Source organism: Corvus cornix, chromosome 1, assembly GCF_000738735.6.
Source record: "Corvus cornix cornix isolate S_Up_H32 chromosome 1, ASM73873v5, whole genome shotgun sequence".
NCBI lineage: Eukaryota > Metazoa > Chordata > Aves > Passeriformes > Corvidae > Corvus > Corvus cornix.
Window position 1 is genome coordinate 74,736,302 of NC_046332.1, and position 72,089 is coordinate 74,808,390.

Consider the following 72,089-nt stretch of genomic DNA (forward strand, 5'->3'; position numbering starts at 1 on the left):
TAAATGCTGACGTGAGCTGTGTTTTTTCACAGAAGCCATACATACGTCCTTTCAAAACATCCCTACACCTCACCTTCTTAATTCTTTACCATCCCAGGCTCCTCATGAAGATGTTGAATCCTGATCTGGTCACATTTGTTCTATCCATCTTTCCTGTCTATCGATAGAAGTGACTTCTTAACACTGCATGAATATACTCCTCCCTCCGCCCCCACCAAAACAGCAGTGAATTTGCGAATTTCACAACTGCTCTTCTACTTAGTTGCAAGAGTGTGAAAACTTTCCCTTTATCTAGGAATATTCTTTTGTTGTTTCTTCCTTCTTGTGCCACTCTTTTCTCCATTGATCTCCAAGGTTTAGATTAAGGAGCATTTCCTTTCCTAATCCAAACGACACCTAAATGCATTGTAGAGAGGCACAATATAGAGAGCTAAACCCAGGATCTGGAAGACAGGGATTTGACCTATATTTGACTCAGGTCTATTCACGTTTCTTATTTCCACACATTTCATCAAAAAGTTGAAATCCAACTTCATGGATTGGTGATCCTGCTTGAGTAGGAGGGTTGAAATAAATTAACTCCTGAGGTCCTTCCAACTTCATCTATTCTATGATTCTGTGATATACCTGTTTTTTGACTACAGGTTTCTGTGATTTGACTATATTAAAAAGAAAAAAAATTGTCTTAAGAAAAATCAGTGGAAGACAATGGTCTAGATGAAACCAGATGACAAGAAACTGAGGGGTCTGTACCTCCAAAGCAACAATATTGCACAATAAATTTCTCAAGTAGAGATGGATTATAACCTGCTTTCCTCTCTGTTGACAAATAACTGGTGAGACAGAATTTTTAGCTTTTGAGTGAGGTTACCGGTCAGCACATGAAGTGCTTATTACAAGAGGCCTCTGTATTGGAAAACTTTCTTAAAGTGACTGGATTCTTCCAAAATCTATTTCTAAGCTTTATGGGAATTTGGACTCTTATCCATCCAGTCCAGTCAATACCAGTGGGATGTCCCAGAAAGCTTCCCAAATATGTTGTTAAACTGTGGTACATTCTAAGAAAACTGCAGCAGAAGGCATTTAAACTAATGCTAGTGTGGAAGAGGATGAGAGTTCAGAACTGTAATCAATATAATATGGCTAATGTGATTTTTTAAAAGCATTTATAAGAGACGTTGCTCCTCCAGCTGGTTCCTCTTCTATCTTTCCAATCAAATTTTGCCTAAACTGGAAATGAGTAATGATTTAGATTCATAGTTAGCAAAACATAACCTGAGATATGTGTAAATGCTGATAATTTCTGTGTCATTCCTACAAAGTCTGTAAAATAAAACAATAAAAGCTGCAGAACTTTAAATGCTTTAGTAATGGGTCTTTTCTTTTTGATTCCAATAAAATAGTCTCCATTTAAAAAAACAGAATTGTGATTTTACTTTTTTAAGACTATTTTAATGATACTGTTTCTTCTATACATAGAGATAGACTGGGTTTTTTTCTTTCCTTTTTTAACCAGATTGCTTTGTTTAAGTGTTTCTTCAGAGTACAAGGAAGATACATTGTATTCTGTTCAGGAAAAATGCATTCAGTCTTTTCAGATAAGTGGCTTATATGTGGAAAAAAAGAGCAGGATTAAAGAAAAAAAAATGAGGAGAAGGAAAGGGAATGCATACTAAGTGGCCTTCCATCACACAAGAGATAGAAGAAATCTCCAAAGCCTGCACTTCAGAGGAGTAATAAAGCAAACAAGAGAAGAGTGCACAATAGTAGAGTACATAAATGTCATGAGTAGATAGAAATAAAGAGAAATTAATGAAATGTTCTTTTAGAAGAGACTGAATTATAAGTGCTATTCATATTTGTATTTATCTCTGAATAGAGCTTACAGGAAAGGCAAAGTAACAGGAGAGAACACAGAGGGTAATATAAGAACTCAGGCTGTTATAATAACTGTTCAGGTGGTTAAGAGAAAAGTCTGCATAGGAAAAAAAAGTGAGGTTGGCCTACTCTAGTGGTGGCAAAATTCTGAAAACAGTCGAAATTAATCTAAACCTTAATCAGGGCTATTATGAACCACCACCAGAAAGTTACAGAGAAGACTTCTGAAGTATTATGAAATGTTACAAAGTGTTTAGACTAATTTTTGAACACACATCTACGCTGACTATATGCTATCACAAAGATGTAAAACAAGATTATAATCTATAGAGACATACAAAATGCATGCTCCTATCTTCAGATGCATCACATTTCTTGGGGTCCCCTTTAAAAAATAGTTGCCATTTTGTGGGTAACAGGGATGTGACATCTTAGAGAGGATAAAGACTATTGGTCCCTAGATTACACTCATTCATTGACTAATTTGATCTCAAGCCTCAAGCACACAAAATAAGGAAGAGGGAGTGTGACTAATTACTTACCATCTCCCCAAACACCTGTCACTATTTGAAGAAGACAGACTTGGGAATGTCCATGCTTATGTCCTCCACTTATTAATGCCTACTGGTTTGTCCTATATCATCCTGTCAATGCTGAGAAAAAAAATCACACAAGTTTTCAACTGGAAATGTCTCAATCTCAGATTTATAAGAAGGGGCATTTCATGCACGTGAGGACATACTGACTATCTACAGTGATAAGTAGTAAAAGAGCAAGGCATGGTCCTAAGCGAAGTGACTTCAGCTGATTTATACCCATATTGCTTAGATTTAGATCCCTGTAGGCAAGTTTTATCTTGGAGAGACCCAGCCCAGCCCAAATCCAGGGAGCAAACTGACATTTAGGCGGTGAAGGCAGTCATGGCCCCAGTCCCTGACCACTTCTTATCTAGTAACACACACATACTCTGTCGAGGGCAAACCACTTGCTTTATAACATTTCATGTAACTGAACGACACTTGTAAACAACCTCTTTAACGGTTCAGCTGTGCTGCATCACAGTGTTGTTCTCTCCTCTTAAAATCATAGCTCCACAACAGCTCCTTTTCCTAGGAATAAACCCTGTGCTTTTCCTTCATTGCAATATACAACAGTTTACAAGTCCATTGTTTTCAGACCTGTGTCACTTCAAAGAATTTGTAACTAACAAAAGGAGACAAGAAGATTTATATTTGAAGATACTAAAACAATAAGTTGATTCAAACTAGAAGATGAAGAACTAACTGGATCCCTACACTACATCCATCAGAGCTGGGTAGTAAGTTATGCTATGGTATAGAATTAGTGGCTTTGAAAAATTCAAGTGTCAATGTGTAGCTGAAATACAGAACTCTGACCTATCTGAAAGAAGGACGGAAAATGTAGAAACAGGCTTTATTTTATGAGCTTCATCTGGAATTTAAAATGGACACAAAAGTTCTAACATTGGACAGCATTGAAGTAATCTTCAAGTAGAGCATCCTTATCTGAAGAAATAAAGTGGGCTACACTGTAAAGAGAGTGTCAGTCTTAAAAAGTCGATCTGATCAATATTTAAAGAGACTGTTTGTTTATTTATTTATTAATAGAAAAAGGCTTTTTAAATTTTGTCTGTAATTCATCAATATCATTGACACAGCTGTAATTCAAGCTCAAGTATTTTACCCAACAAAACATTTTCTCTGAACTAATACATATTTCTCCATGCAGTGCAAAGGAGAGTTGCCTCCATTCTTTTCAGTTCCAGTTCTCTAGATCACATGATTAATGATCTAAAGTACTGACCAAGACTCAGAATCTTGCTTTATAAATTCAACTTGGATGTTTTAACATAATGTTGTTCATATTCCAAGCACTAATAACAAAAATAACAAAAAAAGATGAATTATTGACCATTTTTAAAACAATAAAAGCTTAGAGAATGATTTCTTTTTCATGAGATATAACTGAATCTGTAGCCACATTTATTCATTACATTGCAAGCAAAGCTTCAACTTTGTTTACAACAATCATCCCATGATCTTCAAATAGATTATTTTTTAATATAAAAATATCTATAAGTTTAAGTATTTTTGGGATTGAGGATGGAATCTGGTTTTTTGACAGTGACTTTTCTCTTTTTGTTTTACTCTTTGTTTTGTTCTGGCTACTAATCTGGTGGTTGAACAGGTATCTTTTCTGATCTGTTTTCTATTTCCTCATGATGTATATATACATGTATATAAAAGCAAGGTTCTAACTTGACAAGAAAGTTGAATTTCCCAATGTCTTAAAAATATCATGGATTTAACTACCTGTCCATATAAAATATGAAAGAAAAGCAATTCAGTTACATCTCCATCCCAAATGAAAGGTGGGGGAGGGGAAAAAAAAGTCACACACATTATTAAAGAGATTTCATCGCTGCAGATTTAATGAAAGATGCACCACACTGAACCCTAGCATTTCATTACTTACAAAAAGCTCCATATGCTTACATGAAGAAAATCAATGAGACTTAGACAGCCAATAATGCTGCAGGTTTAAAAAGTCTAGAGGAACAAAATTACTTTTGTTCACTCCAGACATATATACATAACAATGGCTTTTATCAATATTGTATTAATCTGTGCTTAAAAAGAATTCATTTCCTAAAGTGATAAGAACAGTGATTGTTTTCTATCAAGAGTGAAAACATAATAAAATGAGAGAGAAAACACATATTGCCAAAAAAACCCAACAACATTTCTTTGGTTGCAAAGCAGCTTTCTTGAACAGAAAACTCAGTTAAGAGTATCTGTGGGACAGGGGCTGAATTTCTTATATCTGTTGTGATTAATCTCTTTTTTCTGCTTTTATACAAATCATTGTGTAGAACACATAGGTAGAGACCATCTTTATTGTTCTGTACAAATATTCTGTACACAGAATACTTGGCAAAATGCTTCTTATTTTAAAGAAAAGAAGCTGAGAGACTTGAAATTCCTCTTGTGCTCTATGCTTTAGCTGGATTCTTCTGTAGTAGGTGAGAAGTCCATAGGAAGTCCACAGGGACAAGTTTTTAGGATGTTAGAAAAATCTGTTGAAAATTTTAGGTCATACCATGGAAACAATGTACAACTAAAATATTGATTCTTAACAGAAACAAAATGCATTTATCAGGGGAAAGTAAATAAATACTCAATGACACGAATAAGGCTATTGTTAATAATGCTAATGGAGAGATATTTTATCTCTTTGCCTCTGCAGATAAAGAATTGTAGTGGTTTAACACCAGCTGGGAATTAAACTTCAAATAAGCCATTCCACATCCCCCCAACCCCCTCCAGCAAGAGAGGGACAGAGGCAGAGACTGTGGGTTGAGATAACCATTTACTGAAATGCAATGGAATCAGGCTCAGTAACAGCAACAATATTAATAACAAAAGTATAAAAAGAGAGGGTGCTTTACACAAAAAAGGTGTTCACCACCTTGACTCAGTTGCCAGAGTCAGAGATAATGAAAAACAGTGATGGACAGACCCCTGGAAAGCTGGATCATCTGCATTGCACAGCACTGCCTGCTTCCAGACCGCTCCACTGCTCTGGTTCGATTGAGACGCAAAAATCAAATATGCAGGGTAGTTCCTGCAGTGGCCACTATGCCCTGTAATAAATATTATGGCATTTCATATCCAGAGAAATAGATCCTCTCAAAACATTCTATAACTTGAGAAGGATACAGTATAAGAAAATTAAATCCAGAGGATAGGAAGCTAACTTCCTTTTGAACAAACTGTAGAGATTGGCAAAGAGTTTTAGCACTTCTAAATCTTATCTTGTCATCAATTATTCAATAATATCAGGATTATTCTCAATAAAGCTTTTTAAGCACACTAGATCACTGAAAGTCTTAACCTATGGAGCTCACTGGGTACAACTTGTGTCCAGACAAATGTATAAGATTGCATTCTTCTTCAGCAACCTTGTTTAATTACTAATTGTATGGAAAAGTTGGGTCCTTAAACATTGACACCAGAGGTGAAACAGGTAATCAATACAAAGACATGATTTACACTTACCACTAAAGTCTTCCCATTTACCCCCTATTTTGTACATTAGACTGGCAACTTTTCGGCTTCTCTGTATTTAGGAATTAAAAGTCACTTTAATTTTGTATGACCTTATTCCTTGGATAAAGTTTTATGCCTGTAAATTTTACCCCTTTTTTCAGACCCCTGATTTATTTCTTACACTTGATCAAAAAACTGTCTTCACAATCTGAAAAGAATTGCAGAAAGTTTTCAGGACATTCCTTCCTTCTTTGGGAACTTGGTAAGCAACCATACTTCATCAAACTGATTCTCTCAAAATTACATGATGGTTTACAGAGAGTAAATCAATTGCAAATTCTTAAATAACACTAGAGCTTCTTCCTAAACTAGCAAGAGAAGCCAACATAGCAATTTCCCCCTATTTGATCTGCAGTTTCCACATCCAGACAGTCCACTACATTACTGTTTCTGTATTTTATTCAGTGAATTCATTTCTTGTTCCTCATTTCCACCTGTTCTTTTCTCTCATCTAAGTTTAGATTGAATATTAGGAAGAAATTCCTTACTGTGAGGCACTGGAAGAGATATCCCAGAGAAGTTGTAGATGGCCCATTCCTGGAAGTGTTCAAGGTGATGTTGGATGGAAATCTGATCAGCCTAGTCTGGTGCAAGGTGTCTATGCCCATGGCAGGGAAGCTGGAATTAGATGGTCTTTTAGGTCCCTTCCAAACCAGGCCATTCTATGATTCTACAGCAATTTCTTTTTATAACACTTCTACCAAAGGTTTGGGAAGGGTGCAGCTGAATATGTTCTTTACCGGCTCTGGGTTTGAACTTTTGCTTTAATATGAAGATATCCATTCTTTCACCTTCTTTTTTTTTTTTTTTCTCATTTATATCAAAAAGTTCTTTGAGGCATAAGCAGTTTCTCTAAAAAAAAGCAAAGCCCAGTGAGAATCACAACATCTGCCAGGGCTTATACACGCTGTTATACACCATTTAGTTAACACTAATTGTAACCAGTCCATGAGGCACAGTCATTGATTGATGAAATTAATGGTCAGTTGCTGGCTGATAGTAACTGAAGCAGTAGGATTCATATATATCTATCCAACTACAAAACTAATGAATCACAAGTCACAGCTGCATTGCTACTACATGCTTAACAAAAATGTATTGTTAACAGGGCAACTGGGGAATGTAAGGGATGGCTGCTTTTTACTACCCACCTCTTTTTGAAGAACAGCCAGGGCACTTGAAGGGCAGAAAATTGGCCTGTTTCCTCATCACAACAAATCTTTTTTTAATCAATGGTACTTGAAGATAGCCTGCTGTTGTGATTTAATCCCAGCTGGCAACTGAGCACCATGGAGCCCCTCACTCCTCCACTAACAGGACTGGGGAAAGGATCAGAAGAGTAAAAGGGAAAAAACTTTTGGGCTGAGATAAAGACAGCTTAATAGGGAAAGCAAAACTCATGCATGCAAGCAAAGCAAAACAGGAAATTCATTCATGATTTCCCACGGCAGGCAGGTGTTCAGCCATCTCCAGGAAAGCTGAGGTCCATCATGTGTGACAGTTACTTGAGAAGACAAATGCCATCACTCTGAATGTCCCCTTCTTCCTTCTTCTCCAGGCTTTATATTCTGAACATGATGCCATAAATTTTGGGACATCCCTTTAGTAAAGCTGCAATTAGATGTCCCAGCTGTGTTCCCCCCACCTCTTTGGTGGGATGTAATAGAAACACAAAAGGCCTTGACACTGTGTAAGCACTGCTCAGCAGTAACCAAAACATCCCTGTGTTATCAACACTGTTTTCAGCACAAATCCAGAACACAACTCCATACTAGTTGCTGTGAAGGAAATTTACTCTACCTCAGACAACATTAGCACACCCACTGAGCTGATTTCCTGCTTCTCTTTTCTGGTCTCTGTCTGCACAGAGGACTGGCCATAATTTTTCTGGGGGTAGCTCTCCACTTTTGCAGAGATGCCCTATGGCAGTGCATTTAACCAAAACACTTCTATTTCAGTATTTTTAGTGCTCACCTCTTTTTCTTATGAAATGAAAGACATCAAGACATGCCTGTAGAGATTCTGAGCGCTGGTCTAAAAGGCTTCACTGGCATATTTTCAAAGGCAAGTGACTCTTCTCCACTAACATTCTTATGAAGAAGTGTAAGTACAAATCTTTCTTGCATAAGGCGATTCCCACTTCCTGGAAAGTGGGATCTTCATCTGGGATCACAGCATTACTTAGTCAAGTTTAATAAAGTGTTACCAGCATCATCTGTTTAATTTTTGCAGGTATTTTTGGAATTTCTCTGTGGAAGTTAAACTTTTTCAGGAAAGAAGTGTCATTAAATATAAAAAAAAGTTTTGAATACATTTTAGGTTTTGTTTTCAAGCTCCAGTGAACACAATTAAGAAAGTAAATAATTCTGCACAGCTATATGCCTCCTGAGGATGAACAATTGGTGAAACTGATTAGTCAGTGAATTTCACATTTTTTCTACCTGCAAAAAGATTCCTGGTCTTTCCAGAGTCAGTCCTGCCTGATGGATTGAGCAAGAAGCATGTACACTATAATTTTTCACTACATTGGAATAAAGTGAACTTTCTCTAAATGTCACCGTTTAAATTTCATGGGGCACGAAATCTGCTTTTGAAATGAAAATTAAAGCCCTTTTCCCAAATAAAAAGTCTAATCTTATAGTCAAAAACACTTCATATTTCCTGACATTATTAACTTTGGAGGGCTGCCTGTAAGATGATAAAACTATCTGACATATTAAAACTGAATTTCCTTATATAATTATGTTACAGAATATTTAAAATATAGAAGGTTCTAAGAATAATATTAATGTGAATTTAGCAGTATTTTTGTTTACTTATGATAAATCTAAACTCCCTTCATTTTAACATGCTAATGGTAACACAAATACTAACATATGACTTCTAAAGAAAACTATTTTTGGACTAAAAAATGGTGCTTAATGTCAAAAAAAGATAACACTGGAGTAATCTCAAGGAAGCTCAATATTAAATATACTCACTTGCTATTGAAGTTATAATACATCTGTATTTTCTGTTTGAATAGGAGAACAAAGATTTTTATCAAATTCTAATCAGTTGTACTAGCTCTCACACTTTATAACAATCCATAATTAATTTATTCATTACTGTGACACCTAAAGCCAAGGGTTTTTGCAGTGATTTAAGAAGAGACATGTAAACAGAACTGAAGATTTTCGAATGTCCTCAGCCTGGAATTTCTAAAACCCAAACAAGAGGGAAAAAATGAGAAATCTGTAAAACACTTACAAAAAACCCCCATAATATCTCTTTGGAGGCTACTAGGTCTTAACAAAAATCATAAAAAAAATTTTCCTTTTCTTTAGTTTGGCTTTTGAACATTAGACTTGGTGTTATTTCCATTTCAACAGTCTGTCGCATAAGCAGAACAGTAAGATAGACAGACGTATAAAAATCAAGTTTACTTTTTATGTCGGTAGCATTCTTCCCTGATGCAGAACAAATACTGAAAACCTTGACCATGTGTTATTTAATATCTTACTTTACCGTAAAGCAGCCATATATTCAAGGATAAAATATCTTCAGAACATAGGCGTGAAATATCAACTGTGTTCACAGCTTCTTTATAGCAGAAAAGTATAAAAAGTTACCAGCTTTTCTTATAGGTACCACTAAAATGTGCTTTCAGATGTTTAATTGGAAAGGAAAAATAAGTCTGATGGTTTTAGAAATGAGGCTGAAATTTTGAAAACCCAGTTTTAATTTCTGAATTCAGAACTCCTCTCTACTCACATATTTGTTTATTTTATCATCATCTGATCTACACTGAATTTTACCATTGTCTCAAGAATTGGCCCTGGATCAGTTACTTCACATTCCAGCTGAGAGATCTGTGCTTTCCCTGACCCTTTAAACTTGCAAATCTTCTTTTTACCTTTTTTTGCAGGTAATGTATCTTTCACAGGTTTGTGCAGGATAAAGCTGCACTCAAATCAATCTGCTGGAACCAGGTGCAGCTCAAAAAAGCTTCTGCCAGCCAAAGAGTTTTTTATCTCAGTTGTTATCTCTTGCCTTGGGTGTAATGGGATCCATCCCCATTAGATGTTGCAAGCTCCCTGTAAAAACTTGTTCAGTTTCATTTTCCTCTGCGACTAAGGGCAGATGACACCATGCCAGCACCAAAGCCAGCACCATGATACATCACAAGAGGAAGTGGACAGTGGCACAGGGAGCACAGACCACAGCTGGGATTCCCCTGGCTACCCCCAAAGCCACAGAGGTGGGTAGGCTGTGACATGAAAAGCAGTGAGCTGGTTGGTCCTACTACCCCTTTTCTCCTGTGATTTCATGCATGAGGTGATTTGTGAGACTTTATTCTGTAACTGTCTGCCTTGATCCTCCTTTGCATTACGAAATTGAAAGACAGAAGTTTGGTGCTGAAAAAACAAGTTCAGTTACAGCACTGGTGAGTCCCCATACTTCCATGCACCTGTGCTGTAGAACTCAGTGTTGCCAAATGCTGGCTGTCCCAAAGTTCACAGAAACAGGCCTGTGGCAGCACAGGCTGAGAATGAAAAGGAAGGAAAAATAGAAAGCATCAATGCCCTTTAACCTTGATCAGGGTCATTTTGGGGTGTCTCAACACAGACCCTTTAAATATCCTCCTTGAGTTAGTACTGTCATGATAACTTAAGTAATTTATACTGTTCTTGTTTTGTATAATACTGTTGTCTTAAATTTCAAGCGTCTTATATGTAGGCATGCACAGGCACACACACACACCTACCATGAAATGGTTTTTTGAGATACCCACTAGATCAAAAGCACTTGAGTCACTGCCTCTTGCAGGCACCCAATTGCAGTTGCCAGCTATAAAACAGCAGTAGCGAGAACTCTCTGTGAGAGGTATTTAATTCCAGTTAAAAAGAAATAACCGCAGCATAAAATCATCTTTATCAGCTATTTAAACTGTCCTATACTTGACATGATTTGGGTAAGGACTGTACACATGATCCCTTGAACCATCTGAAGCTTCTGTTGTCTTTAGGTATCAAAATCTAGAAGCACTGAAGGACAGGTTTAAGCATAATTAACTTCAGACTTGAAAAAGCTGTGTTCACATCTGAAGCCAGAGGCTCCTTTATTTGGAGAAGACACACTCCTAGACAATTCAAGGGACTTATCTTAAAGGCACCTTAGGAATGAATCACCCTTAGGAGGTACATAACTTTCTTACTTGGCTGACAAGGGAGCCTGGGCTGACTAGATCAGATTTCAACATCTGACTTTCAGATGTTTAACTGTGGACAGATGAAGCCAAGCCCATTTGTCTGTGGGTTTAATTGTCACTATGAATTGTTACAATAGAAACACCTCAGTTTCCTGGTGTTAACAATCTTAAAGACACGGGTTATCATCCATTAAAGGAAAAACACTTTGTCCAATATCTTTCAAGATTTCTTATGTGAATGTGAGATTTGAAGCCTGCTCTGTATGCAGACACCAGACGTCCTTTTCAACTACCAGATAAGGTAATAAAAGACAGCAAGGAATAGGGAAAGGCATTATGTCTACCTGAATGCTGCAAACCTGCAGGAAATGTAAAGTTGTTGCAACTGTGATACATGCGAAAAATGCATGTGGCATGCCACAGCATATCTGTAAAGAACAGTAGCCAAAAAATGTTTTGAAGATGTCAGATCAAGGAAAGTACATTCATTCCTATTTTATTGGAAGCATTTTTAAATTACAGTGCTGTCTCACTGTCATGAACATAAAGCTGTGACTTCCCCTGGTTTTCTATATCACTTCATGCAGATTTTCTAAAAATGCTTATGAGACAAATGTTTTCAGAGACTAGCCCTATCACAGAAGCTCCAGCTGAGCTTTCATGCAGGCTAAAAGCAAGTACTCATTTGAGCAGCACTGACTTTTATCACATTTATTATCTGTTGTCTTTTCTGTTGCAATCAATAAGGTGAATATCTATGCAAATGAAACATTTTCAGTGCTGAGCTGAGACGTGCATCCTGCAGGAGGCCACTGTGCAAGCCTTACCCATCCGATACAGACTGCAGCATTTTGCTTTTGAAACATGAGGTGTCTCTCAACCTGTAACATTCCCAGAGCATGCTGAATAAGGAAGTGAAATTAGGGCAACCCATACTTCACCAGAGTCCAGAAGATTTTAATTCAGTCTCGAGAGTAATAGATTATTTCTAACCTGATGTAAAAATAATCACTAAAACCTGCAATTGCTTGTTTTCAGGGGCATGGTGGAAATGAAAAGGGAAAAAACAGAGACAGACATTGTAAAAGAAGCAAATAAACAGATCAAACTTGAAGTTTCTTTAAACCTTCTGAGAGGAATTTCCATGAAACTGAGAAAGGAAACACTTCTTGATTTATGTTTTGTAGGATGTGGTTCCATTTCCTCTCTTATATTATGAGGAGTCGGAAAGACAACTTATCATCTTCTATGATCAGTCTGTGATGAGGGATCTTGCTTCCATTAGGCATGATTTATATCTAAAATCCTAAGTTATTGCTGTTTCATACTCTGCTTCTGAATATGTTCCTGTAAAGATATTAGTATTCAATGTTAAATCACTTTTTCCATATTCTTTGAGAACACCAAAGGTCCAACAAAAGCCACTAACTTGCCAAATAACCACACTGAGTTAGATTCTCCACAGGCTCACTGAGTTCCAATGAATTAATATTGTATCACTTGAGTATATGATAAGAACTTTTCAATGGGGGGGGGGTTGCCAATATTTCTTGGGTTTTTTCTATCCTCTGATTGATAGTTTAACTGCTGAAAACTGTTAGATTGTACCAATGGATTTTCATAGCTAGTCAAATTAAAGTCAAATTACTGAATTAATGTATTTTAAAGTGAGTTAAATAGAAAACACATTAACAATTGTCCTCTATATTCTGGAACAACACCAAAAAGACAGAACTAAAGCTCTACCAAAGCCAGAATGATTTGCATTTTTGAAATCACAGCGTTAGTCAACTAAAATAAGAATTAATCTTGTACTACCTAAAAGTATTCCTCTCCTAATCAAATTAGGCCAACAGCATCTTATGTTTTACATCTGTTTATACTGAAAGAGAGGTATAATCTGTTGCTGTGTGTTTTTGTAAAGCCTGGCAAAATGAGGCTGTGAGCTCAGCTGGGGACTCCAAATGTTCTTGAAATATTTTTCAACATATCATTGATCATAATAATTGATAACAATAATAACAGTGAATAATTGATGCCAGTGGGATCTCTATACATGTAAGAACTCAGTAAAGCATTACAAAACATTCTTATAATTTATAATTACAATTCTAACAAGGAAAATTATAACTAATAATAGTAATATTAATAACAACTAATTGTAATAGTAACCAAAATGGTATCTCTTTATGCCACACTTATAGAAGCTCTATAAATATGTTTTCTGAAACCTAAAATAAAACTCTTTAAATGTCAAGGAGTTGGACCTGATGCCTAAGAAGATTTGTGTGTGCTAAAGTCTTCAACAGCTGCTTAAAATTAAATACCAAGAGTTTAAGGGTCTCCTTAACACTAATATCATAATTTACATGGCAACTGAGGGAAATAAGTTGTCACCTAAAGACCCCTATAAAACATCATTACAGAGTTCCAAACTCAGAGAATACTCTGCAGGCATCTATATGTATCTCTTCTGACTTGAATTTTATGACCAATTTCATCTTGTGCCAAACGAAAGTGGAGGCAGCTTCTCTCCTGTACTGGGATTTCCTTCCTTCTTGAATAAAGCCCATAATTTAGAACAACCATATTGAAATTCTGGCTTTATATACCTGCCAAAAGCCCAGAAAGACTTTTAGTTCCTAGAGACAGTGATGCTTCTGACAAGTGGTGAATGTCCCAGCATTGAAAGGGTTTAAAGCCAGGTTGAATGGAGCCCTGGCAACCTGGTCTAATGGAAGGTGTCCTTGCTCACAGAAGGGTGTTTGGAACTAGATGATCTTTAAGGTCCTTTCCAACCCAAACCAGCCCATAATACTATGATTTTTTCTTCTGTGGTAGTGATGATGAGTTTGGTGTCAATGCATCAGTTAAGAGAAGGATCCTAAAAATATTAGTAGCTTCCCTTCTTTCCCTTCTTGGACTTTTCTTGTGTATTTCTTATTATTATATTTCTTATTATTTCTCTTATTTAGGTAGGGCAAATTTGGGTTTTAGTGAATATAGTTTATTGAACTAAAGCTTTAGTATGCCTACTTTTAAATAAAGAGGTATTCAAAATTAAAAATGTATATACAGGCAAATAAATCCAAACATATTTTTAAACACTATCCCTCTAAATTCTTTGTGAATCTAAAGTGTGATTTTGATAATCAAGGCCTGATTTCTGAAGACATTGAAAAAAATCAGAAAGTAAGGCCAGTCAATGGTAACTGGTGACGAAAGGGATATAGCCTCTTTCTAGCCCAGATTCTGCATTCCTGTTTCCTTTCCTGCCACTATCTCTTTAACTCAAAACGTACAGAATGATCCCAGAGCAATACCAGGGCTGGAGTTTTGTCTCATCTTTGTCTAACTTCAAGACCACAGCCTTTTTTGCATTCCCTCTCTGGATCATTGCCCATATTTTATTTCTGTCACTGGAAGAACTTCCACTAGGACAGGAAAAAAAATATCCCCATCTCATCCTTGCAGTACCTTACATTTTCTATGACAGCCTGAAAAATGTGAGAAGCCAACCAGTCGCTACATCCACTACTCAATTTTCAGAACAGCAACTTTCTCTTGGCAATTCTGAAACTCTTTCCTGTCTTATCTCCTCTTCTTCCCAATAGTTCCCACAGTACTGGAAAGAGGTACCTATAAAGCCAATCTTAGTTTTTCATTTTTGTTAGTATAACCGTCTCTCATTTTTTTTAACAACTTCTGGATAACCATATTTTGGTTTTCATTATGATTTTAAAAAGTAGTGTGTCCTTCTACAAATGCACAAGCAACAAGGATCATTCAGGCTCATGGTGAGGTCCTGGGACTTGGATTACATGTGCCTTTTAGGTCATGTCTACTATTGAATTAATTTGACATTTGCACATGTAAGAGCAGGCTGACAGTCTGCTGTGAACTTAAGAGGAAAGGAGGAGTCGGGCAATTTGGGCTCACCCTGCCCTTAAATATAAATCAAGGATCATTTCCAGATGCAGTTTAGACACAAACACTGTCTGCTGAATTGACTGTACTCAGTCGCCATCCACTCAGCGTAATTGTCCTACCTAGCAGAACAGCAGTGCATAATATGCCTTACCAAAAAAAAAAAAAAAAAAAACCCAAAGTAAAACAAAACCAAAAACCTATGTAAACATCTGAAGCACTTTCCAAGACCAAACTCATAATAATAGTTCATGATGCTTTCAGATTCACCAGATAATTATCTTCTTGCTTGAAGGATGACCATGAACAAAATACATTCAAGAATTTAAATACAGTGAGCAGAATTTAATTAGCCTGACTCTGCTAATCAAAGTATCAAAGCAGATGGACTAGATCTACAGGAATCTGTGTTTAATTTGGAATAAACTGCATAATTCCAATTTATTTGCACAATCTCAAGTTAGTTCAGGCAGTAGCAATTTTATACACTAGTACAAATGGAGACACAGTTAAATATAGGGCCTAAATAGAGTCAGACAAATAAAAAAAAGAAAATAAAGAGAAACCATTGCACAGCAATCCAAAGCAAAAAAGCAGAATGCAGATTTGAATAATGCACCACAATTTGAATAAAGCACCAGAATATTAATATGTATTTAATTAAGAAAAAATACACTCCAAGGACTAGGTCAAATTCTTTCTCTTTGGGGACAATGTTAATGCATTTGTATTTGATTTGGTTGACTGTCAGAAATTTTATGTCTGTGAGGCAACCAAAATCAGCAGACTTTTTTAAAATGGCCCATATTTTGATTCATCATTACTATAAATTTCTAATGGCTGAGGACTACATTCTGTTAGCTTAGTAACAAACTGGATTATGTTTGAGGTTTAATGAAAGATGGAATTCATAATTCAAAAAAGAAATAAGGTTTTTCTTCTACCCTTTCTTATGACAAATCTAAGATCAGCATCCTACAAGCCTCACGAATGATGCTGAGATGGAAATCTAGACAACAATTATTATTTATTATTTTTATTTCTTCTTAAGGCCATTTTATGGTTTATAAGAAAGGATCCAGCTATTTCATTATTGTTCATGGCAATGTTTACACTGTGATGACCCCAGCATCCCAGTAAGTAGTCAGCAAAGCCATAAATAAACAGAGATGAGAGACAACAGCTCAGCCTAAGTATCTCATGAAGGAAGGTTTAGCATTATTATAGACATCTTCTTCATTGTGTGGTTTTTGGTGGTTTGGGGTTTTTTTCCCATTCTATGGATGAATGAAAAGCCAGGATTTCTGAATTCAAAATGGAGCTCTTATTTTTCTTTATACAAATTCACTTCTTGTTCCTTATTTTATACGCTCATGTAGGGTCCAAGAATTTTTGGTTTGTTTTTACAGTACTGCACATAACAGAAATACTGGGACTGTGATTCTTAGATTATATGATAATACAAACAATTAACTGTAAGAAAAACAGAAAATAAAAAATCTGATTCAGTTATTCTATTTTTCTTATGAGGGGTAAACAAGAGTTTTGCATCTTTGTTCATTAGCTGAAGAAAAACAATTAGACTGAGATTCCAGACTCTGAACAGCAGTCTAATCGGGGAATAAGGCACACAAATGATCACAGAATTTGCTATTCCTCTCTACTCGGTATTGCAAAACATTGGTAGCTGGATACAAGTACATTTGACTACAATTAACTATTATCAAGGATCAGATCAAATGGAATCATCTGTAATGTCAGTAGGAAGAAGGTGTGGTGAAGAGTGAAATTTATAAAGAAAGGGATAATCTGCTCTTTATTTTTAATGTAATTAGAGTAAAATCCAGAACAGGTTTGGAAAGGATCCAACATCACTACTTAAACAGATTTCATTCTCGATGGCAAGGGCTCTCATCTATTCCATCCACAGTGGCAGTTGTTATACAAATTGGTCAGGCGGTTACCTATAGAAGAATTTATCGTGCATACATGTTCCAGTAAATAGCTTAATGCCCAGAAACAGCAATCATGAAAACATGTATCACCCTTGGCTAATCTGTCAATACAACCATCTGATTAGCAAGAATAGAAGGAACAATGAAAGAAAGAGAAAAAAAAGAGAGAGAGAAAATGGGATGCATTTCAAGATAATATACTTGCTTCCTACAGCAGAACTTTAAATAATCATTTGAAGAATACTGGCGCAGTAAGACTGCAACAATTTATGAAATATAAATTGTATAGAGAACAGTATAGGATTTCCTTCAAGTTCCCATTGTAATTCTACTGATTTCATTGCAAGTCTGTTAAATAAGCATCCATCATTTCTGCATTAACACACGGGAGCTAAAATTTCTATAAATATGTTCTCATGAGACAATGGTGTTTCACCCTTTTGCAAAACACTCAAATGTACAGAAAATACAGCTAACAAAAACTAAAAGCCCTATCATAGGAACTAAAGAATCATCAGATCGCTCTAATTGCAAACCATAGCTCTCAGAGTGTGCCCTTTCTAACCCACATCACTGCGCGCCTGTGCATTGCTTTAATTGCCTGAAATAAAACCCTATCTCACACACACTTGTCTCCTTGGGAGAAGCTGACAGCACAAATATGCAGTGGATGTTAATTATTCAGTGCACTTACCATAAGACACTCAGGTATAATGACGATAAGCACAGTGTAAGAGCACATATAAAAAAGTATAGAACAACCCACACCGCAAGAGTCTGACAAAGCTGGAATAAATTAAAAGCTGGAGCAGCAAGCAAGAATTAATAACTCCACTAGAAAAATGTTCTTTAACAGATTTTAAAAACCTATGTCCCTGCTTCTTTTCTATCATTCATATTAGCACTAACCCATATTGCTTTTCAGACTGATTGATTTTCCTTTGGTCTTTCAGAGTACTTAAGTATTATGTGCCTCTCTGAGGTCATCTGTGGCTCAACAAGACACATACAGCATCTGCCATGCGTTCAACAGCTGTGCCATGAAGTGAAATACCTGTGTAATACTTTAATTTTTTCCTTAAAATTCTACAATTGTAAATCTATTCTAATCAGAAGAGTCTCTGTATTGTTGCATAAAGGCACTAGAAGAAATTAAAACAGCTTCAGACAACGTATTGCTTATGAGATCTAGTGTAGCGCTTGTTATATATATGAAAACAACTGTTCTTTTACAGAAACATTTTTGCTCACTCTTAACTCCAGGAAAATCAAAACATGAGAAATGAACAAGTTTTACTTCAAGGTTAATGCAGCAGAAATCATTTAATTCCAATCCATTCTCTTTCTAACCCGTGATTTAATTATTATGAAGAATATTTAAGGCATTGTGAGAGTTCATCAGTACTTAAAAAAAAATATTAGGAGGGAATAACATTTTTAACATGCAGGTGCTCCTAAACATTAATACAGATTTTTAGAAAATAGAATAATCCTCTAGTTGAGATATTTACAAAATTACAAAGAATTATGTAGTCTGCATCTGCCACCTACTGTAAGAAAAAATACTGCTGGCCTCCTACTTGAACCAAAATAGAAAGATTAGATTGTCTTTAAATTAAAAAAAAAAAAAAAAACAAATAAATAAACTAAATGCAAAAATTAAGACTAAAGATTTTTAAAAAAGGAATACCAATAAAAAAGGGATGAATTCATAGATGTACTATAAAAATATATAGATCTATAGATTGGAAAACATATTTTTTACTTGCTGTAATTTTAAAAATGGGAATTCAAACAGCATGAAGAAATTGAGCCTATAATTTTAGAGTGGCACCACTGGGAGATTGCATATGAGTAACAATTATAAGCATCATAGCAAAGGTATGAACTGTTGGACTTTTTTTAGTGCTTGCATGCTTCTCTTAATATATAAATATAATTCCAGCTTTAAAATCTCATTAATGTATCCAGAAATAGTGTAAAAAAAAGTGACTCTGAGTTGTGGTGTGATTTTGTTGTTGGGCAGCCCCTATAGATATGTCCACATTCAAACACTGATTTCCCTATCATCTATACCATTTTTCAACTTTCTCTGTGGACCTGTGCTGAACTAGTCCAACTGTATATATGCATGTCTATAGGCTTTGAGGCCATGGATCTTTTTCTGACTGTCCTATTTAGCAGCAGAGACCAAATTTGCATGAACTGACTGCAGTGGCACACAGTCATCAGATTCTTTTACCTAATCAGGCCAGTAATAACATCACCTGGGAAAAGAAGTGGTGTCAGAGATACTAGTGCTGTATTCGTGGAGCTTTCTTTAGAACACAGGCAAAAATTTAGCGTTTGCTTGGGCAGATTTGGCCACATTCCTTATTGCACACCCATCAACGGACCCAGATCCTGAACAGGAAGAAGCTTCTTCAGCTGTTCACGGGTTCACAGAATGTTCTGAGTTGGAAGAGATCATCAAATCCAACACTTAATTCAGCTCCTCCTTATGATTTCTCATCAGCTTTGGGGAAAACCAAGATGGCTTCCTTAGGCTTCAAAGACCATTTTTAGAATCCTGTATGAAGAAGAGCATTAAAACAAAATCAAGTCAACTTGGAATAAGACTGTGACAAGCCCTCACAGAGGCATTGTTACTTCAGTGCTTCTCCTTTGCAACATTCAAAGGTAGACATCTTCATCTTACCACACAACAGAGACTTGAGTGCTACCCTTTAACAGATTAATGCCTGAAGAAGACCATCTGCAAACTGAATAAACCTTAAGCCACATTACAGATGTGAGAATTCTTTTTTTGTAATCACAAAATATCCTTCTAATCTATTTCAACCAGGGAAGATAATATTTTTCATTTTCAAGGTATCAATTTAATTTATTCGACAATTCTTATGCACACAATAAGTATAATTTTTTATATTGTTCTTTGTGTACAAGGATGTCTCATGAATGAGACCTCTACCTTGAAAAAGACAATGATATTGAGAAAGAGGAACTTTTACAGAATGTGTTTCATTTGAAATATGTCAACTGTTTCAGGAATATATATAGAATACATATATTTTTATATAAGCATTGAAGTTCATGTTCTTTTTTTTTTTTTTTTTTTTTTTTAATATATTGCTCAGAAGTGCTTTTGAAATGTGAACATATAATGTACCATTTGGGGCAATTATATCAAGAAAAATGTAGTCTGTTCTTTTTCTCTTCTGCTCTTGGTTAACTCTCAGTTCTCACCCTTCAAGTCCAATTATCATGCTGGTCTCTTTCACTAAAATACCAGAATGGGCAAAGTTACTTTCATTATTTACTTATGTTTTCCTGGGAAGGAAAAAGACATAGGGGATTTTTTTTTTTTTTTGCTAACACTGTTGGCAACAAGACAGGCCAATGCAATTGGCTGTTTTCAGATGGGTGTTTCATCCTTCAAGATGCTTGTTTTCCACTCCTGGATCAGGGAGATGCTGCCATTCATTCCTGGCTCAGATAACCATCTTCTTCTCTTTCATGGAGACTGGGGAATAGGTGAGTAGAGGATGATATACATCACACATCACCTGGATTCAAAATGTAGTCTCAGGCCAGGCAGCTCATTTCAGTCCCACTTGCTGCTTCTTCTTGGGTACTCACTGTAAAACTCGAGCTCTCTTGTGTACTGCTGCGTCCAGTTCTGCTGAAAAAAAAAAGATATGAAGGGAAAAAAAAAAAGAGAGCATACTAATGGAAAAAGGCCTATCTTTTGCTGAAAGATCCAATATGAACAGAGTGTCTGAATTAATTCTTTTTGACAAGAATCCCTCCCAAACATGACAGGAAGCTACATTACCCAAATAATGAGGGCTCCAGCTGAGGTAAGTCGGGGAAACGCATGGACTAGTTTATGCAAATACAATGCCTCATTTAACATCATAGAATATACTGACAAGTTCAAGAAGGCTCAGTGTTAATAAAAGCACATTAGAAGATGTTGAGAATATTCAAAATCCAATCACATTTTGCAATAGACATACCTGTCCTAGAAATTCAGTATAGTCTCTAGGGGATTTACTGTATATTTCTGAACAGCAGAGTAAGTACAGCATGCTTTAGAAATTTGCTACTATAAAAATGCAGAAGGCAGTGACCTGTATAACTGCATATAAGGCTTCTATCCAAGTTTGCATTAAGAGGAATTTCTTTCTCTGACCCTACCCCCCTCCCTCTGCAGAAAGGGGATTTGAATTGCAGATAGCATCAGTCATCTCAATGCCACACTGTTAACCACCTGTGTGTTTCAGGTACTAGACACTAATTTCAACAGAAAACTACTCCTACTCCAGCAGAAGACGTGTCATCTAAGAAATAACCTTTAATTTTCTTATTTTTTCCTTATTAGGTTTTCCTTATTAGGAGAATTTCTATCTATGCCTTTTCTATCTGCTCTTTCCATTTCAGAAGAGCCCTTCCTTAAACACTGTGTGACACCAGCTGGCATTGGAACTTCAGTACTTGTGGAGAGAATTGCTCTGAAATCATGGCTGAATGCAGTTGAAATGTCCAGGGTCATGGTGGGGGAGTGCCTGGTTCTGTTCACATTTCAAGTGAAGCGTGCACATGGGAGAAACTACATATGACCAAACTTTTCTAACTCTTCCTACACACAGAAGCTGAAAAGACATTTGTCAATTTAAAGTAAGTCTCTCTTACTTAAGTAAATGAAAACACTATGCTTCCCTTTTTCTCCTCCAACAATAATTCCCAAAAAATATTTAAGATTTTAAGACTAGATAAAGTAAATATTTTTTTCATTTACCACTATGAAGGACTCTTACAGCACATATTGGTCTGGATGCCACCTACCATTTGGGTTTTTTTATTTTTTCAGTCCACATAGTGAGCACACAAACACCCTTTCTCTCATACAGTTGCAGTATCTCCCTCAGGCAAAAAAGGTAGTTTGCAGTAGCTTGCTCAGCCCACTGCTAATTTTCGTAATAATTGAAGTTAAGCACAAAAAGCAGGAACAAGTGGATTATTCCCCATTAAAAGCAGTGTGGTAGAGAGGAAAGTTCCATCTGTTTTTTATCTTCCAAATATTGATCCAAGGCTTACTGTCTCTATTTCTAACACAGAACTCAAATTTGTGTGCTGTGTGCATGTATAAACCTTACTACTGGTTTTGCCACAGACCTATTCTTGTTCAAAAAAGGGCTAAATTTGGCCCAGCAATTTGCTGCAAATTATAGCAGATGACTTATAGGGTAACTGGTGACCTTCTAGACACCTCTGTCTTTGGGGCCTTTCTTCAAAATTGAACATAAAACAAGTTGGTAGTACAAGACAAAAATATAAAAAAATTATATTAAAAATATGTATATTTCTGAAGACTCCATCCCAGGCTGGCTTGTGGTTTAAATATGTCACTTAAATTAAACTACAGCTGAGGAAACCATGAGAAAAGGAGCAGCCTGCTGAGTATCTTGGTGTCAAAAAGACAGGACTACGTTATAAAAGGACTCTTTGCTAACAAATTATCAGGTCTCAGGGTTACCACTAGAGACTGCAGCAAAGCCAGAGATCCTTTGAAAATAAAAATGTCAACTGTTACAATCACAAAGAGTGGACTAATTCCCTCCACTCTCTTTTCTCTAATCCCTGGTCAGTGAAATTTATTGCTTCTAGTTACAAGGGCAGTATAGCAGAATCATTCACCTTATGTTGTACTATGAGGCTATAAGAAAAAAAAGGTCAATAGCTGGATTGTTCAATGTATTTTCAATATCTATTGTTAAAACAAGCTGCATAGCTACTTTCTCAGGATTCTTTAGAATCTCTATGTGTATTTTATCAGATTTCAGATTAAATTAATTATCCCAAATAAAACACAAATATCAATCATGGTTTCCACTGAAAAAGAAAGAAGAAAAAGAAAAAGAAAAAGAAAAAGAAAAAGAAAAAGAAAAAAGAAAAAGAAAAAGAAAAAGAAAAAGAAAAAGAAAAAGAAAAAGAAAAAGAAAAAGAAAAAGAAAAAGAAAAAGAAAAAGAAAAAGAAAAAGAAAAAGAAAAAGAAAAAAAAAAGAAAAAAAAAGAAAGAAAGAAAGGAAAGAAAGAAAGGAAAGGAAAGAAAAAGGAAAGGAAAGGAAAAAGGAAAGGAAAGGAAAGAAAGGAAGGAAAAAGGAAAGGAAAGGAAAAGAAAGGAAAGGAAAGGAAAGGAAAGGAAAGGAAAGGAAAGGAAAGGAAAGGAAAGGAAAGGAAAGGAAAGGAATCTGCTTTGTGCTACTCCTGTGGAGAAAATTAATTATTGAGTTGGTGAATCCTTTCTCCTTTGGAATCCCCCCTTCCACAGGGACTGCATAGATGGCACACACCTACTGCAATTATTCCTAGACTGCAAAAGCACCCCCTTTTCTGTTGAGGATGGCACTACAGGGAGTACCCAGCTGATTACACACCCATATTTTAGAACATGAAGACTCTCAAGGAGAAAGCAATACTTCAAAATCTTCTAAACTCATCATCTGTGCTTTGCTATCCGTGTTACAAAAGGTCTGCCTGGGTTTTAACTGAGAAAATTACCTATAAAATTCTCAGCATAGGAAAAAAAATTCATTTTACATAGTGTAGGACAGCTGCTCCTGAATTCCCGTGTATTTCATAGCACTCTCATCCATAGAATATAGTCTTCAGGCGCTACCTACCAAGGCCATGTGAAAAGTGATTCTGCACTTATCAGCCAGCAGAGGGGGCAGGATGAGTAAGGGACAGTCAAATAGAGAACAGGAAATTTGTCGGCATTTTTATTTTTTAGGGAAAGCACTGAAGAAGTTATTAAAATCAGTTTTGAAAAGTAATTAGTTCCTTATAATAGTCTTGTCTGCTCTGTGCACGGTTATGGTAAGTGTGCAACTTCATGTCAGGCATTCTGCTCTGGCATGTGCTTCGTTCAATGAAAATGCAGACTAGAGGTGATGGATTCCACAGTAGATCCGTAAATCTGCCACATAAATGAGCCCACTTTGTAATGGTGTATTAAAAAGAGATAGCTCGTCCTGCACAGTCCCTTACATGTATTAAAACCTAGGTGTTTCTTCCTCAAAGATAAGGATTATGGCATGAAACATTACTAGTAGTAGAAAAAATGAGCAGAAAGATGATGTCCCTTGACAGGAAATGTTGTGTAAACCCTTCTGCCTCAGAATGAGTATTTCTAAAAGCCTAAAATTTGTCATTACTGATTAAAAGTCAATGACACAACACCGACAAAGACTGTGGCCACTGAGCACAGATGCAAAACTCAACACAAAAGAAGATATCATTATTATCATTACTGTTTTATTTTATTTTCTGTGCAAATGCTTAAACATAGAGCAAATCAGCAAGGGGGTAAACCACACGCAGCCTACAGCAATGTCTAGCTATCTGAAAGGAAGTAATATTCATTATACAGCCCTGCAACCATCCAGCCTCCCCCTGCCCTAAGACCTATCCCTTGCGTGCATGATGCGCTGTTGCTGCAAAGGACACGGTTTGTCTCACCTAACCTGGGATGCCAACAGCATGAGCTGCTCACTGCAGATGCTGTGAAAATCCAGGGAGACAAATAGGCAATTCTTGAGCACAATCCTTGCCATTTATTTCAGACCTGCAAATTAGGATAAGATGAGCTGCACCCTAGAAAGGGGCCCCGGGCAATTAGAGCACACGTAGGAGTCTGCATTTGGGAAAGGAACCCCACCCACTCTGCTGCGAGAGGGCCCACTGTCCCCACACACCAGGCAGGCAAAGAGCAGAAGCTGAAGCACTGGCAAACTATCACAATGCTCTTATGGCTTTCATTAAGAAAGCTGACTTTGCGGGGATTTTTTGTCCATAGTGCCTGTCTTATTTTTAGTTAAAGTATTCTAAATTCAATGAGCAAATTTGTCCCAAAACCAAAAGTAAAGAAATAAAAAAACTAATAAACCAGTATGATCTCCAAAACTGACCTACACTCTAAAGTTGTCTTCATGCTTCATCAAAGAGCTGCTGACTAGAATTTTGCTTCAAACTGGCTCATTTCCTGATACAGCTGTAGAGAAAGATTACAAATCTGGTCACAATTTGTACTGTCATTACCCCTCTGCAACCAGCACATTAAGGTTCAATTTACCTGCTATTGTGAGACTCAGAACATTTCAGCCACTATTTTAGCAAACTACCTTAATCACAAAAGTGATGGAGAGATAACAAATGAAAAAAGTCTGGGATTTGGGGATTCTAATGGTCATTTTGAACTCAGACTGAATCACAGCAATGTTAGAGTGGGTGAAGGAATTATATCTGTTCCTCTGATTGCAAAATATAAGAGCTGTGTTCTATTTTCAAGGGGTTTTTTTTAAGGACCAGAAGCTATATTTGATGTTAATGTTGAATTTCATTGGTTTTGTTTGTTAAATTTACCTGAGACGTCCAGACATTCCCATTTTCAAGTAGAGATTCTCTGAAGGGAATAGAATAGCAAGCAGCATCTTGTGTCATTTACTGACGGCTTCTTTTTTTTTTGTTCTGTTGGCTTTAGAAGTTTATTTAATTTCAGACAGTTTATTCCTGCCTAATAAACTGTTCCAATAGCAGTGGCCTAGAGTTGCAGGACTGGTTTTTTTATGATAACATCAAGGAAAACAACACTTATCTAAGAGCAAACACTAACACTGATGCACTCTACATAATATCTACCCATAAAGTCATTCACAGTATTTTTAACTACACAGAAAATATGTCTCTTTTCATACAGTATTTCACTTTTAATGCTCCTATGTTCATGACTTTGAGTATGAAGAGGATAGAGGAGTTTTGGTCTAGTTCAGAGAAAAGAGATCCTGTCAAAGTTCTTGCTGATATGGGCACATCCCATATGGCAACCAAATTATTTTCTCAGGCTGCATGATTCTAATTCTGCATTTCAGTAGTACTCTAAAGCTGCACAGTTGCATAAAAGAGGTTAATTATATATAAAGTCTCTGAAAAAGCAGCTCATATTCTAAGATTTTATTCATTAGGGAATTTTAGCAGGTAGTTAACTGCAGGCACACCTTCTTTAATTTCATGGGGACTACTTGAGCATTTGAAGCAATATATCTCCTTCAGTACCCTGGTGAACTGGGACCTAAATGAATAAAAGGCCATTATGCAACTGAATGTACCATGCTTACTATATGTTCTTATAGAACTGGCTTCAAAGAAAGCAAATATTCTGCTCTCCCTAAGATCAGTTCAGTGGGTGCTGCATCCAGAGTATAAGTGGACTTTTACAGCTCTTCTAAAAATTCTGGAATTGGAGTTTTGCTCTAAGGATAGCAAAATCCATCCATTGAATTTTCATGAGGAAAATTAAATCTGCAACAATCTATATTCTTAAAGAGGCATGTAAGGAGATTTTAGTTTTAATGTCAGTTATATGCACAGTCATATCTGTATGCATATCAGTCAGATTTAACTTTACCAGAAACAGTTACTTATTTAAATTAGGGCAGTTGCAATTTAGACACACAACTACAGACAAATGCCACTAGGGCTTTCCTCAGACAAAACCTCAATACCAAGCAAGTTCCTCTGACAACGCACCATGCACTCTGACATAGCACCCTTGTACAGTCCAGGAGTTCACATACAATCTCTGTAAATTTTTTTGGAATAATAACAATCCCACTGTTAACATGAATTATTTTGGTGCTGTTTAAGTATCAGAAAATCCTCACTGTAAGCATCAAAGAGTTAACTTAGGTATTCATGGCTTCAAAAACCTGTAATCTTACTGTTTGAACTCCTTACCCAGGTCCTGCATACACATGTCAAGCGACCCATCATAGTCAGTTCTCATTGCCGTTACCTAAAAGGATTCCCTGCTGCACAGCAGTCCTGTGCTGCAATAGGAATTGCAGGATACTGAAAACAGACTCTTTTATAACAACAGGAGCTTCATTTACAGTGCACACATACTGTAAGAGCAGTCCTGGGTTTCCTACCAGCATGCCCAAGCTTAATTACACCTGCTGTAGTCCTGAATCACCAGGCAAATACCTGGAGTAGTACTTCAGTGCCTTGCTGAATTCAAAGAATAGCTGAGATGGAGCCTGCAGACAACTAATGTGCTCCAAGAACAATGCAACATTCGTTTCATGGGGTGAACTGAGGGATTTCAAGGGAGCTGCCACAGAGACTACATACTGTTGAGAAGCGAGAGATACTGTTTTGTGTAGTGCTCTTCTCTCTAACACTTACACTTAAGCTTTTCAAAATTAAATGAAACATGAAGTCTCCTGGATTAAATTTTAACATCAGGGGGGTTATTTGTTTGTCTTTTCAGTTGCTGGGTTGGGGTTTTTTTCAGTGTAGGCATCCATCATTTTTCTACCTTGTAAATAAGTCTCTTTCCAGTTTACCTTCTTTCTGCAGTGTCCAATGCTTTCTTCATTTTTTGTGTGTTCATTTTTGCTGCGTGGCACAAGTGAAAATTGGGGTCAGCACTCTGGTTTGCCTTCCAGTTTTTTTTCTGTAGTCTGAAATTTCTGCTTCTTTTGCAGTCCACCTTTCTTGTAATGCAAGGGTGGAAAGTCTCTGGCTCCTGGGCAACTTCTGACTCTCAAGACATTCAAGACACAAGACTTGCTACTGTCACAAGTGACACATCTTGCTTGCGAAGGCCAGTACCCTTCATGAGCCAAGGATGCTCATCTGGCCTGGCCTTAGAGAGGAGAGTGTCCCTTTCTTCATGTAGTCATTGCCATCTCCAATGTCCCTGCAGCTGCATTCAGCATCATTTTAAGGCTCTCAACCAAATAAAAATAATTATTTTCCAACTAATTTTTGAGAAAGCTCAAAAATCCTACTTTGCTGTGTCCTTGTTTTAAACTGCCTCAACCATATCCCAACATAGGTATTTTTTCTGCTAGATCAGATAAACAATTTATTTTGTCCACAGCTTCACTTACATACACTGCTAAACTTCTCAGTTCTTTGTCCTGGTAAAACCCTAGTTCTGCATAAAACTTAACTGTACCTGTTGACTGAAATCTGTATTCCACTGAATAAAATAACTTGAAAATGCACTGGAGTAGAAATACAGACCATAGTGAAACTCACTGACAAGTTACACACAATTTCTGTTTTCCTATGATGTTTTAGACAAACTGTAAGGTACTCTGGCCTGTACATGACACATCTCCAAGACACAAAAAAGAAGGACAGACTATATTAAATCATTTTTCAAGGGTTTTTCTGGGACAGCAGACTAATAAAAGTTATATATTCTACAGAAAAAGCAAAGAAGGTGCTAGGGGGAACTCCATACAAGGATTTAAAAATCTAGGGATAAGGAACTAGATGGTTAGCTTGCCCTAACTTGAAACAGCTTCAAAGAATAAACATGTCTTTATGAATAATATAATATTCAACCATGTTTGACCCCACCACAAAAACTTATGCCAGGATTTCCCTTCGGATAAAAAGTAAACACATCATATTTTCAAGTTACCTTCCCCAGAAACTCAAACAGAAGCTATGCTATAACCTCACTGGGAAAGCAAGGCATCAGTCTGTGCATCCAAAATACTGCTAAACACTCAAGGCAAGAAGCTTGAGCAGTGGTGCTTCCATCACCTGAACTGCTTAACCCTTAGCTACAGAGGTGAGGTTTAAGCTGTGCCAAGTAGCATCCCCTGGGGCAGTGCCTAGGCAAAGATCAGTAGACATCACATGCTGTCTGCCATTCCTAATATGTAGTCTGAATTAGACTGCATCAGGCTTGGCTCCCTTCACACACTGTATCTCAACAGGACTTGCAGAGACTGAAGTGTCCCTGCTGACCCTTGTGACACATCCCAGACCTTGTAAATACCTTGTAAAAGGTATTCTCAGACTTGTGGTACGAAAATACCAGTGAACTGTCCTCATGTTGTTTCAAACACTCTGAACTGAAAAACAAAAAGAAAAAAAACCCAAATAAACAAAACACCCACAAAATTATAACTATTTTCTAGGAACAAAAAAGCATGGCATGAAGCCCAGAAGAGATGCAGAGCCAAGTGAAGTTTGGTTTCAGCCAAGATGTAACACTTGGCCTCAAGGCCAGAGGAAGGTCTCTTACCATGATTTATTTAGCAGTAGAGCAGCAGTCATTGCATCCTCCTATCCTATAATCCTCACATTTGCCACTAGCAGATGTTAAGGTGAAATGTGTATGAAAAGGTTCCACAGGTACATCTTTCCAAATTCTAGAAATCCTCTGGTTTAGGATTTCCAGGTTCAGATGTTGACTCCAGAACACTGTGCTTGATAGATGATTTTGTTCAGTACTATTATTTGGACTAACACACACTTTCTGTTTCCAGAATGCCTTGTCACAGATGAGTCCTATAACTTAATGTTTTGTCTCTGTAGAGAAAAAAACCCCAAACTTCCTGCCATTTTAAAATCTACTGTGCAATTATTTCATTGGGGGACACCTTGAATTTCTTTTCAGTAAAGAGACTTTTTCTACAAAGCTCCTTCTCTCTGAAACTCTTCCATATCTCGACCCACATTGCCTTATGTTTCTTATCTTCCCTAATTTTGTTGTGGGCCTTTCTTGTCCTACTTAAATCCTGTGGACTTTACTGCATACATTAATCAAGATGTGGGTGATTGTATGTTGTTTTAAATATATATATATATAAAATAACATATATACATTGTATGTAGTGGATACACCATAGCACAATGATGTCCTTTCCCAATAGGTCTAACATTTCCTAACACTGTTCTGCATTTTGAGCCATTGAGCATTGAGTTGATGTTGTCAGAGAACTATCACAAGGTCTCCAGGACTTCTGCTAGTCATGGATAAATTACAGCTCAGTTGTGTACATATAGAAGTCACATCAACAGACTATCACCTTTTCTTTCTGTCCATTTTTAATAACCTGTAAAGCACATACCCAAGAAATTAATCATTCATTTAAAAAAAATACTAAGGTACAAGAATTTATTATTATCTGAAAAATATTGATTTTTCTCATGTTGCCAACTTCATTGAACAAATAATACTTATCTACAGGAATAAAACACAAACTTTAGTTCATTAAATAGTTAAACTTCTAACTCTTTCAAATTCATCATCCTATGTTGCCCCGATGCCTTATGGCTGATTCTGCACTACTTGCAAACTATAAATCAAGAGCAGAATAACTCAGATAACATGACTATCAACTCAATATACCAGCTTCTACTTACTCAGTATAATAGTGGTCATGGAGAAGCACAATTCCCTACCATTAATAGCACAGCTGCAGCTGCACCTATTTATTTCTCTGTATTACTCATAACAAAACAGTAGCATTTTCTGCCTCCTTTGCACGCATGCAAATGACTTCATAAGCAACAAGATAATGATGAAGCCCTCCTTTTTCAACACGCTCTAGTTTAATAGCCCCTGAGGCTGCACAAGACAAGATTTTTGTCCGACATAACTTACTTTTACATGGAAAAGACAGCAATCTATTAAAAATAAATAAATAAATATTTAAGGAGACTGTGTGAAGCAAAGATTTTAATCTTAAACAGGTAGGAGCAAAGAAGGAACTTTCTGTCATGTAATCAGCCTCCCCTGGATACTACTTGAATATCTTGAACTAAACATTGCTGCAAAGATACTACTTCAACAGCTAGGAAATAACAAAAATTCTGTGTGGCAACCGTTTCCCAAATAGAGGATCAAAGAAGTCTCTACAGACCTATACAGTGCATTCCTGACAGAAAACAGCAACATAACATGTATTTAAAGCAACTGAAGAGAGAGAGCATCCAACTTTTACTCAAAACAGATTCAATATATTTAATTATTCATTATATCTTTTCCTTATCAAACTATAATTTCCTACTCTGAAACTATAATTCACATGCAAAATAAAAGGAAAGTTTTAGTAAATTGCAATTCAAATATAATTTTATTTCTCTTCTACTGAATTACGCTCCATCAAGCAATAATTCTCTTTACTGTATCTTTACTTAATAACTCATTTTTCATATTATTCAAGTGCTTTCAGGGCTTTGGTATTGTATTTCTGGGGTTTGATTTTTTTCGTTTCTAATATAACCTTTTTACAGAGTCTCCAAAGAATAAGTCAGAAAGCAGTTGGCACAGTAAAATAAAAACGGCACCATAATGGTAAAGAGCTGATTTTTGGAGAGGGCCACTCAGTGAGATTTGAAAGTTATCATTATCCCTATAGGTCAATTAAATTTGGAACTTCTGAAGTTAGTTATACACTTTATAAGCCATTCCAAAGACGAGAAGAAAGACTGTTTGGAGCTTTAAGAAAATGATGGTGGCATTTAAATGAAAGGCTACCCACATCTTTTCATAATTTTGTTTCAGAACGTTATCCTTGTGTAAATAGGACTACTAATTTCTTCTTAAGAGTAGGTAAATACTGAATAGGATTTTTTAAAAAAATCAGAGAAACAGCATTCTATGATTTTCTAGTTGACTTTATTTGGTCTCAAGATATAAAGGATCTAGGCAAAAAGAGTGGGTTTTAGTTCAGTCTTTCGCCACTCTTTCTTGTAATATACAAATGAGCTATTGTCAACTGGAACCACTACTTGCTCTTGCAATACAATGCATAGCTTCATTATATATTTCTTAAAATTTAAAAGAAGGCTAAAAAAGGGATCAAAGAATACTGAAATTCCAGTGCTGAGGTCAACCCAGACATGCCCAATAAAAGCTAGTTTTTATTTTAGCCCACAACCTGAGGAAAAGCCCACTGCTTTTCCTTGATGAAGAGAAGGCGCTGCATACCTGAGTACACCATTCACAGTCCTGCCAGTGGAGCAGAACCTGGAAGGCCACCAGATGTGTTACACATGAAGAACTGCAGGATCTCCACTACACTTCTGGATCAGAAGATGTTATATTGCTTGGTATATGACATTGATTGGTATACACCATTTGGATAAGGAGAACAGTTGCAATGGATTCCAAATCCCATTTTCTAGTGACCTTAAGGCATCCTTTTTCTTGCTGTCCACAATGACTTACAGGGTTTGGTTGCAGAAAGAACAAAAAAAAAAATAGCTTCACAGTAGTTGTCTCTATGAATTTAATGGCTATTGATCTATCCAGTGTGAGGCTCCCATGCCTCTGCACGCCTGAAGCTTTTCAATCAGTGGAAAGTTAGCAGTGAGTTTGTCACAATCTTGTGCTATCAGGCGAAACTAAAGATCCTACACCAATATACATTTAAATACTTCATAGAAAAAAAATTATACTGACACTGAACTGTGCCATAAATCAAGTCCCTCCAGATGGGAGAGAATCTGCTGAAAGTCCTTGCAAGGAGTTTCAGTGATAAACCGAGACTTTTCCTGGAGTTTCAATGCTTCCAGATAGTTGTTTATTAAGTCTTATCAGAGGAACAGAGCCACTAGAGTGACCCAGGTACAGCATAGAGCATAGAAAAGCAGGAGTGAAGGCTCTCTATCAAGATTTACACAGCCTTTTAAAGATATTTTAACCAATGGTTACTAAAAACGTACATTATTTTCACTTTCCTACCAATTATTCAGTAACACGACTAGGAACTGCGGAATTTTCTATCCAGTCATTCCAAACTACTTTTACTGCAGAATATGGAGTAGTAGAAGAAGGAGAAGAAGGTTTAGAGAACAACAACAATCCTTCATTTTGATATTTTTTACTCTTATCTATTTACTGTAAAGAGAAGCCCAAAACCTCTAAATTTTTCACCCTGTGACAATCTTACATAGTAGTCTATCACCTAATTCACACCACTGTATTTTCTAGTTCTTGTCTGACTGTTGGTAATTTTTTCCAAGGTTTAAAGCTAAAACATGTTGTTCAGGGGGGTAAGAACCCATAAAAACAGGCAGAGAAATATTCTCGGCACTCTGGGTTCCTACATTATACCATTTCCTCATAAGAGGGACAGTTTATTGCCACCAGCATTCATCCTCCTCTCCCTTCTGAAAACATTTGTGCCACAACCTTTAGGAATGGAAAATCATGTGCAACCTGGAGAAATGCATGGTCAACTCTAAGATTGGGAAGAAGTCGCCTTTAGCTGGCTGTTACCTGATTATGTAAAAAGAGACTCAATATTCTTATCTGCTGAAACAAGTACTACCTTTCACAGTCTTTCCACAGGTGAAATAGTTAAATTATCTGACACCCAGTTTGAAAATTTAATATTTACATACTGGCATCAGGCTGTTCAAGGCATAGATTAACAGCAGAAAAAAACCTGCCCAGACATAATTACTATATTAAAAGACAGCAGGTAGCAAGCTTTTGGAAGCCTTTTTACTTAGAACACAGCAGAGGGTAAAATTAATTTCTCAATTATCTTAAGTCAACCTGTTATACCACATTTCTGAGTCACAGGTATACTTATCAACAGCATCAATTTTTCACTAGATTTCTCCATTTTTTTCAGTCCCAAAAAAGTTAGCTAGACCTACTGGTGAGCATTAATCACAGTTAACATTGTGCACTTTTTCAAAGTATACTTTTTCAAAGCCAAACTGTATTAGTCAGAAGTAGGAGTGAGAAAATGTATCAAGAGAAATTTTTTGTTATTCCATTTCCCACCTCCTACTCATCTCTCCTCCTAATTCCCATCTCACCCTTCCCCTCCTCTTCTTCCTGGAAAGAATCACATATAAAATTCCACAAGTTCTTAATTAAATGGAACTAGGTTGATAGAAATGATCAAAAAATCTAATATGATTTACTGACAATTTTAAGATAACTAAACATACTTATATATTTAGGCATTTCTGAAGCTGGACAATTAATTTTTATCAGAACAAAACCCCATATCTCACAAGGTAAGATGACTGACATAGTACTCAGTATTTTGGAGGCTTATTCAGCACCTTGTTCATCGTAACAGACCAATTTAGTATTCTTTGGAAGTTCATTAGTATGTTCAAATGAGTAAGCACTTGGCAAACTAAAGTGTTGAACCACATAGTACTCACACTGTAATATCTAAAAAAGTGAAAACATCTGAAAATCTGAATTTGTCACTCTGTTTTAGAGAAGCAGAATAATAAAGATAATAAGTAATCTGGCTCTAGCAATCTTTATCAGTGGATAACTCTCATTCAGACCACTGGCAGTTAGATAACAGTAAAAGCCACAAAAAGAGAGAGAAACAAACAACTCAAAGTATTTTCAGAGGCACCCACAGGCTGTTAGAGCTAAGATTTGCCAATGTTACCTGTGATAAAATCTCAAACTGTCTTGCATAACTATCACATTAAAGACTTCCGATTTCCTTGTTATTAATAATGAAGCTGCCATTAACATCTGAAACAGAAACACACAAGAAGAGGAAAAATGTACCTCTGGAAGGAATTAAACGCTTCTGAAGATCATTAGAGTTGATGTCAAGCATTTTATTGGAAACACTGAGACTGATCTTTCAGTTAATGAAGCTCAGCTTTTGAGTTTGGGCTTGATTAATTAAGTCTGTAACTGAACAAAAACAGCAGCAATGAAGAAAATGTGCAGCTCAAAAACAGATTGTCAAAAAAACTGCCAAAAACAGTGGTAGAAAAGGCACAAACACTCTGTATATTTTTTTGGAAATTCAGGGAAGTAGAATATCAATAAATTCAGTCATGATACTGAACTTAAGTAGGTGGACTCCTGATTTCACTCTGGGGCTACACTTGAGCAGCTTTGTCAAGTACAGATCCAGGGGCAGGGCCCTGTATGATCTATGGTTTTCATGGCTTATAACCACGGGTGCAGCCCTACAGCGTCCATTGTGGAGTGGCACAGATGTGTGTCCAGGTACCTTGACATAGGCTCACCCAGGCCATTCCCAGAATTTGCTGCTCTCAGCCAGTGTTTTCTATGTTTATGCTTAGAGCTGGCACTGGAAGATTCATAATTGCAATGAGAACTGCAAATGACTCAGCTTTGAGAGGCAACTCTTCTGTCAGTTTTTCCACTTGTCTTAGCTGAGAGTGCAAAAATGCTAACATTCCTTTACCTTACCTTTAGCATGCATAATATGAAAATTCTGCCATCCTTTAATAAAACACTGAGATCAAAAAATGCAAACAACCACAGAAATACATAATCATGTTATGCAGGTTGTTTGCGTGCATGAATGTCAGAGGTATCAATAAGAACATAGAAGGCACACAGCACTAAAAGCAGCATGTTTGCAATTGTAGCCAGGGAGCCTTTCTTATTGCATGCCTTAAATTTCAACAGTCATGAAAATGATAATGGGAGATGTGACAGTCTTTCACCTGAATAGAGATATTAATATTTAACCTTTTTTAGTTAGCAAAATTTTAAGTCTGAACACAGTATTTTTCTTCAAATTTTTGATGTGTGAATCTTCACATTTAATCATTGCATGGCTACTGATGTGAAATAAAAACCCCTGCTACTTCTGTTTCTGTAGACTTCTCCCATACATAAATATATGGATGTACGCACACCCCGTAGAGACAATCTCGTTACAGTACCAAAATCCATTTTAAAAAAAACAAAACAGGAGTTATAAAATAGAAACTGATTTTCATTCTTCAGGGCATGTTATAATAATGAGATTAGAAGAAAAACTTTTTCCCTTTGACACATTGTACCTGCTGAATGAAAGATTTCCTGTGTGAAGTATCTGGGACGGGGCCAGACTTGTACCCATATTTAAAAAGGGTAGAAAGGCTCACCTTGGGAACTACTGACCTGTCAGCCTCACCTCTGTGTCTGGGAAGATCATGGAGCAGACCCTCCTAGAAGCTGTGCTAAGGCATATGGAAAACAGAGAGGTGATTCCAGACATGCAGCATGGCTTCATCAAGTACAAGTGTGGGCGGACTAGATGGCATTTAAAAGGTCCTCTTCCAACTCAAACTATTCTGTGATTCTAATAATGACTATGCCATTCAGTATGACATTTTCTATGATCCTGATCCTGTGTATGAGTAAGGAAGATCTAAATATTGGTGGTTTTGAGGAAGTAACTTATCAGCTTTTGTTTCGCACATACCAAAGAGCAATTATTTGCAGTAGAGAAGAGTCTTGTCAAATAACCTCATTTGGAATACCAAATTTGTGTCCTGTGTCATGGGTTTTGACACAGAAGCCAAAAATTACTTCATGGGTTAGTATGTGACCAGAAAGTGGGAATAAGATGCTATGAGCAAGTGAGAACAGGGTGTTACATATACTGTTTCCCTGTTACTCTTTATTGAAAGAAAGGGTCTCCTTAGCTCAATTTTATTTCTTACTTGTATTTGCAATACTCAGACATTCAATGAGCTCAGCAATAAATAGTCAGTGGCAGTAGCTTGAGAAGCAGGACTGTATCTTCATCCTAATCTATGTTTGGCAATAGAAGCTATTAATTCTCAGGACACTTTTCTCTTTTTTCTCTTTTCCCTTTCCTTTCCTTTCCTTTCCTTTCCTTTCCTTTCCTTTCCTTTCCTTTCCTCTTTCCTCTTTCCTCTTTCCTCTTTCCTCTTTCCTCTTTCCTCTTTCCTCTTTCCTCTTTTCTCTTTTCTCTTTTCTCTTTTCTCTTTTCTTTTCCCTCTTCCCTTTTCTCTTCTTTTCTTTTTTCTTTTTTCTTTTTTCTTTTTTCTTTTTTCTTTTTCCCAGAGAGACTGGAGAGCAGGTATCTGGTTCATACTAAAAGGGAGAAATATTACTTCCCTGCACAATTAATCTCATAATCATTTTTAGGGTTCTCAAGACTAAGTAGAAGAATTAAGGTAATAAACCATGTAAATGGGCATTATAGAAGTAAAACATTTTCAAAATCAGATAATAAAAGACTGGAAATTAAATGAAATTTAGAATTGCCATCAAATACAATAAAAGACAGGTGTTTAGCAATTAAAAAGGATGATCATTGTAACTGGGGCAGCTGAAAATGGTAAGAGAACAGATGTTCCTCAATAGTACTTCCATATTAATTCTATTTTAACAAAGAATGTTTGATTTTCACTTGCTTCCCTGAAAATATTGCACTACTGTTAACTCGTTAAAAAAATGGAAGCTAGTGATAATACTTTCATTACCAGTTTCATAATACTATAAAATTGAACAATAAAAATAATTGTGCACTGGTTTTACACATCAGTTAGGTGGCTATTGCATAGTTATTTGCTAGACTTACTGAACATAAATAATGTTTCTCAACTACAATTTCTAAAAAACCCATCAGATGGTGGAGAAAACAAACCAAAAATTCTTCTGGAGAATCATCTGTTGACGTAATGAATGTGCTTTCCTCCCTCAATCTTTCTGATCCTAGCAAGTCCTAATGATACAATATCTCAGTTAATATTAGTCTCTTTCCAGAAGACATTTTAATGACCAGGTATTTTACATTATTTATTTTCCAAATTGGTGAAATATTAAGAAGAATTATATTTGCACTCTAGCATTTCATAACACTAAATTCATAAGGATGATTCACATTTTTGTCTGGGTAGCTTGAGAGAGATTGTCTAATGACCAATGCTAGCATTATATACATACAAACATACAACAGATATAAGGTTAGATTTTTTTTAGATTTAACTTTTTATTTTTGTAAATGTCATTTTACACACATATATCATTTTTATATTCTTGCTTGACTACCCTACCACCAAAGGATCTGACAGCAAGCTGAAGAGAAAGATTTCCCAATTCTGTAGATTTATGCCTATATCTGGAAGTTATACTGTATATAATGCATTATAGATCACAGAGATAAGTCAAAACCCACTTTAAAAAATATGTGAAATATAATTATGAAAAATACACATGAAATAAAATATTTACCTCAAACTCATCTGTACCTGATGCAAATTTATCTCCTTTATTTCTCCCCTTTTCCTAATCTAATTCTCCTCCGCCTTCAGTGTCACTGCCTAGTCGGCTTTTAAAAAGCACGTGAACTGACTGCCAGGACTGCACAGACTGAGAAAAGGCCTGTGCTGTTCTGTGATAACATGATCTAACACCCAAATATTAAGTGAGAAAGTACAGACATCAGCTGTTGAGTCTATTGGTTGCTCCAAAGTGTTCCAGGTGGGACCGTAACAACCATTTATTGAGTTTGCTATGAGCTGGCATTGCCAAAAGTACATAATTTTCACAATGTTCACAACGTTGTTCACAAATTTAAAAGAATTATGAGAAAACTGTATCTCAATCTGTCATTTATTTATTTTTATGCAGTTGGAAGTTATTGTACATGAACTAATTTGCAGGAAAAAATACTAATCTTTTTAGAAAATATAATAAACATACATGTTCAGAAGTAAAATACCCATATTGAGTCAGCCTGATGAACTGTATTTAAGCTAAATTGTTGTTACTAAGACCTAAAACAGTTTGTATTTGCCTAAAATTCAGAGATTACAAAGCATAGCTTTTAGATGCCTCGGGGATGATTAAGTCTTATATACCACATGAAGAAAATATTGGGAGAAGGGAAATTATTTTTGTGTCAGTGTTGAACTCTTGTTTTTTAATTTCCTGAAATGGGATTGAAAGGTCCATTCTGAAAAAAACAGAACCAACTGATGTGCAGTCAAAGAATGGTATCAAACCATCAGCTTCTAATGCTGCGTTTTGAACAGCAGATAAAAGACAATTATAAGATAATGGAAGACAGGGAAATGTCAAAGAAAAGTGTGAATAATATAAAGTAACAGAAAAATTTGTCTAATAACTGAAAAACTATAAAGTGACATGGCTTTCTCAGTCTGCTGAGAAACAAACTGCATAATAAAATTTAGATGTATTTTTGCTTTCAGTAATTGAATTCACTAATAATTATTTGGAGAAAAAACCTGTTCAAAGCAAAGCAACAGTATACTGTTTACATCATTATCAGCAGTGTAATTTGGCACTTAATTTAAACATTTAGAAGGGCACAAATTGTTTCAACTGCATAAAGAGATTTTTGGTGTGAAAAGTAACTTGGCACTGAGATTAAATTAATCTGTTGTCTAAGATTTCCATTTTAATAGGGCAATTTAAAAAGAGTCATTAATACATTTTAGTGGTTCTAAACTAAATAGAAAGGACAAACCCAGCATATTTACATGACCATTTCCCATGTGTTTGGCATTCTGTCCATATAATTAATACCTCATTGAATTTAAAAGGCCTTTCGTGCGGTGACTTTAATGTGCTTCACAGTTATTAAAAACCCCCCACATTTCATGATACCATATGAACCAACAAACATCCTGAGATGAAGCTGTTCTTTCTACTGAGTATTGATTTTACTGGTTTTGTACCACTGACCTAAACGGGCCAAAAATTTTACACTTGCAAGTTTCCGTACAATTTGTTCCTATTCAAATGAGTATCTATAACAAAACCACGTACTAGTGTGGGTTCTTCCCGAACTATCTTAAGGCACTTTACAGTCTGAATGCAATGAGAACGAGGCCTTTTAGCAACTGTATTTCAGCATGGTGAGTTAAATGTTTTAATGATTTCATACTGTTCCTTTCACTGTTCTCCGTGAATACAAAAAAAGTGAGTCTATGCCAGAACAATATTTATTTTTCTTCACCATGACCCATTCACTTAACAGCAGGAGAGACACCTATAAGAGGTATTTGGAACAAAACTTACCTCTAGGGTTATGCTTTGTGTGGGGAATATCTTAATTAAGTTACATTGCAATATTGAAACTTGAGAATGAGGTCGTAGCCTGCTGTAGCATGAAAGCCTTTAATTTGCACACTTCTGTTATATTGAATAATCAAGGAAACTTTAACTGAGCACTTCTGAGCACTCTAGAGCCCTGGGTGTTCAGAGTTTCTATGCACTTATATTGTGCTCTCTGTGCTGTGGTTTAACTCTGCACAGTTATTTAGGAGCTCATTTAAGGCAATTAAAAACTACAGCTGGGTTTTTGTTGGACTGGCTGTGCTCAACTGAGTTGGGTAATTAGACTCAAATGGATACCTTGTACCCACTTCAGCCTCAGAGTTGTGTGTGAAGCAGAAAAACATTTTTTTCCTGAGTTTTTGCTCTTACAGAGAAGAAACAAATATGTGTGATTTACAATAGGGTCATAAAATTATTTCTTCGTTGCTAATAACAATTCACACTAACTTGACATTTTTAAAAAAATCCAAGGTAGTTTATATTCAAAATATTTTGGCAGCTCTTGGTATTTCCTAATATTGGCTTAAATGCCATTTAAGATTCTTTGAAAACCTTACCAGTCTCAGACCTCAATAACTTGAAATGTTTTCTGGGGCTCATAAAACCACCTAAGTGACATTTATGTCAGTAGTTGCCTAGGTCTGAAAAGTAGGTCCTCAGGAGCCTGCCTCAGCTGCCAGGCATCCTCAGGGCTCCTGCATTACTTATGCAAACAGCTTCTGCAAAGCAGGTAGGCTGGCAGCAGAGCCTCTGTTTCCAGACATGCCCACAAATCCCCAGGCAACATCCTGTTCAGGGCCATCAAGAGTATTTCACAGCTGTGTCCTACAGGGAGTTACAAACAACACACCATCCTACCTGCTCTTCCTCAAGCAGCTGGGAGGCACGAAGAGAGAGGCACTGAAGGGACATCTGTGCTAGGTGGCACACAAGGATGAGGGAGCCAGCTCAAACACTGAGCCCTTGAGCATAGAAACTGCTCCTGCATTTACTCCCTGAACATGTTTTGTACCATCCCAATTCACTCCCCTAAAGATGAATCTGCAACATAGATCAGCATTACCCATCTTGAAAGGCCAGGGGTCAATTTTTGACTCAATAATCTCTGAGAACAGACAGTGAGACCCTTTCCATTGCACTGAGCTTCCACCAAAATGCAGCCAGGGAAGACAGCTGGGACTATATCATCCTATGATAGCATTCAGAGGGTTAATTCTCAGCTAAACCTGAGGAGATGTAGAACACCCTCAGCCTACAAATACAACATATTTTAAGGCAGAAATTCCTTTCTGAAAGTAGTGGGGGGAAATTCATACAAGAAAAACAAAAGGAAAAAACCCCGATTTTTCAGTCTTGGAGTCTGCCCTTGAGGGGACAAAGATCAGCTGAAACACAGATGAGTTTAAATCATATTCCCCAGATACCACATATTTTGTATGAAGTGGAATAAATTCATCCAAGAAGCTGCAGTAGGAATAAGATTCCTCAAAAAACCCCATTGCCTGGCAAATAGACTGCAGTTTTAGAAGGCTGGAGTTGGAATTCCAGAACCTACTCCAAATCAGTCAAAATAAAGGCTTAAAAGCCATTTTCTGAACTTCAAACTTGGCCATCTTGAATCCCATTGTGCTGCTTCATTGTGGAAAAGCCCAAGGAAACTGTTCTCCTCTTTAATATTTTCTGTTGATTAACTCATACATCCTCCTTCTCAATATAATGACCCCTGCTAAAATCATGCTCAGAATGTGATTTTCCCTATGCATGCTTACAGACATGTGTATCTCTGACCCTTCCAATGGCAGATAACTGCTTGCAGCAATTCAACACATTTCCATGACTAACTACACCGAGCACTGGAAATACTATGGGTAAGTTTTTCACTATTTGGATTTACACAACACAGTGTTGCTTGCCCTGCCCAAACTGTTGCAGCAATGTCACTATACTGCTTCTTATCTGAGCTCCTTTATATCTTTCCATAGTAAGGTTACCAGGTAGGCAGAAATTTATAAAAATAAAGCATCTCAGTGTCTTTATCAAATACAGGTTTCTATCTTTAGTTTTTGGAAGAGCATATATTTAGCTCTAATAAGGATGTAGACGCCTAGCTAAAAAGAGAGTCAAATATTGGAAGAGATGGCAAGGAGAAATATGGTAAGAGTGAGAAAAAAACCCCTTACTTCTAACTGCAGATTTGATGTGTTCTGAAGACAAAGATATATTGGGGTCTAGAACTAAAAACAAGGTAGTTGCAACAGTAGGACAGAAAGAGAGAATTTACTCATAGAATCCAGGAGAGGAGGCATGAGAATACCCACGTCTTTTTTCTTTTTCCTGTGAAGCACTTGCATAATGAATTTCATTGGAAAGAGAACTGAGTATTAAAGCTGATTTGCTCTATTGAAGAGGTTTAGACTTTCTGCTCCATTTAGTTATTCTTTATGATGCCAAATTCTGAAAGTAGAGAGCTGCAACTGGTAATCCTACTATGCAAGATAATATATGAGAAGTAAATGTCTCCAGTAAGTAAACTATAAAGGAAAACTATTTTTCTTTAAAATGTTCTTCAGTGATTTCAAAGAAATATAAAGAAGCTGTGTTCTCTCAAAGGCACAGAATTAGACCAATTTTATAGCAGTGGAACTACAAATGTAGTTTTGCTTACTCCTCCTGCTTCATACTTTTACTTCTTTTACTTTAAGAGATGTATGTCAATTGTACCAGTAGTGCACTTTTTTTCTTCCTCATAGGAAATATAAAAAAAATTCTGATTATAGCCTTCATTTTCATGCTAACAAGTAAAAATTAAAAGAATACTGAAGGGAGATTAAAAAGGATAGGTATGCCTCTGCACGTGCATGCACTGTGACCTACTTAGTTATATTAATAGGGCAGAAGTTTGCAATAAAACTGAGGCAGATCTAAAATACTCCCAAACTGTCATCAGTAACAAAGTCATAAATCACTCAATTTATTTATTAATTTTGTAATTCAATAGCATAAGGTGTTTAAGTATTTACAGTTGTGGAAGTGTAACTACAAGTGCACAACCTCTTGGATTTAGAGATAACCAAAGAGAAGACAATAAGAAATGAAAAAAATTTCTGTGGAAAACAGTCACAAAGGGAAACTTGACCTTCAGGCCAACAGATTTTTCATTCAGCAGTATAATAAGAATAACATGCATTTTTAATTGGCTTGTGACTCCTTTCCAATTTCCTGAAATTATGTTGATTGAGACAGTTAAGAATATAATCAAGTTTGCAATAGTAGCTGATAAATTACCTGTATTATTGTTATATAACATTAGGATTAAAATCTTAATTAAGTAGACTCAATTAAAAAACAGTTTGTGTATGCCTCTCTGTTCACCAATGAAAAAGGAATTTACCAAATGTGTTCAATGAAGGAGAACTCGTTTTGAGAAAAGTACTTCGAAACTTGATTTATGCTTTCTACAGTTTTAATTTTAAGGTCTTGAAAGTGGACAGTGCAAAACCTTAGAAGATTCAAAATCTCTTTGCCTACAATTTAGTTTACTTCTCAGTCATGCCTGTCTCCTACATGGTTTAACGTATTCATATCTTATTCCTGCTTGCTTTTGGCCTGTACTGAGAAGTGAGCTGCCCATTAAATAAACCTGGACATTTTTCATATTTAAGAAAAGCAAGCACTCTATGTATTCATGTTTTTCTACTGGTTCAGAATCCATTTATGCATATTATTTAGTACAGGATGAGGCAACAGGATTGATATGCTAAAAAAGAAAGAGAAAGAAAGTGTAAGCCTTTCAATTTTACAAAATAAAGCATTTGAGAATAGTAGCTCCAACAAAGCAACTGACCTGTTCAGGACAGCAGTCAAAAATTTTAAATTACATACAATGAGTGCTAGGTAGAAACAAACAAAAAAAAAGAATGTAAAATCAGATACCAGCATAATGACAGTCTTTTGCTTTGCTACTCTTCACATTGTGCTACAGTAAAGTTATTCCCCACTCCTACCTTAGCCCTATCGCATCCAGTGGTCTAAGTTCCTCTCCTTCCCTGTCAGTGGTGTTAACTTCACCTGGAAAATGCATAATTGTGACAGTGAATTCAAAAGATTTAAACTTTCACATAAGAGTTCAGCACCAATGTAATTTTACAGTTTTTGAAAGAGCTGCAGAATAAAATCTTATGGCCTGCTCTTTGCAAGGTCAGGCTAGCTGGCCTTGGAATTTATTATTTCTAGGATTCTTCTTATCAGGATACATTTGAGACATCATGTATGGCACAGAGGTCAGAATTGTTTTGATCGCAGCTTTTCTTTCCTTCAGTAAGAATACTCTCAGATGCCGTGAGTCAAACCCTGTACAAGCCCAAAATATATCCAGACACGTTCACCAGAAATCCAAAACAGCAAAAAGTCCTTAGTGTATCTTAAAGAGCCATTGCTTTACAGACTCTAGGGAGCAGAGGGCCAGGGAACAGTCACATCACAATGTCATCAGTAAATCCACAGATATATCCACTGTGGCAGGTGATAACCTATCCACACACAACACTTCGCTGAGGCAGTGCTGCCTGAGCTCTGAGCAGATCTGCAGTTATTCTTCTCAGTTTTCAGAGAAGAGGTGGGTCAGCTCCAGTCCTGAAGTCTGTATTAGCTGTAACTTTATAAACCCATCCTCTTTGGGTGTGATGCCAGCCTCGTTGATGTCAGGTTTTTATAATCATCTCAGAATAACCCTGTACTGTCACTGAACTCACATTTGCCTTACACCTGCCCTCTGTACACTGTGTCACACTTCATGCTGCAGAATAACAAGGATGTCCTAAAAGGCCATATCATCATTGTCTACTCCTAACTATTTTTGTTTCTGCCTAGAGAATACTTTAGCGACCATTAGCTAATAGAAAGACTAACTGTAAAGTGTCTTCCCTCATCAAATGCAAATGTAACAAAATTCACAATTAGAAACCTGCTGAATTAGAACAGTACTTACAGGAAGTTATAATGATTTAACTGGAAGAAAGGCATATAACCAGGAGCCACAGGTAAGACAGAAATAAAGGTCTGGCTGAATATATAGAACTCCTAGTTGTGAATCTCCCATAATTGTGAAAAAGTGAGTGAGGCAAAACACATCAATATTGAGAGTAATCCATACATCTGCAGAGGTAGTACAATCTTGCAGCTGCAGACTTACTTTTGTTAAGATGAAAGAATTCTGCAGGCCATAAGGGAAAATAATGGGCGCAAATACATGAAGAAAATAAATGGAAATAGCAAGTGTCTGAAACTCATTAGTTGAATAACAGCTGAAAGTAGGAAAATTAGAAAAGAAACTTCTACTTAAATGTGCTATAGTTAGAGGCTGTGCAGAAGGAGAGACTATAATGCAATCTCCACATTTTGAAATATACAAGTCAAATGTACATTTTAAAACCATTCCCCAGTCATGACTGTAATTCCTGTTCTGTGCTTTTGTGTAGCATTAATAATTACTAAGAAAGTCATAGCCCAAGAGAGAGTATTTAATAAGCACATTTTTCAGTTAGTAGAGTCTTCAGGAAATGAACAAGAAAAAGATCAGTCTTTGGGAAATGGCTAAATACAGGGCTCTCTGTGTTTTCTTAAGATGAGCAGTCATCAGAGTGTAGATCTGTAATGGCACACATATGACTGTGAGTGAATATATTATTTTCTTTGACAGAGCTAGAAAATCCAATAACATTGCAATGTCAGGAACAATTGTTAAGACAAAAAAAGAATAAAAGAAAAAATAAATTAGTGACAACAAGGCTAAAATTTTAAGTACAAACGTGGAAGTCCTAAAAGAAGTCTAGGAAGTATGATTAGAGTGATAGCAAAGCATTCAAATCCCTTTATTCTTATAATTTCCTAAGGTGCTTCTTTCTGCTTCATCTGAAGAAATCAGTATTTTATCTGGCAATGTTTCCTTATGTTCCTCAACTGTCTTTAGAGGACATTTTTAGAGGGCTTTGAGATTGATAGCTCATCTATATATATATATATCAGCATCTGGTCTTCGTGGTCAATTAATGACAGCTGAACCAAAGAAGTGACTACCCAGAATCACCAAACTATCTAGCTTTAAATGGCTTTGCTATATTTTTCCCAAAAATACAAACATATTCCTCTTGATCCTGGGCAACGACTGATTTCCCCATCCCAACTTTTGGATTCCTACACTGTTAAAATTATTATCCTGCGTCAAATGCCTCTTAGGTCAGATGTTGCCACAGACGGAAGATGAGAAATTAGATCAGTGTGCTGGAGGTATGAAAGAACAGAAAAACAGTTAAGTGCCAGGCCATGTATCCTGCAGCCATGAGGTCTGGTATCCCTGTTATGGATGCAGGCTGACTGGTTTCCAAGGGTATGGCATGAAAACCTCACTTGACTTGTTCTATTTATCCATGTGTGGGTTTTTTGCCTATTAAAAAAAATCCAAAAATGAGTAAAATGTGAACAATCACTTTTTTTGCTTAGCAAGCTGCTCTCTGCCCACTAGTCCTAAATTAAGTTCATCCTCTGAATCTTTTAGTGTTTCTTGCCTTCTCTGTGCTCTTTCAGTTGTTTTCTGCTCAACAGGGGACCCTATTGGATTGCTTACAGTTGCACTTCAACTAGAAATAAAGAGAAGAAAATCTAATAAAAGTCCCAGATCATCCCTATAACAAAACTCTAAGAAGTTTCTTATTTACAAATATTATAGCCAGTATCATCTGATTTTTACCTCTTCTGCAGAATTCTGAGGTATTTGCCAGGTTTTTATCCAAGAAAAGGGAACAGAGAGTGCATATGTAGTTATTTTATGTGTAGATGTCAAGGTTTTGGCAGTGGGGGGCCACAGGGTTGGCCTCTCTGAAATGGGAGCAGGGACTGACCAATGCCAGAACAGCTGGCTGCAAAATGGACCCCCCCCACGACACTGTTGAGCTCATCAGCCAAGCCTGTGGTGCCTCTGTGATGACATATTTAAGAAAGGGAAAAAACACAGAAGAAGGAGGAGGTCCTGCAGGCACAGGAGCAGAAACTCCCCTGCAGCCCATGAAGGACCCTTGCTGGAGCAGGTAATTCTCTGCAGCCAGCTGAGGATCTCATTCTGGAGCAGGTGGATGGATATCCCTGAAGGAAGCTATAGACCATGAGGAGAGCCCTTACAGGAACCGAGGAAAGTGTGATGAAGGAGAAGGAGCACCACAACCCCCATTTGCCAGCCCTCCTGATCTTCTCTGGAAGAAAGGGAGAAGTTTGGGATGAAGTTGAACTTGGGAAGACAGAGTGGAGGAAAACTGTTGGTTTAATGTTTGTCTTTGTTTCTCACTCCCTGAATCTAATCTAATGAGAAGTAAATAAATTTTGCCCACAATAGTCATTGGCAAATGTTCTCCCTGTCTTTACCTTCGACCCATGAGCTTTCTTGTCCCATTTTCTTCCATTGCCCCACTGAAGAAAGCACAGGAGTTTCTGGGTGGGAGTGTAGCCCTTATCCAAGGTCAGTCTACCACAGTTGTTCAACATGGTAGGCATGACTCAGGCCTTCCTACCCCAATCTCTTTTATGCACAACACTGAGACTGCAGAGAAATTGGTTGTCAAACAGTCACTCTGCTGCCTCCTCCACTTTTTCAACTGCCATGTTTGCTTTTAGAGCAGCCTTAGCACTTCTCCTCATTATATTCTCAATGGGGTTTTTCACTGTCTACAATTCTCCATAGATAATTGAGTCTAGTGGTAACATTCAACATAATTTTGAAAAGACAATGATTAGATGAGGTCTGCATTCAAAGATAGATTTTCTCTATATTGTTTAAAATGGGATAGAGCAGAGCATGATAGTGCAAAGGGAGCATAAGGGTAAATAGTGTTTATAAGGAAATCTTCCATTTGGAAGAGCAGATGCATGCTTGCATGACATTAATCTATTTTTGTGATTCATGGAGCATAAAATGTTTAACTTTGATGCCCTAATACATAATTTACTTAACCATAGAGAAATGTCTAAGAAAGCAAAGGTGATAAAAAGATGATTAAGAAAGCAAAGATGATAGATAAATAAATACTATCTTGCATAATATTGTATAGAATGTATTTTTGTCACCACAAATTTACCTAAATGTTGTGAAAACAGTGCAACAGAATTTCTTTGGAGTGTAAATAACCTGATTCATTGAGCACATCTAATGCAGGTCTCCTCCCAACTATTACTGCAATTATTTAAAGATTAAGACTCCCTAAAGGTACACAATATGATAAACTACAATAAATCCTCTAAAATGTATGGTCTGAAGATACCCCACTGAACTACAGATAATGATTTATAGTCTGTTGGTAAGAGATGCAATTTAATTGCACATTGAAATATTCCTAAAGCAGCAATCATCATGTCACAGAGTACCTGCAAGATGTCAAACTCTAATTATTTTCGTGACAGTGTTTCTCTAATTTGTCTGTGGTAATCTTTCACTCTGAAGGCTTATCCACAGAAAATGAAATATCAAAAAAATTATGCTCAGCTGTCATCTTTACCACATGCCATTTTGTCTAAATTTTGTCAGAATGTGAAAACAGGAAGGTGATCTGAACTGTTATGGAGCTAATCCTAATTTCCTTCATACTTACCAAGCTACAGTTAGTTTAGAAAATTATGCCTATGAATTTATAGGTAGATATATAGATAGAAGATATATGTACTTCAGGAAAAAAATAAACTCCAAATTTTTAACCCTGTGTTCAGATTCCAATCTGCTTTCCTGTATTTTGGCACCTCTGGAACTGTAGTGCTTTTAATGGAATTAAAGTATACATCTGCATACATCTGGCCAGAATGAAGTCCATCCTTCTCAGTTTCATTGGAGGAAACAAAACCAAACACATGCCCCCAAAAAACCAACCAACCAGGCAAAAAAACCCCAAACCCCTCAGCCAACAGCAAATTAGGTACTCTGTGAAATTCCCATCCCCTTACCTCAAACTCTAAATTTTCAAATATATTATTTTAATCTATCCTCTTCAAGCAGATTCACTGTCTCTCTCCCTGTGCTTCTCTAGCTCTTGTTTGTGGTGGAGTCTCTGATGCTTTTTTTACAATTTGGAAGTGCCCCAGAGATTTTCCCTTTATCTCATAGTTGCCCTTTGATCTTTCCCTCACAAGAATACCTCCTCAGCTGGTGCTGCAGGTTCATGCTGTGATTATGTCTGGATACACTCCCCTCCAGTATCCACACAGAGATTGTTCTTGGCTGTCCTAGAGGCATGTTATTCACACCACTGCAATTCAAACAGGAGCCTAAGGGCAAATCTTAGTTTAAAATTCAGTAATTTTGAGTCTGAATAAAGTTATTACTCGTTCCTATATTCATGTCACATGCCTCCAAAAATCTCTGCTCATGGGCACAAACCATAAAGTTAGAACACAAGAATAATAAACCTGATAGGCCTGCAATCAGAAAGTATGGGGGAAGACAGGAAAGCTTATCTGAAGGTCAGTAAGAAAACTGTGGAAGAAAAGTTGAAAGACTTCACTGAAAGCAATGGTATTGTGTGTGTGGGCACTGCAAAGCAGTGCACATGGCTCTCAGAGACAGTGGCCCTATACATACACTTTAAGTCCAGGAGCGACTTAATCACAATGTCTCAAAAGAAAGAGAGAATTAGTCCCCTTCATTAAAACTGATGACAACTATGTGTGATTTGCTTTTTAAACTATTCAAATAGTATATAAAGAACTGGTGGAAATGCAGAGATCTTTACTATACAGATATGCTTATAACAGTTTACACAACCATATTTCCAAGTAATTCCAGAGACAATTTATATTGTATTTCTCATTGTGTGTAATACAGCTCTGTTGCAAAGGTTTTAAATTTATTTTATTTGTAAAGTTTTTGTAATCAAATATAAGTAAAATGCCTCTTTTCAGGGCTTGATGCTTATGTGCCATGTAAGAATTTTGAGTGAAACTTTTGCATGATTTGTTACTGCTCTACCACCAGGAACCTTTGAGTCATGAAACAGAACCACTGAACAACTGAGGTCAGAAATGGCCTCTAAGACCATGAAGTCCAAAATTAACTGATCACTTTTAAGTCCACCACTAATCCACATCCCTAAGTGCCACATCTACATATCTTTTGAATACTTCCAGGGATTGTGACTCCACCACATCCCTAGACAGCCTGTTCCAATGCTCAACTGTTGCATATAGGTAAAGCCTTATAAAATGAAGGCCTTGTTGCCTTTGTAAAATCATGGTTCAGGCCTATTACTTCAGTTAGTAGAGAAGGACTGTGGGAAAGAGACATGTGGGAACCAACAGCTGGCCTGAAGGCCTCACAGGCATTGACCTTGACACAATCAGTTTGTACCCTTGAGAACTGCAACATCAACAGAAGCAAGAAGCAAAAACAACAGAAAGAGGATGTGTCAGCTGCAGAAGGGAGGATACTGGCTGATACGTAGCAAGAGTGCGTGCACGCTATAGGCAACCAATAATATTGTATTGTAGTAAGCTAACACCCAATGAACATGTAATACAAATGCTAAGAAATTGTATAAAAGAAAATGTTTAGTATTAAAGGGGGCTTTTTGCTTGCAGCTGTTGGTGTGTGTATGTCGTGTCCATCTCAACAGCGACACTCAACAACCCTTTCAGTGAAGAAATTTTTGCTAATGTCCAATCTAAACCTCCCCTAGCACAGCTTGAGGCCATCTCCTCATCCTGTCACTTGTTACCTGGCAGAAGACACTGACCCCCACCTCAATAGGTAGCTGTAGAGAACCATACGGTTCCTTCTGAGCCATCTTTTCTCCAGGCTAAGCGACCCCAGCTCCCTCAGCCACTCCTCATAGGACTCGTGCTCTAGACCAGAGGAGGAAATCGCCTTACTTCACATTTATCTGAGCCATGGGCTGACTCAGCTGGACCTTGCAGGTGAGAAGAATGGAGAAAGCATCCTCTTTCTGTCTTCTACAGTGTTTTGGGCACTGCACTAGCCCACAGTGAGCTGCACAGGAATAGAAATGAATAGGCACAGAGAATGTTACCGCTGTGTGCATATTCAATACCACTGGGTATTCAAGGTAGCCTAGATACTAAACAAGAAGTTTGAGAACCTACCTTTTGCACATAAATTGCCTAATTTTCTTTGTGAGTCTTCCCCTTACTTCTTACTTGTGATACTGTTCAAAGACCTGGTCTTATTTCGTGTATGTTTCCCTATACAGAGAGAGCAAGTCCACATTCTCAGATGTATTACACAAATGGCTTTCTTATTACCCTTTTATGGATGAGCTACCATCATAACCCTTAGAAGAAACAATTAAAACCAGTTTGAGGCAAAGGAGGTATGTTGCAAGACAAGAGGATACATCACTGAAAAGTGTCCTGTAATGTAATATTAAGCTTTAAAATTTATGGCTGTTTTCTTCCTTGTGGTGTTTTTCAATACACTTTTATTACAGGCTCTAAATTACACTCTCACAGGAAAGGTCTCTCTTTAAACCTTTAGGTCTGAATTGTTCAGATCTTTTCACACTGAATCAAACAGTTTTAAGCTGGCACAATCCTTGGCAGGCTTGTAAATCTTTCAAAAGATCTTATCCAATTACCCTTCATGGTCCACAGGCTTCTACAGTGTGATTGTTTCCTACCATGTGAGGAATTAAGTGCTCATGAAAGGTTAGGAACCAATAGAGTTGAAAAGTAAGCCAGCACATTTTTCTGTAGTTCATATACCATGGTTGTACCTTCAGAGACAGTGTAGAGATCTATAAAGAAATTCAGTCATGGTCAAGAACACTGATGGTTTTGAGTCCAGAACTCAAAGTAAGTAAGGTCAGAAGTTTTTAGTTTATTTTTGCCTCTGACAAAGGATATCAGAAGAAATCCAAGGCTGACTACTAGGGTATTGTAGCCAGGGTCAGAAACCCTCTATACTCCAACTGAAAAAAAGATATTAGCATCCTATGAAGAGATCTGAGCTCCCTCAGAAGTTGTTGGGACAGAAGCATGTCTCCTCTTGGCGCCATGATTGCCGTGCTACACTGGATGTTCAAAGGAAACATCCCCTCAACACATCGCAACCAGCGCTACACTGGGTAGCATTGATTACACAACAAGCCCAAATTCGAAAACCCAGTTCCTCAGGAAGAGATTATGGACTAACTAGAAGGAAGAGATTTTGGAGTACTGCATGAGAAGGTGACTCTTGCTCAAGAAGCCCCACCAAATAACGAGTTATCAGAAAGTGAAAAAGGCTATGCTCTACCTACTGATGGACCCTGCTGAGTGATAGGAAACCATTGGAGGTGAAAAGCTGTTGTGTGGAGTCCCACACAATGAGTCTTTGAGGCTGCTGAAGGGAAAGCCATCCAACTAGCCCTATAGATTGCTAAATTACCAAATTGGCCTGTACTCTATCTCTACACTGACTCCTGGATGGTGGCTAATGCCCTGTGGGGGTGGTTGCAGCAATGGAAGAGCAATTGGCAAGGCAGGGGTAGACCTCTCTGGGCTGCTGCATTGTGGCAGGACATCACTGCACAGGTAGAAAACTTGACTCTGAAGGTATGTTCACGTACCCAAATTCTGATATCCACATGCCCAGAAGTAGTGTCACTGAAAAACATCAAAACAATGAACAGGTTGTTGTCAAAATTGCAATAGCTCAGGTGGACTTAGACTGGGAGCGGAAGGGTGAGCTATTTATAGCCCCATGGGCCCATGAAAAATCAGGACATCTAGGAAGAGATGCAACATACAGGTGGACTTGTGACTGAGGGGTAGACCTGATCATGGAGGCTATCAAAGAGGTCATTCATGAATGTGAAACATGTTGCAAACAAGCAAGCTACATGCGTAAAATCTCCTTGGAAGCTCAGATATAAAATCTAAGGAAAGGAGGAGGAAGTGATGGGGGCATTTATTATTTACAATGCTTGCCTTCCAGAGAAACCGCTACAGGAGTTGAAGCCCTGCTTCCTTGGAAGTGGCTGAACATCTCTTGCTGATCGGAAACTGTTGCTGCCTGCTCCGAGCTTCCCTTCCCCCTCCCCAAGACAAGCCAGGACCTGCCTCTGCCATGCGCTCTGAGCTCCTTTGTTCCAAGTGTGGGCAAAACCAAATGTAGCTCAAACTCTTCAGCAGTGTCTGATTGGCCGGTCACCCCGGGTCCGCCCCCAGTCCTCCCCTTTCCCCTTCTCCCAATAAAAGGGCCCGAGAGGGGGCCCATGCTGTTTGGCTTGCATCCCTTCTGTGAAGGTCTGTGTGTCTGTCTCTGTTTGAAAGCTTCTAATTGCAGGAATTAGGCAAACCAAAGACTATATTTCTCCCTCTTTGCTTCTACTGGTGGTATCAGCTTTGCAGCTACTATTTGCTGCTTTTAGAGCTACTGAAATGCTGGATTGCCTGTGCTACCTCTCTAGGCTGCCCGAGGCTTTCTAAGGCATTCAACTACGAGCACTAGCCGGTAAAAAGCTGTGAGTATTCCACAGGAAACAGAGAATAAACTTTTATTTTCTCTGCTTGTGAGGGTGCAAACTTTCACTTTTACTTTTGTAAACTGCTTTCACTTTTACTTTTGTAAACTGCTTCTCAACCTACGAGACATTTTCCACCTTCTTTTCTCTCCCCATCCAGCTGGGAAGGGGAATGATAGAGCAGCTTGGGCACCCAGCATCCAGCCAAGGTCAACCCACCACAACATCTAAGGTCTTAAATCTTGTCTAGGACCACAAACTATCTCTCACTTTATCTCTACCGATCATAAACCTTGGTCTTTGTTATATGTAATATACCTTCTTTGGGAAAAGTGACAAGAGGTCACAGACTTCCTAGAGTTTTTAAATATGAAAAGGAATACAGTGAAGAGTGAAGAAAGCCCTTCTTTTTGTTATTTTATATACTTATGTAACACCTTTATTAACTAAGGGAATATAAAAAATAAATATTTCCTAAGGTATTTCTTAACATCAGAAAGAATTTTAGATGTCAGCAGTTTTAACCGCAGTATTTATTCCACTGACCTATAAACTGCAATTACGGCTCTCACAGAAATGGAAGAAAATCACTAAATCAGTTTCACACGTAGCATAAAAAATATTATTTCATCTCACCCTCTTGGCCAGGATTACTAGGAAAATGGTCCTTCAAAAACATTACACGGGTAATAAAATCACAGTTAAGAACAAATGAGGAAATGCGTTCTGTAACTTTGAGGGAGAGCTTAAAGAATTCTTTTATTTGTAATACAAAAAAAAAAGGATATTGCAGTGAGAGAAATCCAGCTGCATCTTGAACCTGTGTTAGTGACCTGTAACTAAGCTCTGACATGCTGTAATTTCAAATTGATATATATACACACACACCTATTAGGATATACATATTCATTTTGTTAGGTACATATATGTTTATATATATAAAATATTCTTTTTTTCTTGCACTTCATAGTGAAAAGGACTTATTTTTCAACTGAAGAGTTATATGGAATCAACTGATACTCCAAGACCTTTCTATGTCTGATTTTCAATTGTATCTTTTATAATTATTCATTTATATTGGCACAAGACAGCAGGATCTCGAAATGGGAAACTTCCCACTATGGAACTAACTGAAAAGCAATCAACACAAGTAGAATTAGCTCTTTGTTAGTTCATTTATTTCAAACATGCTTCTGCTCTGAATAGGGAAATTCAGTTACAAGAAATTTGCAGCTTTTAAAAAGCTTTCAATTTAACAGATTGTTTTATTGTATTGTTATTCAACAAAACTTGTACTTATTTCAAACAAGAGTGTAAAATGGAGGAAATAAAAGCTGAATATGATCCCAAAGTCTATAATTAGAGGGCTTATATATGTATAAGAAAAACACTGTTAGTCATTTAAAAAAAATATTAAGGTGGTCTGGGTTTCTGCAGAGTTCAACCTTTCTGGGACTTTCATGTTTATAGATAAAAAAATATTCCAATTAATGAAACTTTGTCCAGTTCAGATGCTGGAAAGCTTGTCAATGTCATGTCTCCCAAAACTAAATTGCATTTATAAACTCATCTGTCGAATAAATAAAAGGTCACTTCTTGGTTTACAGTAAGAAATTGCTAATTATTTAAAAGGAACTTTCCAGATCCAGTGGGAGACTAGTGCTGCATTCTGAAGAGAGGAAAGATCATTACTAATTCTGTTGCTCATGGTTATTCCACAAAATTATAAATTACAGCACAGAGCTAGAATGAAGCTGACAAGTTTTTTTCTATGTTTTATTTACCAGGGCTGTACTTTACATTTTGAGTACATTTTGTTGACAATTGCACTGAATTTTTTTTTTTTTTTTATTGTGTTTGACCATAACCTTGGAGCTTTTTACCTTGATGGATGTAAAGGAAAAAAATGGAATGAAGAAAGTTGCATGGGAGCACTCAATAGAGGTAATAAATTTGGATGCTTATCAGCTAGGTGAGGTATCCAAAACTTCTGTATAGAACAGCACTTCACTGAAATCACTTGCAAAAATATTTCACCTCAACTAGTAATGCCTATTAGAGCAGGAGCAATAATTTTGTGTATCATAAATGTAATCAAAACCTTATAAAATTTGGTATTTGTTAAAGAAAAAGAAAATGAGAAAAATATTTCACTTTATGAATTCAGAAAGGAACATAATTTTAAGGATGAAACATAAATAAAAATACTGCTCTAAAAAGTATATTGATGCTTTTGTTCCTCCTTTATTTCCATCTCTTTTTGTACAAAAAGAAAAATAACAAAATCACTACTAACTGAGTTCCATAAGCATTTCCCTGACATTTTCATGGGTTTGATTTTTTTAAGATTATTTGAATAATGATTTTTATTAGAAAAGATTGAAGACCAAGGAAGGGGCCAACAAGGGAAACATCACCCCTCTTCTTAAAAAGGTGAGAAAGGAAGGTATAAGTAACTACAAACCAGTTAGCATCACATCTCTGCCTGGGAAGATCATAGAGCAGAATCTCATGGAAACAATGCTGAGACGCATACGAGACACGGAGGCAGAATGGCTTTTCTAAGGCCAAATGTAGAAGAGTCTCACAGAGAAAACCATCAGAATGAAGTGAGCAACTGAAAATTCTGGCCTATAGTTTTGATTTTGATACTTTCAGGCTCTAATTCAACTCATTCAACTTAATATAGAGGCCTCAAGAGTAAAGAAAACCTCTGTTTATATCTTGTATCTACAGTCATTGTATACTACCTTTTCTGGAATGAAAAAGGTTATGCATCTTCAAATCACTAAAACTTGATGTAAAATCATGGTGCCATTCCAAAGATTATATTACCATGTCATAGTTATGTCAGTCATTAAGATGGAAAGTGTCTGCTCTTACTGTTAGCTTTTGCTAAGACTTGAACCATTTAGAGTCTGGTTTTCCATTCAGTTGCGGGCTGACAGTCATTATTGATGAATATGTATAAACTGCCAGCTCAAGCTATACACAGTTATGTCATGAGTAATGCTTCAAACCTTGAAGGATTAGTCATTATGAAGAGGGAAGGCACAAAACAAATACATATCTGTCCAAGCAAATGAGAATTATTGCAGTTCCCAGTATAATTCAGGAAGATTTTTGAGCCTGTTCAACTTGTGAATGGCCACGTACAGCTCTAGAGGCATTCAGTGATGGGTTGGGTTTTTGGAAGACCTATTTGCATGATCCCTGGATGAGGGAAACAATAGATTCAGTCATTCCTGAATTATTTCCACATTCACTTGGAAAACAAACAGATAATCAGAGTTTTCCCCAGAGACTTTCCCCAGAAGAGGTACAGACCATTTTATTCACACCTTCTACAATTTCAAACTGAGCTTTCATCATTTTTTATTGTCAAGGTTGAATTAAATTCAAGATTAAAAATGCATTCCATATTTTGCCAATATTATGACTGACTTGAGTAATTAATCTGTTGATTTTTTACTGTCTCATTTCATCTGTCTTTTTGATTTATTAAACTGTGACTAGTACAAAATAGGATAAAATTTATAAAATGTCAAAAGTTTTTAACTAAGTTCATTCAGGTAAGTTCAAAATAATTCATTTATTTAATTCTTAGTACTTCAGTGAAGATATGGTAATTTTTTTTTTTTTTTTAATTTCAAAGTGTCCAGATCCTGTGAAGTCCTTATTCCATTCCTCATGCTTGTCAACATATATTGTTTAGATTTCCCACAGTTCATGTGAGTAAAGACTAATCTTCACTTCTACCTCAGAATCACTCCACGGGTGAGCTTGAACAGGACCTCTGAAGGTCATCCAATCTAATCCTCTTGCTCAATTCAGGGCAGCTAGAGCAGGTTGCCCAGGACTATGACCAGTGGCGTTTTTAATATCTCCAAGGATGGAGCCTCCACAGACTCTATGAACAATCTGCTCCAGGGTTTCATGGTCCTCACAGTGAAAAATTTTTCTTATGCTTAAATGGAGTGCGATGAATTTCAGTAATGCTCAGTGTGGTGAGTTAACCTACATTGTCTCCCAGGTTCTGACCAAGCCTCTCTCACTCCTCCTCAGCCAGATGGAGAGAAAACAATATTTAAAATCTCATGGGATCAGATAACCACAGGAAAATCCCTCACCTTTACAATTACCATCACCAGCTGCACAACCAGTTCAATATACAGGATCCATACACTCCTCCACGGTCCTTTCCCCGTTGCCAGAAAGATTAAGAATACCAAATATTGCATTAAAAAATAAAGCACTAGTAAAACGAAGATGGCAGATGTTCTAATTTGAGTGGCAAAGTTGTTTTAAATGGAAATGCTTTTGAACTCAGATGTTTTTAAATCAGAATCTGCCCCATGAACTAATAAATAAAACAAACTATAATTTCTATTTTTCTCTATTCTCAGTCCTTTGTTCTATTTTTTTTCCTTGTAAACTTCTGATTTTTTTTCACTATCTGCACCACTCATTCAATAAGCTTATCACCAAACATGGCCCCAAAAGATGCTCAAAGCAAAGGAGAAAGTGTGATATCTATTCTCCTTCAGTAATGACTAAATTCTCCTTAGTTACAGAGGAGCCCTTATGGAAAAAATCAGACTCTAGCAAAAAGTTAGAAGATGGAGTCAAGCATCATATTTACCACCATGAGCACATAGGAAGATCCGGTCAAAGGACAAAGGAAACAATTTGCAGGGATGCATCCTTGAAAACAATAGTTTGATAGTTAAGGTTTCTACTTCTCCCATATGTTTAAAATTTGGAAATGCAGGAGTGAGTACATACTTTACGTCATGAGGTATGCTTGAGTCATCCCCTTAGAACCTAAAACAGAAAAATCAATGACAGGCCAAGATTTTCTTGCAGGAATCCTCTAGGATCATGCTGTAGGAGAGATGATGTACTGTCTTCTATGGAAAATAAAAAACACACCAAAAACCCCAAAACCAACTCGCGGACAGTCCCATAATCCTGCAAGCATCCATGGGTCTTTTTGCCTCACACAGGAATTCATCATCTCCCTGTGATATTCTGTGACTTAGACATTTTTTTGTTCTTTCTACATAGAGTACTCCCAAACTCTGTGTTTTCAGTGTATCACTGTATATTTCAAACAACATTATAAAGATACCCTTCTAAAATCCATGGTATCTTAAAATATTTTTATAAATATAGCATTAAAAGTAACAAGATGCCAAAGTCTATCTCTTTGATCATTTTTATATATTTGACAACATCACAGAAAATGAGTGATCTGTGTTACTTGAAAATTTATCTATTTGAAAAATTGTGATTGACTGAAAGGAGTTGTGCAAAAAGAAACAAGCCAGAAATAAATCACATCAGACAGAAAAACCCAGAGGCTCAAGAAACCTTAAGAGATGAAAATGGTGAAAATTCCTTATTTGGGTTTTACTATTAGGGCAAACATCTCTGAGATGTGTACACTGTGCGTATAGCCCCATCTCACTGGCTGTACTCCTTTGGGTGCATCCATTTAGAATTAACTAATCTGAATCAGTTTTAATCAGCTCACAGGATTCAGGAAAGAGGTGTCTCAAAGATGATAATTATCATTAATAGGCAGAGTATGGCATTATGTGAGAAGATGGAGGAGGGCAATGATATCTTGCATTCTTTCTATTTAACCCTGACAGAAGAGCAAAATTATTTGGTTTGCAGAGATGTGATCCAGATTCAACTCATCTACAAAATGTACAGGAGAAGATTTGAAACTTGGAAGTAGGGTTCAGGGGAACTAGGGAGAGTTCATACAATAAGCTTTCCTGTAGGTCATTACAGGAACTGAAAAGATGTCTTATTTTTCTCTGTTTCTAAAAAGTGTTAGAACTCTAAGAACTTATTCTTTAGTACACTTGAAGAAAGGTCTCTCATTTACAGAAAAGCTTCATGTGCAGTTCTTTTTAGATATCTCTTACTGTTATTAACTTCTGTGTTCAACAAAACTGATTCAGCAGCAAGTCTTCTAGAAGTAAACTCTTTGGGATTTGTCTGTGTAGGATTTCTCACAAGATTAATTCTGGCTTCTTTTAGTGACTATTCCTTTGGTTTCTTGAACCTATCTTTAACTACAGATACTTTTTTTTTTTTAAATAATACTCTAAAAATATTTCTCATTATTTCCAGAAGTTGAAGGAAAACTGACATTTTTAATGTCTACATCCATGAGAGTTAAATGCGAAGTTCTTTGTTATTTTTTATTCTGAGATACTTTCCAATTTTTACTTTTGGATACGAACAGTTTAAACTAATTATGTATGTGCAAACAAAAAAAATAGGAAAGAAAATACATGCATTCTTACTCTGGACAGAAAACTATAGTTGTGAGGCTTTCAGGCAGGGTTTTCTACAGAATAGTAATTGCATTTATTTGATAATATTCTACTGATACACTTCAATATCAGAGACAACTATTAATTAAAAATACCAGTGCAATAATTCTGCTGTGATGCTGTAGAGACAACCCCACACACAGGAAGCTAACAATGCAAAGCTCAGAAGTACCTGTTTAGGTAATCATTACTATACCTCCTAGTGCCTTTCACAATTTCAAAGGAAAAACTGGTCAATTATTTCCATATGGGTGGACATGGAAATCTAGAGAGTTACAGATGTGTGATTCCTTCATTCCAGTACTAAGCTGAGTTTGACAAGTCTATTGCCAAAGGAAGAGTGATTCAGATAAACAGTCGGTAGCACAGATGGTGTAGGGCTTCATATTAAGACTTTTTGATGCCCAGAAGCACCAGATGAATGACATAAATTTCATTCATATGAAGAATAATTTTCAATATCTTTGGGGAACAAAAAGGGCTTTTATCCTGGCTAGCAAGGTAAATGCTGGCCTATTTCATATAAGGAATTTGCAGCTCTCAAGTGTCCAAGGATGCTCACGTATGAATAAGGATTTGTACAGTATCAGTTAAACCATCTAGAAAAAAAACAAACCAAAACAAAAACAAACAAAATAATTAAAAAAAAAAAAACAAAAAACCAAAAAAACAGGGAAATGAAGCACAGTCAATATTTTTATAATTTTACAAATTTTCTAGTAATTATGCTTCTGAGTATATAATAATAATTTGTAATACTGTAATGTCTAAAGTCTCTCTAAGCAGTTACGAAAGAATGAGTCCATTGTGTCAGGAGCAGTCAAGTTTAAAACAAAATACAGCCACCATTCCAGAGAACTTTCTACTACAAAGGTTGAATCAATAATCTTTAATCCACTTGTCTTACCTTATTAACTCTGTTGAAAATATAGTAAGAGGAACTATGCACTTAGCAGAATTACACCAGCTGAGCTAAATTATCCTGTGGCATGCCAATCATTTTCTCCCAACAAAGAAATAACCCACTGCTGAAATGTCACCTGTGATCCAGGAAACTACTATCAAAAAATGAGGCACTGAATATAATACATCACAGAGGATAGAAGAAATCATCCAGGGAAGGATACCTAAGGAAACACAAATGAATGTCACCAGAGATCATCACCTCCACCTGTCCTGTTGAACTTTTCCTCTTTAACCAATTTTAGCCTTGGATAATATTTTTTATTTCACACTGGACTTAAAAGAGATCCTGCTGATGTTAACAGGCAAATGTGAATTTTTTGGTTACTTGGAAGTCCTAAAGTGCAATGGTTATATTGAGTTTAAGGCAGATGAAAACTTTGTTTTCACTGACCATTTCAGTAGGACACATTTTCACATTAAGTATTTAAAATTCATCAAAACCAAAATGATAATACTATGAGTTACTTCTTTATATGATCTTTTCCAGATTACTTGAGACCTTTCCTGAATAGTACAAGAAAACAGTCACTAAATAATACATCCTCTTTCTCAGGAAAAACCAGTATAACATCTCAGATTACTTGATATTAATTATATCTCCTAATTTTCTGTACGTGATTAGACAGTGGCATAGAACACAGTAATAAAACATGATAATAACATTTTACTTCCTTTGGATTTTTTACTTAGCTCTAGGATTTTGCTTAGATAAACTGGAAACCTCTCAGATTCACAGGAATAGATAAAGCCCATGATTTTTAAGAAGGCTATAAAAGTTACATGCAGATTTCATTTAGGTTGAGGGGAGTTTTTTCATTTAAATTAATGCAAAACAAAATCTACAGAGGAGTAGGTTATCCCGATTTGCAAGATGGACCATACAATTCCAATATACATAAAATAGCATTATTTTGGAGAAATTCTTCAAAACTAGAGTGTATGTAGTCTGGGAATGCAGACTTTTGCTTTTCCAGAGAGAAGCAGTGGCAAAGACAGTTCATACATGGCCAATTATTTAAATCTAGGCTTACTCCTTGCAGCATGCTTTTGCTTGCTCATTATTCTTGTGAGAGTCTACCCTTAATTCCATTTATGTGAATATTTCAATGGACTTTAAACATTTTGAATATCCAGAAACGGGTTTGATGAGTTTCATGGATTTTCAGTCCACAGGTAATGACTGGACAGAGCTTTGATCTTTCCTTAACTGTAAATCACTAGTTTTCATCTACTTACTTCCAGTCTTAATAATCTGCCTTCATTATATCACTTCCTTGGAAGTTCATTCCAGAATTCCTCTACTCCTGCTATGAAAATCTTCTGCTCATCCTTTCCTTTGGATTTTCCCAGTTATCTACAACACAAAATTGCAGACTATGGGCTATCTTCTTTCGTGTGCCTGGGTGAACAGTGCCAAGCACAGTATCCGTGGTCAGCACTGCTGCAAGTCTACTATCAGCAGTAATAGAAGGTAAAGCTGTGCCTGAGTGCGTGGGCTACTTCCAACACCAGCAATGCAGTGTCTCCAAGGGTTAACAGAAGCCGGAGGAACCTAATTTAGCTCAATGAAATTGTGGGCGTGCTCATTTCCTGGTGCTGAGCATCCTCACTTGGGCTATTCCACTGAACACAAGGCTACATTCGGGGTGTCTTGTGATCAGAGCAGTTCTGGAGAGGTCAAACACCCTGCTGCAGTGTCAGCCTTTGAAACTGAAAAGCACAAAGAAAGCAGCAGGGAGCCAGGCCTCTCCTGCGGTGAAGGCGGCAAAACGGCCTTTGCTCTATACGTGCTATCATTTGATTGTTGTGTCTTTTGTTCTCCTGTTAGTGGGCCTGGTCCTACCCACCTTACCAGAGAAAACTAGCCTGATTTCCAAGAATTTTTTGCTTTCCAGGACCAACAGGTTTGGGCATAGGTTTTCTTAGTGGAGTGAAAAAAAGGGATCTTGATCTGTTTTCTGTATCAAAATGTAGTTTCATTTTATTTTCCTTGAGGATACATTAGGATGGTACTTAAGGAAGAGGTAGAATTATCAAAAATTATACAAAATTGTTAGGATAATGTGTAAATTCATTACTTTCAGACAATGCATCTATTTTATAAAATGGAATACATACTGACATGTCAGGAAGGCTCTTTATTTACCTTAATGAGCCATGAATAGATCTGTGTGATAGTATTTGAACTCATTTTAAGTTTTTAATTTAATTGTCATTAACCGGAGTTAAGTTTTCTGTTACCTTTGTAACAACCTGCAATAAAAACTTATGATGTGACAAGCCACTACACTACCTTTAACCTTGTTTTTTAGTAAGGGCAGCCCTACAGGAAACCAACAAAGTGAAAAATGGTAAACTCTACTAGCATGGATTATGAAATGACAGTGATTTTAAAAGCCTGTTGCAAAATTACTGTTGATTTGCTGAAAAACTTGAAGAGTTTTACTACTTACAGTGAATTTCTTAAAAAGTCTACATTTCTCACAGGGAAAAAAAATGTACAGAGGGCAGGGGAGGTTATCTTAAAGTAGATTTGAAACTGTTTTATCTAAGAAAAGCGATGGTTTTCTTAGTGCCTGGAAATTAAGCACCAGTATGGTAGCTTTTGTATTCATAAATGTAAAGCAAAGAGATTGATACTAACATTAATGTAATTCAGAAGAGGCAGCATTAATAAAAATAAGAATTAAAGAATGGAAATACGTTCTATCTAAACTCATTAATAATACGTTTTTGCTTTTAGAATTCTCCTTTAGAAAATATTAAGAGCATATTTCACATCTCTAACTGGGCAGAACTCTATATGGAAAACAAGGCAGAAATACAAACGGAAATGTATAGCTCATCTGTGGAGGGAGTGCCAGAGGATAAACAGCATTTCTGGGGACTCTCTTGGCCCTGGGACCTCTCTAGCGTGTAGGGATAAGCAGGGGATGGGACACCCAAAGAAGCCATCCTTTTTTGTCTTTGCTCCCCCAAATGGAAAATTTTGAAATGCAGCCACCATTGCAAATACTGTTTTCAAACCAGTTTGAGAGGTTCACACTGTAGGGACCCCCAGAGTGAGAGGCATTAATCTGAATCATAAGTGAGCCAACAGCAGTATAGAGAGAAATTAATAATTGCACCATAAAAATACATTTGCTACATTTTTTCAGCTGCCAAACCCTTAAAAAATGACATTGCTTGTGACCTGAAGTAAAGGCATCTTGAAAGACAACTTGATCTTAGAATAGTAAAGAAGACCCAATTAGCAAAATATAAGTAACTTGTTCTTATGTGAAACTTTGAAAGTAAAACTTCCGTGTGTCCATTCATCACGTGTGCTCCTTTTACCAAATGAGAGAAGTAAGCATTTTCAGGAGGTGAGACGTGATTTTAAGACAGGTGTATGAGAGATGTACTGCTTTTAGAGGTGACATTTTTCTCTCCATTGATCACCAAAGTGACCTAGCATGAAGTAGATCAGTTTTCGATGTCCGCTGTGTAGATAAGTCGAGAAAAACTGTTTCTCAAGTTAGGTTTTTGCCATTTCTTTCTGAAATAAAATGTTCCAGTCCCTCCAATCACAGAGGAGTTATGAGAAATATTTTTTCTTCAAGACTTATATTTCCCTTTCCTGGCAATATTTTTAAATACCCATTTGCTCTTCAGGAACCAAATCACATAAATTGAAAAAGACAAAAAAAAAACTAAAATGCTCAAAAATAATTGAAAATAGAGAAACAGATTTCACCCAAACAACATTTTCTCAGCAATATTAGAAAGCCTCTGCCTGTCTTTTTTGCCATGAGCATATTAACATTTTCAAAAAAACAGCTGTGATAGAGTCCTAAGATACTGTGTTTGTTCCCCTCATTCATTTCAGAAAACATAAAGAATTCTTATCATGATGTTGTGCCTTCATAAAAAAAACCCTAACTCTATAAAAATGGCAAGTCATATTGAATAGGTTATTCATTTATAGCTATCATGGACTCACTAAAATAATGCATCCCAAAATAAAAGTATGATTTACAAAACAAAGAAATGTAAAATATATGTTATATATAGACTTTTTTTTCTTAATATATTTGTGAAAATGATGGTGAAAGAGAGCCAAGGGTTTTGGGGTTTTTTTCCCATAATTTCCTGAAAAAGCAGCTGTGGAAACTAAGCTAATAACCTCAGGTGAATTTTGCTTGGTAGTGTAAAGAATTGTGTTGGGTTTGGCTGGGATAGGGTTAATTTTCTTCACAGTAGCTGGTATGGGGCTGTGTTTTGATTTCCTGCTGAACACAGTGTTGATAACTCAAGGAGGTTTTTGTTATTTCTAAGCAATGCTTGCACAGTTTCCTGGCCTTTTCTGCCTCTCAGCCCACTCCACCAGGCTGGAGGGCACAAGGATTTGTGAGAGGACACAGCTGTGACAGCTGACCACAACTGAGCAAAGGGAGCACAGCACACGGCTCGGGGAATAAACTAAGGGGAATGAGCTTTGCTTTGCCTGTGCACACAGCTTCTGCTTTACCTATTAGACTGTCTTTATTTCAACCCACGAGTTTTCTCATGTTTACCCTTTCTGTTCTCCCCTCCATCCCTCTGGGCCAGGGGGAGCGAGCAAACAGGTGCATGGGGTTTAGTTGCCAGCTGAGGTTAAACCACAGCATGAGGTTGTGTGGCTCTGGGTGGAAAACAGTGATTTTGACCATGTTTTGGTTTTAGCCCCTCTGGATTCCACCATCTCGTTCCATATCGGTGTGAAGTGAAAACAAGGTCCAGAGCACAATTCACATCTATCTTCTTGTCTGAGACTTTCTCTTGAAATCCTAGGACCACTACAGCAAGAGAAAGTATCTGTTAAGAAGTTAGAAACGTTTTAAACTGTCTTTTTCAAAACTACTTTCTAGTGACAGAGTCTCACAGGCACGTCAAACTGAGGTGAACAAAAAAGCTGTGGTTGGTAAACACAGCATAAACATACACAAAGGGGATCACAAAAACCTTTTCTGACATAGCTTTACACTTAAGACAGAGGTGTACTATAACAAAACAAAACAAACAAGAAGAAACAAACAAGTGAAAAAAAGCCATTTTCTGGCATTCGTTTTCTGGAAAACATGAATTTTCATATCTGAGGCAAACTACCAGACCTTACCTATTTCTTCTGTGGTGATCATTGCCATCCACATTTGATTTCTCCGTGTCAAAGTGCTAGTGATAACAATGGGAAATCTTTACAGACAGCATTTGAAATTTAATGCAAAGGTTCCATCCATGCAAACTGTCACAGCTATAGAGTCAACAATAAAAAAAAGTGTATTCATAACAGCTGAAGAGTTGCTTCAAAAAAATATGCTGTCTTTCTCTAAAAATTCCTTGGTAGCATGGATGAACCCTGTATTTCCTTAAATTTCTAAACAGATAGTTTTGCCTCTCTCTATGAACAATTTGAACAGTCCTTAAGGAAGAGTACCTTAAGGATCCTACGCAGATTCAAATCTACATGGTATGTCTCCAACACAATTTTTTAGGCTTTAACTACTAAATAATTTTTCTGATGAAATCATTTAGTTAATTTAGAAAATAAAAGGGTGCATCTAATTCCTTTTTTATTTCTTGATTTAGAAGGTTCATTTTACTGTATTTAGTGCAGAAGAATATTTCTATTCTGACAAGTGAAATATCCTGAGGAAAAAAAATGTGAAGTACTTCATTTTCACTAGCAGAAGGCCTATGGCACTCCCCTAACCAAGATACTGCTTTTCTTAAAGGCAAAGAAAAGACAGGAAAAAAGCTAAGTCCGAAGAGCAGGGACTTTTTAATAGAATTTTTACAGATAACATATGCTGGAGTACCCTTAGCCTGCCTACAAGAAGGGAAGAATTTAAAACTATAAAATAGGGGAGTCTGAAAGGAAGGACCTTGATACTTACTTTTTTCTTTCACCGTACATTATTCTACCTTTTTCTTAGTCAGAGGTTGAATACAGACATACAATGCAAACAATGAAATAGGTTGTCTTCCTCTTCCTAGAGTAATCAAATTTCATTAAAATGTTAACACTGAATTTTAAATTTTAGAATTTAGACATAAAAGTTGTGATTTTTTAAAGTAAAACTATTTTGTAGATTTGACTGATTCTAAATTAGCCATTTAAAATGGGTCACTTAAACAGAACTTGAAAACTTTCAAAGAATCACAGAATGACTGAGGTTGGAAGGGACATCTGGTGCTCAGCTTGTCAAACCCCCTGCTCAAGTAGGGCCACAGAGAGTCTCCTGTCCGGGACCGTGTCCAGATAATTTTTCATGTCTCCAAGGACAGAGACTCCACAACCTCCCTGTGCAGCCTGTGGCATTGCTTAGTTACCCTCAAAGAAAAAAAAAAGCCACTTCCTAATGTTCAGAGGGAACCTCCTGTGTTTCAGTTTGTGCCCATTGCCTCTGGTCCTGTCAGCGGGCACCACCATGCAGATCCTGGCTCTGTTCTCTACACACCTGCTCTGAAGGTGTTTATATACACTTTGATGAGATTCCCCTGTGCTTTCTCTTCTCCAGGGTAAACAGCCCCAACTCTCTCTGCCTTTCGTCACTGTGAGGTGCTCCAGTCCCTTCATCAATCTTCTCTCCACTTATTCCTTAAGAATTCTAAGTTTATTAGCACAGTCATGCACAATGGGGACACTACACCTAGACACATGTGCTGAAGTGACCATACTACTTAAAACAAAATTTACTTTATTATATTCTGCAAATATTCATTTCTGCTTTATCCTTCAGACCTATTAACATATTTAACAGAGAAAAATTTACTGGAATCTTCGGCACACGTAATGGACAGCCGTTCTAGCAGTTTATGTTTTGCAATGTACTACCTTTTCCTAGCTCTAGGGGATTTGCCTTCTGAATGTTTCCAAAATGTGATCTTTCCATACAATTCCCTTCTGATCACCAGAATACTCCAACATTTTCTTCCAAAATACTCATTTGTTCTGCATATCAGTGGATGATCTGGTCCCTTCTTTGAACCTCACAGGCTGAGCTTTAGACAAAACCCAGACAAGTAGCTTAACATGACCACCCCTCTCTCCAGAAGTCCCACAGTAATAACTGGTAGAGAAGACAGTGTGAATCCTCCTATCAGCATTATAATATTTTTGGACTTTACAGCCTGTATAAGGCAGAAAGAAGCAACATACAAGTCCAATACAGAAACTTTGAAACTTTTTGGTTTAAAGTTTAAAATAAAGGCCTGACAGATTAATAATAATAATAATTAATATAATAAATAATAGCATATTAGAACAGAATTAATTGCAATCAAAGAACTTCAGAGATAAACAGGAATTTGTTTACCAGCAATTTGTTATGATATTTTCAATATATTTTTTAAAATCTGAGGATATTAAAGCTCAATCACATTGAGCTCTAAACATTAAAATTCCAGCTGTTAGGGTTTTTTTAATGGTTATTTTGTTTGCATTATAAAAAAACAGATGAGGTGGTGATGTGTTTTTTCCTCATGCCTCATTACACAGCTAAGGTGTGCATAAGTCTGCACTACTTGATGCTCTACCTGGCCTTGACCTGATTACTTAAATGAAGTTTTATTGGGGAAGCTGTAATAATAAAGACTAAGCTGCGGCTCTGAAGCAGTCCTGCAGTGTATGACATTACAGGAAGAGAACCTCTGGGGTTTTTTTTAAGTGTGGTTTCTTTTAGCCTTGTATTAAAAGGAAAAAGAAAGAAGAAAAGTGATAAAACACTAATGCTTAGTATAAGAAATAAACGAATGTATAGAAATACACAATGACTTAAAGTTTCCAGCAGTGCTGCAAAGGTACTGCCATGTAAACATTGCCATCTAATGGTTTTTTTGAGTTTAGTAGGCAGAACAACTTGCCAGCATTCCCGTGTTGTGGCAGAGTAAATATCTAAGCAGCATTAGGAACGCTAACAAAATATTTCTTGGTAGAATCCTGCATTGTCCCAGTTTGGAGAAATTACATGTTTATATTATTTTTATTGTGCTTGACACTGTTCTTACTTTAATATATAACATTTAGAGTTGATTTCAACATGTAACAATCACACAGATTTGTTTTAAAAGAAAACTGCAACCATTTCAGTATTGAAATCATAAAAGTAAAAATATCTTTTGATACTGTAAATTAAAATATTTTTTTACCTAGGAATCAAGAAATAAAATTTCAGAATGGAAAATAAAAGTAGTACTGACAAAGCAGAAAAACAGGGAGAAATCTCTGAATTAGAGTTTTATGCCATTCTTAGCTAAATGTAAAAACTGAACCACAAGAACTGAAGAACTCTTACTTCTCTAGTCCTTTTGATCTCTAGCTTCTTATTCTATCTTCCTTTAATAATAAAATACATATAGGGGTGTTTTTACTTCATGATTTTACTTCAAGCTGATTTTGGCTATGCAGCAGTATTTTCAGTGTAGTGTAGTAACCTTCATGGAATTTAATTTTGAAAAATAACCTTTATACACAGCAAGAATTCTACAAAAGGAATATGTCTCTCTTGCACTAAGATGGCTGTTAATTAATAGAACAAGAAGCTTCCTATGAATCCAGTATTCCTGTCACAGAATCGTGTAAAAGTCTGTAGGGATGACAACATACTCTTAAACCATACAGTATTTTTTTTCTGCAGGGGAAAAGAAAAAAACCAACTGTAGTCACAAAAAAAAAACCCACAAGGATGATTGCTGTAATAAAGCTACAGGCCATGTTTTATTAAGCTGTAAACACAACCTTCAGCCACAAAATAAGCTAGCTGTCTTTATCCTACTCACCAAATAGAAATATTGCCAGACCCTATAAGATATCGCTGAGCTTCTAATTAATAAAATTCCAAGCTATAACCTGTGCAGTTCAGGTAGTGCAGAAATATCTAGTAATGATGTGTACTTGATGCTACTGATACCTATGTTGCAATATCTCAAGGAATCTTAACAGCAGTTAATGAAGAGTAATTAAGGATGACCTTGCTCTTGAGGTCTTGAGCTGTGCATGGATTCTAGTACAAAATTCCATCATAACATTTCCACTAAAGGACATTTCCACTAAAGCTCTGCTCTCCTTACAATGCCACTAATGTTAGAGAAATAAGAAAAAATATATACATATTAAAACAAAAACAAAAAAAAAATTGGAAGTGGTTCATATCTGCCATGCCATAAAAATGAGGGTCTGGAAGATATTTCAAGAGACCAGAAATTATGGAGGCAGGCCATTCTCTATACTTACTGTGCAAAAATGCAGTGAACCACACACCACAGTCTCACAGTGTTGCACCACTCTCAAACTTAGAATAACATTTCTCATATGAAAAATAAAGCTGTTTTTTTCTTCCAATTAAACTACTGTCATACACTTTTTCTCTGTGTAAGTGATCATTTCCTAAAAATTACATCTTAACAATCTTCAAGATCAAACAGTGTAGAGCAGGCTTTCTCCCTGCCTGCTTCATGCTTTCCAAACCTTTCAGTATATTTTATTTCTATCCTGTGAATTCTGTCTAAACCATTTATGTCTTCTTTAACGCCAGGTGCTGAAAGTGGAACGGGTACTCTGTGTGAGGCCTCTCCTGTTCTGGTCAGAGTGTGACAATGAATTCCTCCCCATGGTTCATGTGCAGTGCTGCTGCTAATACACTTCAGAGTGGGAATTGAGTGTTTAGTGGCAGACAGCATGGATGACTCAGTTTTGTGTTCAAGCATGATTTAAAAATTACTTTCTCCAGTACTGTTGCCTATCCAGGTTTTCCTCAGATTGAGGGTTCTCCACCAGGCAGTGGGACAAGGGCTGGCCAGCCAGAGATCATTACAGCCCCCTGCCGGGAGCAGGACAAGGGGGGACACTGGGGCAGCCCCAGCCCCTGGCACTGGGCAGCTCCCTGAGGATGGGGTCAGGAAGGGGATGGAGATAGGCTGAGGCCAGGACAGGACAGGAGGTCAGCGAGATAGGATCAGGATCAGCAGGAATGAGGCCAGTCAGAGACACGATAGCTCAGGCCTGAGCAGTTCCTAAGGGTGGGAAGCGGGAGCATCCCCACTTCTTCCTAATTTCTCCCAGCTCTTTCTCCTCCCACACTTCCTCAGCAGTTGGGCTCAAGGCCACAGACCCAAGGAGTATCAGAGCTGGCCACTGCAGGCTGCCAGCCCAGCTCCTGGGGAGCAGGAAGGGCAGCCACGGCCCTGGACACTGTCACTTTCAATCCCATTGTATGAAGTTTGTATGGCCAAGCTTTGGTAGCAGGGGGCTAAAGGGATGACTTCTGTGCAAAGCTGCCAGAACCTTCCACCATCTCCAGCAGAGCCAATCCCTGGCAGTTCCAAAGGTGGACGTGATGCTGGACAAGGCTGGGCCAATCAGAAATTGTGATAACACTTCCATGATAACATAGTTAAGAAGAGAATAAAAAGTTACTGTGCAGATGTAATTGTGGCCAAAGAGGAATGGAGTGAGAATATGCAAGAGGAACAACTCTGCAGACACTCAGGTCAGCGGAGAAGGGGCAGGAGGTGCTCCAGGCACGGGAGCTGAGGGTCCCCTGCAGCCCATGGTGCAGACCATGTTGAAGCAGCTGTGTCCCTGCAGCCCATGGAGGATCACAGGAATGCAGAGATCCACCTGCAGCCCATGGAAGAGACCCACACCAGAGCAGGTGGATGGCTGAGAGGAGGCTGTGACCCTGTGGGCAGCCTGTGCTGGAGCAGGCTCCTGGCAGGGGCCTGCAGACCCATGGAGAGAAGAGCTCCCACCGGAGCAGTTTCCCTGGTACGACTTGTGAACGCATGGGGGATCCACACTTGGAGCAGCCTGTCCTTGAAAGACTGCACCCTGTGGAAGAGTGACCCACATTGGAGCAGTTAGCAGAGAGCTGTTGTTCGTGAGATGGACTCACATTGGAGAAGTTCAAGGAGAAATGTCTCCTGTGGGAGGGACCCCACACTGGAGAAGGGGAAGGACTCCTCTCCCTGAGCAATGGGAAAAACAATGTGTGATGAATTGACCATAACCCCCATTCCCTGTCTCACTGCACTGCTGGGGGAGGAAGTAGGGCTGGGAAGGAGGGAGATGTGGGGGGAAGGTGTTTTTTAAGGGCTTTTTTTACTTCTCAATATTCTGCTCTGATTTTGTTAGTTTGAAATTCAGATCATGTGTCTAATTCTAGCCTGTTTTGTGCATGACAGTAATCAGAGAGTGATGTCTCTCTGTCCTTATCTCAACTCATGAACCTGTCCTTATATATTCTTTCCCTTGTCCAGCTGCAGAGGGGAATGACAGAGCAGTGTTGGTGGGTGCCCGGCATCCAGCCAGGGTCAACACACTACACCCACCTAAAACTAATTCCCACTTTGACCAGAAGTAACCAAAACCTCTTTTTTGTCTATGGCTTTGTGACCCTGCTGTGTGCGAACTTCATGGTAATTTCATCACCATAATAAAATTTTGATTCATCACCACCACTTGCTTTTTCTGCTGAGCAGAAAAAACAAGCTAAAGAGACTTGTTAGG

The 72,089-nt window shown here is 37.1% G+C and overlaps 1 long non-coding RNA gene across 1 annotated transcript; it reads right to left on the minus strand.

Moving 5' to 3' along the window:
• Window positions 1-15,408: 15,408 nt before the first annotated feature.
• LOC109143911 lies at window positions 15,409-48,803 on the minus strand. The gene is made up of 3 exons (XR_002044319.3): window positions 48,733-48,803; window positions 43,758-43,821; window positions 15,409-20,760 (listed from the first exon to the last, which is right to left on the minus strand). It is a non-coding gene; the product is annotated as an uncharacterized LOC109143911 (long non-coding RNA).
• Window positions 48,804-72,089: the final 23,286 nt, after the last annotated feature.